Below are 71,301 nucleotides of genomic sequence, written 5' to 3'. Positions count from 1 at the left end.
TAATACCAATTGTAATGATCTGTTTCAATTGAATAGTACTATCTACTTTGACCCACCTAACTACACAGATTCGTCCTTTAAGCCCCTTTTTTTGATACCTAAAAACGCATTAACTATGAAGTGGTACATCTTCTTATAAGTACCTTAATTTTCTTATCCCTTTTCGATAGAAGAATTCAGTTCATTTTTGCCCCTCTTTTTCGGTCTTAAAGCGAAGAATCAATCTATTCATTAACTTACAGGATGTTACAATAACTATTGAACTCTTAAACTTTATAAAAGTGTAACAAAAAGTCAAAGCACATGGAAGTCATGTTCACCAATCACAAGGATTAAATAGTTACACTTTTATAAAATTTAGGTGTTAAATTGGATGCAACTAAAGGTGAGATGAAAAATGAATTTTCTAGTAAAGGTTAAAGGTCAAAAAATGCTTTTAGTATTATTTTTACTTTGAAATATTATTTTGTTTTGTTGTGTGATGGTGAAGTGGTAGTGGAGGTCATGATATTTTTGCTAGCCGTTCTGGACGGTGGGGTAGAGAGCTTTGACGACACATGCTAACAATAGCTCCTCCTAAGCACCTTATGGTTTGCTATGGTGGTGGTTTTGACTCTAACTTTGGTTATGCTTCTTCTCAAATGATATGTGGTAAAGGAGTTTGTGATATGTGGGTTTTGTGAGGTTAAAGATGAAGGGGTGCTGAAAAGGGAGGGATAGTGGTAGTGTTATTAAACCCAGCCTGGAAGTTGACTCGATAAAGGGACCAAGTGAATGGATCAATGGTTCAATTAGTGGATCAATGGTTCAATCAGTGAGTCATTCAAAATTAATTAAATGTATAAATTAATTAAAATATAACACATATTAATATAAATAAATATAATTAATTAAATTTTAATTGTTTAAAATAAAACTTTAATATTTATTAATGTAACACCCCAAATTTTTTATTTATTATTTTGTGAGAAATATTAATATTTTAATTTTATTTAAATTTTAGGAAATTATTTGAAATTTTTCGAGTTTTAGAAATCGGGTTCGATTTTTCAAAAATATAAACTTTGATGATTTTTAAAAATTAATTTAAAGACCACGTGGCAAAACTAAAAAAATATTTGGAGTTTACGAATTTTTCTGAGTTTTCTAGAATTTTTTCGAAATTTTTTGGCCTCGTTTTCAGTCTCAAGGCAAAGTAAAAATTTAAATTTTGTATCCTGAATCGGACCGGCTTCTTCTTCCTTTTCTTTCTCCCCGCGCGCGTCCCGATCTCTCCTTCTCTCTCTCTCCCGTTTTCTCTCTCCTCCCTCCTCCTCTCGCCTGCCAGCCGCCACCCAGCCATCCCCACCTCACCGACGCGACACTCTAGCCTTCTCCCACCACCGGCCGCCGCCTGGAATGCTGGGAAATGTCGCGCGAAGCGACGCGACGCGCAGCGCGTTGCTTCATCTTCCTGGCCGATCCGGCCACTGATTGGGCCGAGTCTTGTGTTTAAACCCATCTACACCTTGAGAGCTTTTCATAGACACCAAGAACACCAAAATCCATCAAGCGGTTTATCCAATTTTTGTTCGGGAAGTTTTAGCCCATTTTGAATTTTGGGCTAGATTTCTCGCAAACCGTGAACCCCACGAGAAAACTGAGAGTATCAAAGCACTCCACTCGTCGAGAGCTTCGCGGCAATATAAATTTTGAAATTTTCCGACACCGTTTTTTGGTAGGTCCCACGGAACTTCGTAGTGTTTTTCCGAGCATTAAATGAGCTTAGAAAATTCCGTAAAATTTATGTACTAACCCCCGTGTTGTGGGCTTTGTGTAAGTATCTTCAATTCATGGAAATTTGACAGTTATCCGGGTCTATGAATTTCCAGCCAGACAGACCGGTTACCGGAAAAGTCTTGGAATTGGATCGGAATTTTGGCTATCCCACCGTTATTAGACATTCCGAGCGTGTCCCCGAAGTCAGAATCTACATAGGTAAACCCGAACCTAGCTTTTTCATAATTTTCTAGTGCTTAAATGGGATTAAAATTCCATAAAATATTCGTGGTAGCTCAGAAAATTATGATTCTTTTTGCATTAGCCTAGTAATATTGCTAAGGACAGCGGGGCAAAGTTTTAAAATTTTTAGAGTTCATTTGGGTAGTTTTTGCAAAAAGGGTCAATTATAAGGACTAAACTGTAATTTTACATATTGTGATTGATGACTGTTTGGATAGGCCTAGGAGGGGCTGTGTGACGTGATTGAGTTGTGGATATATGGGTTGTGAATATAGAAGTGTATTTTAAGCCTTTTTGCAGGTTTGATAGGTCCTAGGTATATGGGAGACTCTGCCGGATTTTCGGCATGACTTAGGACGTATTTGGTCTTTTTCTTAGTTTGTATTGAGTCAAATTTATTAAATGATTGTAATAAAATTGTCAGGTGAGCCGAGACCACCTTCTTCCTCTGTCCAGCCGCCACAGTGACTTCGATTGAGTCTGTGAGTAAAATATTAATTTTAATTGTAATTTCACTATTATTATATGTTCAAACATGCCCATGTATCACTTATATGTATATATCTATGTAGTTAAACTCTAGGCAAATTTTATGTTGCATTCACAACTGTTAAAATGACATGGATGTTGTTGTGGTAATTTGGAGCAGTGTGCGTGTGTTGGCGTGCGTGTGATGTGGTGTTGGCTATAGATAGGACGGGTAGACACAGCTTGAGATCTTCGCTGGGACCCAATCCTTCGGGGTAGACACGGCTTGAGTTCTTCGCTGGGACCCCGATTTGGTTATTAAGTGAAAGTCCGAGCTAAGTTCTTCGCTAGCACAGGTTGGATTAAGAGAGCTGTATAGGGGATCAGCTCACATATATGTATTGTTTGACATTATCGGGTGTGTGAGTGCTCCAAATTACCTTTTTGCTGTTATGATGTGAAAATATTGCTGATGTTGCATTTCACTCTACATGGTGCATTAGCTTTAGATAGTTATAGAGATTATGGTTAAAATTGATATTTTACTCTCTGAGTCATACGTTCACTCCTGTTCAATATTTTTCCAGGCCACAGGAGGATATTTTTGAGGTTAACCTGCTTTTCTCCCTCGCAGATCATTTATTAATGTTTGTATAAACCTGTTAACTCTTAGAATTTCTACATATATTAGAAATATTTATTTGATTTGGGTATGTAATATAAATTGTTATTTTTGACCTGTAAACTTATTATTTTATGCATGTTGATGGACTGGATGAGGGAGCTGAGCTCCCATTTATTTTTATGTTGTATGAGTATGTAGAGGGTGAGCTGAGCTCCCATTTATTTTTATGTTGTATGAGTATGTAGAGGGTGAGCTGAGCTCCCCAATTGATTATATATTATTTTTACAGGTCGAGTGAGTCAAAAACTCCCCGTTGAAAGGTCCATTTGATGGCCGGACTCTATCCGGTTGAATTCTTAAAATTGAACCTAAATGGGCCTTAGAGTTGGGTTAAGGAATAGTTAGGTTTACTACGGGCCTCGGGGGCTTTAGGCTGGCCCAAGTCCTAGTGCCGGTCTGGCCCATAGGTTGAGTCGTGACAATTAAGTTATATTTAATAAATTTTAGTAGTGTTTTTAAATTTTACATGAAAGTATTCAAGTAATATAATGTATAAAAATTTTTATAAATGTATAATTTTTTAATATTTATAAAATATTAAGTATATATTAGAAAAACAAATCTACTAAAATAAAAAATACATAGCTAACAAACTAACTCAATTGATTTTGATTTTAAAAACTATTTTATGAGATTTTAAATTCAATTTTCTATAAAAAAAAAAGAAAGATTTTAATGAATAATTGAACCGCCTAAGTCAATCGGATCACACCGGTTTACCGATTCAATCGCCAAGCCGACGGGATAACGCTTGATTGCTTCCTTATCTGGTTCAATTATAAGCTCACACTGATTTGAGAGCCAATTCACTAATTCAACCAATCGGTTTGGTTTGGATTTAATAACTATGAATAATAGAGGGAGAATAGAGAAGGGAGAGAGAATAAAAGTGAAATTAATTATAAAATATTATTTTTAATTAATTAATTTTTTTAGTGTTAAATTACAAAAAAAAAATATAATTTTTTAGTATGATAAGTACCACATTAATAAAAATAGTCTAAAAATTAACTATTAAAGATTATAAAAATTTTATATTAATTAAATAAAAAATTAAGAGATTTTATATTATAAATTAAAAGTAAATATGGCTTATAGGTACAACTACTACTAAGTTAACGAACTATTTATGAAATTTACCATTTTTATTTGTTTTTTGAGCAAAATGGGTAACTAAAGAGCGGTAATCCTATCGGTCCGCCTACGAGGGCAACATCGTAATTCAAACACTGTTACACCTTAGAAACAAGAAGACAAAAATGTTAGAGACGAAGCCTGAGCAAGCAAGCATATTTTCATGGTTTCTTCAATCCTTGACCGTGTTCAGCATCTGATATCATCATTGTTGGCTGTCTTCCTTAGGGTAAGTCTCTTGTTTTTTTTTAATTTTCAATTTTTAAGCTGCTGTGTTGATGCTGATTATATTGAAAATTCAATGGTGAGGACTGGGTTGAAGGGTTTCAGTTCTAACGAGCGAATTGCTTATGGGTTCTCTTCAAACATAAAATTGGACTAAACCCATTTGTTATATGGCTGAAATTTTCACATGGGCGGGGAGTTTTTCTCCCCGTTCAAATGATGATACTGTTATTTGCCTATACATTATGAAGCTTCAATGTTATGTGCGTGTTTCTTCAGGGTACTGAAGTGTCAAGCATTCATATTATGGTTTTATAGATATATGTTTTCTAAAGAAGCTAGAAGTTCCGGTTTCACTTGCAAACTCTAGTAACTTGGGCTTTGTTCTTCCTTTTTAACTTTTAAGCTAATGGTAAATGGTCTGATTGGTTTAGAGTAAGTACGGAATTATATGCTAATGGCTTGAAGATGTTTTCTTAATGACAATCTTAATTTTCGATTTTCTGGAGAATCCATGAGTATAGAACTTTGTTACATTCCCTTTATAACACCTTGTGTGGAAATTGAAGTGTATGCAACTAGCCAACTATGGCTTCTCTTATTTGCTGTTACAAACAAAAATTTATAGATTTCCTCCGAAAAAAATGGTTGAATAGTGGCACAGACTATTAAGCAATTTTTGCAGGGGGGTTAAATAAGTCAGAATCTGCCAATATAAAGTGTTCATCTGATATACTTGTCTTCTTTTGTACTAGGCTTCAGAGTAATAATGGGGATCAAGCGCACAAGGATTGGTCTTCAAAATGAAAATGGGGACAAACTTCCAGTCCCGCCAGGTTTTGCATCTCTGACATCCTTTAAGTTGAGGAAAGTAGAAAGTAGTGAACCCACCACTAATTCCATGGCCTCTGCAAGTGCATCTAAAGGAAATGCAATCCAGATGGATAATGCAATTGATGTTAAATCATTGAGAAGATCTTTCTGTTGCAGACCATGGATACTTGACAACCAGAACAATCACAAGCAAGAGGAATCTGATCCTGAGCAAGTTGTCATGGTTGTATATCCTCCCTTTTCCCACTTATTTTCCTCTCTTTTTTGTTTAATGTTTATTAATAAGTTGCTTTAGAATTTGGACAAAATTGGGACGTTGAAATATGCATAATAAGAAGAGAGCATTGAACTTAATATACTTGTTTTTATACGGTTAGTCATATGGCTGTCAGGGATACATTGAGTGCTGATGTGTGGATGAGCAAAACAAGGTGCATGCATAAAATGGTTAAAAACTGCGCAGTCTATCTCGAATTGCATAGGCATGGCTGGAAGCAAAGAAGGGAAACATAGTTGTTCTATAGCCTGTAGTTAATTTGAGTTATTGTATTGATATATTCAAAGGTGAAGTCTTGAGATATGGAAGTCATGGTAATGGCTTTTATTCTGGTGGGAGGAGTTAGGTGTACATGGTTCTGTCCTTTGCTTTCTAGTAAGCACACTAAATAACTTCAGCTGATGCTTGTCCATATTCCACACAAACATGAACCTCTTCTCATTTCTATATTGACATTTTGCACTCAGAAAACTATACACGGCACATATTTTGTGAATTTTGTGTAAATTACTAGTTCATGATGTTGTGAGATTTACTATCTAGGTATTGCAGGAAGAGTATAAGAGAGATTGCTTGTGTTACTTCCTCTTCCTCTGTGTGTGTGTGTGTGTGTGTGTCACCCATTCTTAATCATTCTTTTCAGTTTTCACAGGATTATCTTTTATCTCCATCTCTTTTCACACATTCTTGGCTGTTAGTCATAACTATTTATGATAATTCTTTTTCACAGGATCATCCTTCAAGAAGATGCCTTCCAAAAGGGGTTGCCCGTGGATGCCCACATTGTAGTAATTGTCTGAAGGTTGATATTCATCATTAAAATATCTTTTTCTACTAAAATTGTAGTGTATGATTTGTAAACCATAAAAGGTTGCAACGTAAACATCTCATGTTTTCATGCTCATTTATTGAAGACTTGGAACAGGTAATTGCTAGGTGGCGTCCTGAAGATGCAATAAAGGATGTCCTTGAAGAGGCTCCCGTTTTTCATCCAACTGAAGAGGTCTTTCTTCTCTAACTTTAATAAATAACATATATTTATTTCTCTGGTTCAACTTCCATTTGTATATTCCTAATGGTTCATTTTGGAGTGATTTAATTGGTAGAAATCTCAATTTCTGAGGGAGGATGAATTTTAACTGCAGGAATTTAAAGACACATTGAAGTATATTGCAAGCATACGTCCCAGAGTGGAGGCATATGGAATTTGTCGTATTGTTCCTCCTCCTTCATGGCACCCCCCTTGCCTTATCAAGGAAAAGAACATTTGGGGAAAATCTACTTTTGTTGCACAAAGTCAACGGATAGATGGACTTCAAAACCAATATGGACAGGGCCAAATGGCTAGAACTTGTGAAAATGGAAGCTGCAAGAGCAGCTTCAAGATGGATTTGGATGATCCTGATGGTGTTGGAAGCTCTGACATTGAAGGTTCTGAATCTGAAACTGGTCCAGAATTTACTCTTGAAACTTTCAAGAAATATGCTGACAATTTCAAGAGTCAATACTTTTGTGCTAGAAGCAAGGTTGTGGTTTCAGAAGTGGATCCCACTCTGCATCAAGAGAGCTGGGAGCCATCATTGGATAATATTGAGGGTGAGTATAGACGAATTATTGATAATCCTACTGAAGAAATTGAGGTGAGCACATTCAATAACTTTTTTCTGTGTTTTCTTCTGTTTTATTGGACTGCTCTTAGTATTATTATTCTATTGTGTTGTTATAGGTACTTTATGGAGGAGACCTAGACAGTGGAGTTTTTGGCAGCGGATTTCCTACCAAATCCATTTTCACAAAAATATCTGATTGTGATGAATACTTGAACTCAGGCTGGAACTTAAATAATACACCAAGGCTTCCCCGTTCTCTTCTTTCATCTGAAAGCTTTAACACTTCTGGTCTTCTTGTGCCTCAAATAAGAATAGGAATGTGCTTCTCAAAATTTTGTTGGGTAAGATTCAAAGATTTTTCATTGCCTGCTGATTTCTCATTATTTTGCTGCACATTTGTGTGGAACCAAAAGTAGTTTTGTTCTACAATGAATTACCAGGGATGTCTGTGCTAATGCAGCCTGCGAGCCCCACTTCGTCCCCTCGCCCCTCCCCGCCCCCCCCCCCCCCCCCCCCACAAAACTCTTTTTTTTCTCTTTCTCTATTATGGTTTTTTTATTTGTTAAGTTGATTTTTGAAAGACAGAAAGTTGAAGAGCACCACTTGTACTCACTCTGTTACATGCATCTGGGTGCCCCTAAAATATGGTATGGCATCCCAGGGAGGTATAATGTTAAGTTTAAGGCTCTTCTGAAGAAACAGCTTCCAGATATGTTAGCGGAACAACCTAAATTGCGGGATAGGCTGGTGAGTTATGGTAACCTTCTAGATTTTGATTGCTTCATACAGGAGAAATGAGTTCTCTTTTTAAAAGACTGCAGCATGTAACGACTGGTTTAATCCTTATGCAATAAGCTATATGCTCTGCATCCTAATTTTTAGCTGCTTGTAATTTCGCCATGTTTTAACTTCTAATTTCCTGTGTCATTCCATTTTACTATGATGAAATTTATTCTTATTTTTGCTTTTCTAGTTTTTAGCTGCATTTCTGTGGCTTTTTCAGCATGTGTAGATCTTCCAGATGAAATAAATTTTATCTATTTCTGATACAGGCCGATAAACTATACCCATCTACATTGAAGTCTGAGGATATACCTGTTTATCGTTGCATTCAGTATCCTGGGGAGTTTGTTCTTGTCCTTCCAGGAGCATATTATTCTGGATTTGATTGTGGGTTTAATTGTGTTGAAGCAGTAAATGTTGCTCCACTTGAGTGGTTGCCATATGGGCAGAATGTTGTAGAACTCTACTGTGAACAGGGGAGAAAGACATCCATTTCCCATGATAAGTTATTGTTGGGTGCAGTTAGGGAAGCTGTTAGGGCACAGTGGGAAATTTCACTGTTGAAGAAGAATACTACAGATAATCTAAGATGGAAAGATGCATGTGGAAACGATGGTATCCTAGCAAAAGCGCTCAAGGTAAGCTCAGTCCCAATATTGTTTTGTTCATTTTTTGTGAACTTCAGGCCCTGTTTGAATATGATAAGAATAGATTGTCACAAGATTGCGTGTGTGTGTGTGTGTGTGTGTGTATTTCTTTTGCAATTCTTTCCTCTAGTTCTTTTTCCTTTTTTGACCATTGTCTTGTATTTTTCATTTGCCATACCAAGATGCTTTCTAAATGTTGGCTGTAGCAACAGGCTTGATCTCCTTACTTTGGCCCACTTGTACAGTCACGAATCAAGCTGGAAGGCAATAGAAGGAATTACCTTTGCAACTCTTTGCAATCACAGAGGATGGACAAAAATTTTGATGCAACAAGCAAAAGAGAATGCAGTATATGTTTCTATGATTTGCACCTATCTGCAGTGCGGTGCCAATGTTCTGCAGACAGATACTCATGTCTTAATCATTCGAAGCAGCTATGTTCCTGTGCTTGGAGTGAAAAGATCTTTCTATTCCGTTATGAAATCAGCGAGTTAAATACTCTTGTTGAAGCCTTGGAAGGAAAACTAATTGCAGTCTACAGATGTGCTAGAGAGATTTTTAAAATATCACTGTACTGCACCATCTCTGAAGATAGTTCGCAAGCAACGAGGGGCATTGGTGGTCTAGATTCTCACATAAAAGAATCACGAGAGAGAGAGCCCAAGTCCCAACAACATACAGCAACATCCAGGAGTACTGTTTCAAGCATAAGGGAAGAACTAAAGACGCGCCTGCTCCAATCAAGATCCTTGAATGTACAAAAGCCGAAGCAGAACACAACAGCATCTGCATTTGTTACAAGTGCTGCTGCGAATGATTCATTTTTAACATCGACATCTGGAAGTACAAGTGTCTCAAGTTCCTCAGAGTCAGGGACATTCAGTAATTGCAAATAGCTTGACAAAAATGATAGTTTTTTTTTTCCCCCATCTCAAATGTTTCTGCATATCATCCTTAAAAAAAGAATTACAAGGTTTAGCTACCTGCTTCAAGTTCAAGTTATGAAGTGGTTTCACTAAACAAAATGGCTTATGAGTTTGTTGGTATATACAGAGAAATCAGATTGGTCTATTAACAATTGTGAATTAGTAGTATAACAGTTTCGAGTTCGTACTAAAATTGAGAAATTAATGTTGTATGCTTAGTTTCTTTTCACAATGATTGTTTATTCTGTTGTTTTGTCCAACTAGGATATGCCAAATGCCGTAGTTTTACTGAGATGGTGTCTTGTAGAAGGATAATATCAGGTCATGTGGGAACCATAGTCCTATGAGGAAGGTGTGATTCATCCGTCAATTGCCTTTGTTGTTCATATTTAGTTAGTAGATTGTGTAATCAATTTATGCAACGAATGTTCAATTTACGTGCGCACTCTTTTATTTCATGGTATCATACTTTTGAGTTTTTCACGTGCACGGTTTGCAAAAGATTTCTAATTTGGGCTAAAGTTATCCTTTTTTTTTCAATTAAATAAGTAGGGAAGAGAGAGTCGAAATATATATATATATATATATATATATATATATATATATATATATATATATATGCAGTTATCCCTAAATGTTGTCAATTGCTCTATGAATTTTATATTTCTTGTTTCACTTTTTTTTTTAATTTTAATTTGCACTAAAAAAATTCTTAAATTTTAATTTTATTTTACAAAAATTTCTATAACCCGCAATAGTAGATTTTTAAATTAAAAAATCTTTCTAAATTATAGTGTAAATTACCTAAAGTTATATATCTTTATATTTCGTTCGAATGCATAATGTTTTCTTCTTATCAGTAGGGAAAGCTTAATTACTTTGATTTTATGGGGCCATGATCCCAACTTTGTCCCTCTGAGGAGGGATTTGATTGGGTAGAAGAGAGGCAACTTTGCAAGAAAAGAATCTTTAGATGATGGGATCCACTGATTGGGATGGCTTAAAATTAGGCACAGGAAATGTCCCACGTATGCAAAATTCTGTCACATTGAAAGAAAGTCCCCATCTGAATAAAAGTATGAACAACTCATCCGCTTTACTTAACGAAGATTAAACACATGCATTTGACAATAATTGTGCAATAGAATTACAAGAGATACCCCCATAGGGGTAAAATCAAGTTGTAATATAGCCAGAAAGAATTAACCTGAGAAAAAAAAATATAAAACTAGAGAAAATGGAAAGAGAAAATAAATTGCAGATCAAAGACCAGCCGAAACTAGTCCATGCAGTGTAACAATGCCAATCACCATATTTTGATGATTGATCACAGGCAAAAATTGTACAGGAGATGGTGGTGATTCCATCTTCTTCATGGCTTCCACAGCCATTGCATCTTGACCAATTGTTCTTGGGTTCCTGAAACAGCAAAATATTTGCTAAGAATTAGGCAATGTTAACATAATCTTCCCCATCCTCCCTATCCCTCACTCTCACTCCCAAGTTAAGCTCTACCATAATTTGCCAAAAAAACATAATCTGGAAAGCATTTGCCATACGTACACAACTTTTCTAGGGCCATATAGCATTACTTGTAACCAAGCCAGCCTAGAACTAAAAGTTCCAGCAAAACTACTTAAAAAAAAAAAGTAACCGAAATTTCATATTTTCTTTATTTTACCTGTTGCACATCTCCCCCACTGTTAGTTTAAAGATGCCTTTCCCACTAGCTTTGAGAGTGCGCCTAAGATCACCATCCGTAAATGTTCCAATCAGGTGATACTCTTCATCAATAACAAGCAGGCAACCGCAGCCTTTACTTGATAGTTCAACTAGCTGATCCATTATCAAATCTCCTTCCCTGCAGACTGGAAGCTCATCTTGCTTCTTCATAACATCTTTTACCTGCATATAAACCATTACTCAGCAGCTTAAGATTTCCTGTGCTTTATGTTCCACAAATGTAAGCAATAATTTTGGCAACAATATGGCAGAAGTGCAGTTTGTCAATGCTGACTCAGCAGCAAATAAAAGAATGCAACAGTTAGAAGGTTAACAATTTTGGGGTATTCAGTTTCGATTCTGGTTTAGAGTCTGCCTGGAAACCCAAATCAAACTGAATTTTCAAAACGGTGTCAGTTTGGTTCTTTGATATTTCGGTTCCAGTTTCGGTTTTGGTTCTTGAAATAATTTTATGCAATTATTATTAAAGAAAATCATTCATGAATTAGCATTTAAACTTTAAAGTTTATTATATAATATAACAGTACACTTATGATTAAGAATTATAAGGTGATTTATAAGGTAGAAAAATAAAATATAATATTAAATTATATATAATCCATAATTATAATATATAATATAATGGTTATAATATATATTACAATCTTAATTGCATATAAATATATATAATTATATTGAAAGTATATAATATGTCTTAAAAATCATTAAAAAGCATAGGTATAAAATTGGTTCTAAATTTGATTCCAACACAGTACAATTTCAGTTTGATTCGAAGAACTAAAATTGAACCAAAAGAATAAAATAAGTTCAATTCAGTTTAGTATAGTTTTGATTGTTCAGAACCCCAAGAACCATGCACACCCCTAGTTAACATCTCAACAATCGACACCCCAACTAGCAACATGAATGCAATTGTAAGTCCACCAAAACACTGCTAAACCAATCAACAATTTATGTGTATTGTTATCTCCAACACATGCAACCCTGAACCCCCCGGGGTTCCCCTAATGAAATTGGCAACATTTGGTCCTTTTATGTTCCCAAATTTTGGGAGGCAAAGGGAATTGCAAACAATTTCTCAAAAAATTATAAATTCAATCCTGAGTAGTACTGTGCAGAGATTGTCGAATTGAAGCATACATTGTAACTAATCATACCAATTAAATCTTAAGAACACATATATAATCTAGCTCAATTAATATATAACAATCGAAGGGCATAATCAGATCAGACAAAAAAGAACAAAGAACCATTAAAACACTCGAGAGAAATCAAGATCCAATCTAATTGATTTAATAATAAATGAATTCAGATATGAAAAATCACAAACGACAAAAGAATCTAACTGACCTTAAAAATCAAGCTCTTTCCGATCCTCCCAGCGGGATGATTAGCAGCATACTCATCCTTAGTCAAATTCCTGGCTCCCATAAGCGCAATCGCCACCGTATCGCCAAAAACCATCTGTATAGCAGTGGAAGTAACGGGAGCCAAATCAAAAGGACACAATTCCCTCTCCAACGGCAAATGTACATTCATATCACAGACGGAAGCAAGAGCATTGCCTTCCACGGACGTCACAGACACAAGGTAAGCGCCCTTAGCCTTAGCGCAAGGCACAAGGCGCAACAACTCCTCAGTATTCCCAGATTTACTAAAGAGCACGAGAATGTCACGGGCGGTGAGGATACCAATATCGCCATGAAGGGCGTCGAGAGGGGAAAGGAAGCCAGCGCGAATGCCGAGGGAGATAAGGGTTTGGGAGATCTTATTGGCGACGAAGCCAGACTTTCCGACACCGGAGAAGAAGATGGTGCCCCGGGAATTAAGGAGGGTTTGGGTGAAGGAAAGGGTCTGGGAGAGGTCAAGGTTTTGGAAGAAGAAATTGAGGTGGTTTTGTTGGGATTTGAAGAGATTGAGGAGGGTGTTTTGGTCTAATTCAGGATAAGCACTTGGGGAGGGAAGGTCGAGAGACCCCATTGATGGTTTAGAGGCAGAGACAGAGACAGAGGCGGAGGCGGAGGCGGAGGCGGAGGTATATATGGAGATGCGGTTCCGGTGGCCTTTTTTTTTTGAAATAATTAGAAGAGTTGGATAATAAACGCGGGAGCCGTGATTTTTGTCGCCGTTAATCGTTTTTCGCGGTGAGAAAGTGAGACGCTTTGTGATGTGTGTGTCGGTGGCGGTGATTTTGCGGCTTTTAATTATTTTTATTTTTATTTTTACGCGTTTATTTTGGTTTGAGATGATGACGACTTTGCTTCAGTTTTTTTATATATATATATATATATTTTTTCCCCATTAAATAATATTCTTTTATTTTTTTTACTATATATATATATATATATATATATATATATATATAAAATCTTTCATGTTATGTTGGTTTTTTGGCAAGAACAAAAATGTTTTTATTAAATGAAAGTGAAATAAGTTCGAACTACAAAACCTCGCATTATTATATTTTTACATTATGAATTATCTATATAAATAATAATAATAATAATAATAATAATAATAATAACAATCTTATTCAAATGTTTAATTGGGTTGATTGAATATTTGAGTTTTTTAAGTTATTAATAAGAATATTTCACTCAATGGTCATCGATATTATTTAGTTATATATATATAAACTCATTTATTTCATATAAATAATTTATATATAAAGATATATTTTTATATTTTTTTTAAAAATATTTATCGTTATTTAGTTATAATATTAAACTAACTATATATATTTATATTATATATATAATATTTTTATATTTTAATAAGAATATCTAAATCTAAAAAATAGACAATTATTTTTTTTAAAAATGACTTCATTTTCTTTTAATCAGAAAAATACTCTTTGTTGACATTTTTTTAAGTGCTTCAAATGCTAAAAAATGTGAAAAAAATATTTTTTTACCATACAAACGAAATCTTAATTTAATAATCGTCAAAGTTTAGTCTTCTAAAAAAAAATGTACCTCATTCTATACTTGTGATAAAATACCAAACCCAGCAAAATCATATAATGATAAAAATAAAATAAGTCCCTAATAGTACTTCGTTTATTTTACAGAAAATAACTTGCATATAAAAAATATTTTCTATTATTTGATTGTAATATTAAACTAATGGTATTTGTTATGTTATATCTATACAAGTGTTCTCACATTTTAATAAAATTATTAAAAGAGATAAGTCATTTTCCTTAAAAATGACTTAATTTTCTCTTCGAACAGTAAAATATTTTTCATTGATCTATTTTTCTGAATACCCCAAACACTAAAAATTATGAAAAATATTTTTCGTGAAAGAAACGGATATATTCCCAGTTTTTTCATTAACGTTACAAACCTTAGGTTGGGTGTCTTGGTTTGATCTGATGATCAGGGGTTTAATGTGGACTCAATATGTATTAATAATTATAAATCTAAATATTTATGCACTAATAAATCTATATATATTAAAAGAGAAATAAATATGAATATTATTTAAAAAAACACACAAAAACTTAAAAAAAAATAAAGGTCAACTTTGGCTACTCAAAATAGCATAAGAGTGAAAAAGAAGGTGGAAAAGAGGTTGATAAGAAAAAGATAGGAGTGGGAGGAGTTTTCTTAGAGAGAATGTGGATGCTCCCTTCTTAGGTTAATGACTGCTATATATATAAAGAGAGAGAGAGAAAAGGAAGGTAGAACGAAGAAGAGATTGAAGAAGAAAAGACATAGAGGTGAAAAAAGTTTTCTAGAAAAAAAAAACGTGGTGCCTCACTTATTGTTTTGCATTTTTAGATGTTTATTTTAAATTTAAGGTTAAGTGAAATTTACTCTAACCCAAAGAATGCAAATGACTATTAACATTAATCTTTATATTGAGTTTGAGTTGCCTCCTCTAAAATGGCTTAAGCCAATTTGGCGGTGTGGCTTCTCTTTACTTTATATTTTCTTCATTTTAGTCCCGTAGTCACTTGTACTGCATATGGTAACCTCATCTAGAGTTTTTTTTTTTTTTCTTTGGCCACGGTTCTAGTTCTTTTATTAGCTCATAGATCCACCTAGTTATGATCATTATGATATTGTCCACTATACTTTTTTAGGTCTTGAAATGTAGCCTGTTTTGATACCATACGAAATTTACTCTAACCCACTTCTACCAAAATAGTTTAAGCCAATTTAGCTTAGTTTTCCCTTATTTTATATTTTCTTTATTTTAATTGTTCATTCCCGATGTTGGACACCAGCAAGTTAGATTTTTTAAAAAAAATATATTTTGGAAATTTTAAAGGGAATAAAGAGTACCAAGATTTGAATTATTGAACTTTTGCATAATATGAGACATGCATTTGATAGTGATGTTACTCGCCAATTCCACTCACCCCATAGGGCGTCCGCCTGCCTAACTAATAAAGACTGCCCATATCATGCCCACGAGGCAATCATCTATTTAGCAGGAATAAGGATCAAAGGCGATCGCTTGCAAGTATTGCTCGCCCAAAGATACTTGGATAAAGAAGATTTCCCTCTCCCAAAGATGGGATTCCGAGATACTGGCACATCAAGTTATAATCCTAAGAGAAAAGACTCTTCCCCATAAGAACTCTATTAATAGGGCAAGTCTGAGATAACAGGGCATCAATTACCTATTGTGACTTGACACTCATAATCCTAATGAGAATCTAATACCCAACATTCCTAATCACAATTAGAGTATAACTGATACCCATATATATATATATGGGATTGACAGGTACACATGTTCTAACATTTATTCTCTTTTTACTCTCTTAACTTTATTGCAGTTCTTCAGAACCTAAATACTAACTTAAGCATTAGAGTGGTGGTCAACTAACCAGCTCGGTGCCCTCCTGTTTTATAGAATCATACCCATGGAGATTCCTGTGACAGCATCATTAGCGCCATCTATGGGAAACTTCCACCAAATAATTTCCTTGTGATTTTTATCATCTCCACCAAACCATGGCTTCAGATCCACCAACTGAACCACCAATCGTTGAAACACCACCCATTAGGAATTACATCGCCAATGGTGCCACACTTGCAAACAATGCTCTAATGCAACTTACACCAAAACAGATGTTATAGGAAATCAAAGAATTAGAGGCTGAAAACTTAGGCCTAAAAAATCAGGCCATGCAACAGAACAATTTCAGAGCCTCAGAAAATAGTGCACTAGTTTGAGTTAATGAAGGACAAAAATCTAATTTAAAAAGGAAGGATAAAGAGGACCCAGAAGTTAATTCAGCCAAGAAAGGTCTTGATTGGAGGTTGGTCCAGGCTGTTAAAAAAGTACAAAAAGAGATTTTTCAAGAAGATGACTTTGGAGTTGGTGACTATTCCCATTTGACGGAGGAAATTCTAGCTCAGCCATTCCCTGCAAAATTCAAACTCCTGAGTTTGGATAAATATAATAGAAAACTGATTCACGTAGCCACCTCTCTAATTTTTGAACCACCATGCAGCTCTAGAATGTCAATGATTTCATCCTCTATAGGGTCTTCTCGTCCACCCTAACTAGTATAGCACAGAGACGATACTAACACCCCTAACAAATTCCATCCAAAAGTTGAACTAACTGGCAAGTGACTTCAAACAAAAATTCATTACTTGCATCCCACCCAAAAAACTATCTTTCGACCTACAAAAGATCTAGCAAAAAGAAGGGGAGAGCCTTCGAAGTTACATAAACTGATTCAATTCTGAAGCCATACAATGGAACAATGAAAACATGAGACAGCTTGTGAAGCCCTGAAAAAAGGTTCCACAAATGTCAACTTTTTTGACTCTTTGATAAAAAAAACCTTGCACGACCATACTACCAGTTAATGGAGAGGGCTCAAAAGTATATTCGTCTTGATGATGAAAGGCAGGGAGAAAGGCCGATCAAGAAACTCAAAAAGGGCAAGGGCCCAGTTAAAGAAAAGAGGAATACCTCTGAGAGTCGGTTACACCAAACTAACAAGGGAAGGGAGAGATTTATAAACTATACCTCCCTTAATGAGTCCCGATCCAGAATGCTGATGTGCATCCAAAAGAATGGGGAGTTAGTAAGGTGCCTAGAAAATTGGACCCCAAGTATTATAAATCAAGAGATCAAAGCAAGTTTTGCAGATTTCATGATGACTATGGGCATACCACAAAATGAATGTAGACAGTTGAAAGATGAAATTGAGAGGAAAGTCAAGGATGGCATGCTAAAGCATTTTACAAGGAGGAATAACCAAGACTTTAGCCTTGAGGAAGGGAAGGGCGATAAAAGGGAGAGAAGGAAATCCAAAAAACAGCAAGACCAAAGGAGGGAGAGGAATAAGTCTGATGATAAAGACTCAATTGGTGTAATAAATGTGCCGCAATTAAAGGAGAGAAAAAGAGAGACTAGGCTCTAGATGGATCAATAAAATAATGGCAGTCAAACAGTTGTGCCAGTCTCCCATCACCTTTGGTCCTGAAGACGACACGGTCAGTTGCCCAAATTCTGACCACTTGGTAATCAAGTCCAAGTTCAACAAACATGAAGTAAGAAGGGTCTTGATAGACACTGGAAGCTTGGTTAACCTCCTCACTTTAGATATATATGAGAAGTTAGGGCTCCTAGTAAAAAATGTATCTAAAATCCCTTACCCTTTAGTCAGTTTAGGAGACAAGTCAATACCAGTGGTAAGGACGGCCAACATCAAGATAGTATTGGGAGACGAGAAGCACAAGCGGGAACTATACGCCAAGTTTGTTGTGGTAAACATCCTATTCTCTTACAATGCCATCCTCAGTAGACCAATACTAAGTGATTATAGAATAACAATCAATATGGAAGTGTTATGTCTCAAATTACTTATAGCGGCGGAATAATAATTTGTAGAGAAAGTCAGAAGTCAGCATAGGAATGCCATAGACAGTTAACCAAGCTGGTCGCCCAAATGACTCTCCCCATCGAGTTATTAAAGAAATCAGAATATATCTCCTGAACTAGCCAACATAGTGTCAATAGTGGAATTAAAGCGAGTAACATCAAATAGTAACCCAATTTAAGATTATAATTTTTTACGAACTAAAAGGGGGAAGCAAACAAAGCATCATGAACTAAATTGAATAAACTTAAGAAAAACCACTTTAAAAATATCCTGATGCTTGAATAGATTAATCTCATATAGCGGACCTGGCATGCGAGTCAACTCAATTGAAGAGAAGCGATGAACTAAATGTGTTAAACAAATAGCACAAGAAATAATCTCTTAATAAATATGCAAAACATGAATTTGCTAATCTCTTAATATGCATTAATAAAGATTCATCATAACTCAAATCAGTCTATTCCATAAGAACAAAAGTGTAAATCATTAAACGATTTTTTTTTTCTTAGAGCTAGTCCATTATAAATATATGAAATACATATATTTAACGAGTATATTTCACTATATATTTTTACAAAATTATAGTTTCTAATATGGGCTAAATTTAATAATGTTTTTAACTTTTCATAATTGAGGTTGTGCATCGAGTTATGAAATTTAAACAAATATTAACTTAATGAATTATTATGTAATTTAATATTTAATACACAATTTGTAAAATCGATTCGTGATTTGATTTTAATAACAAAGTTCATGGATCCTTCATCATCTTCTTGGCAAGACAAGGAAACCCATCGACCCAAAAAATAGGCTAGCCTTTGCAAGGCACGGGTCCAACTTGCCCCATTAAAGCAAGTCCAAGCTTGTACCAGGTGGTTCCAATTTGCCTCATTTTCTCGTCGCTAGACCACCAAAACTTTAGCCTTTCATTGCAGCCCAGTTTCTTGTATTGTCATTGCAGCTCTGAGACCATCCCTAGCTTAATTATTCAGTAGCTGAACATCTAACCATTGCAGCTGTAAATGGGTTGATAATTAAGTAACTCCTTGGGTTTATAATCCAAGTATAATATAATTCTTTTAGAATTTACATAGGAGCACATGCCTATCTGGTTAGGCTTATTGGAACCACAATATTGGCATTTACCATTAGTCAAAGACTTCTAAGTTTACTAACCCCAAATCCAATAATCATCATCATCATCCAATTGCCGTACAACAAAACTGCGACGTCCAAGAACTTGTGGAATTAAACGCATGAAAATGGGAATGGCAACCCAAGTTTTACGCAGTTTAGTAGCAAAACTTTTCTCAGAAAACGAAAATTTTCCAAGAAAACAAAGATAGATAAGACGACAAAACTCATACAAAATAGGGTCCATCTTCCTCTTCTCTCACACTGAGAGGTCATTATCATCTCATTATATATCATTCTTTAAAAAAGTGCATATATATATATATATATATATATATATATATATATATATATATATATATATATATATATATATATATCTCGATCTTGACCAGGCCAAAGATAACGGTAGAGACACCCTTAACTGTTTCTGATTCTCAATCTCCTATATTTATTTCATCTTCCCACTCCACACAGTATGCGCCTAGTTCGTAGTTCACTATTCCAAGCTTCTTGCGTGAAAGATACAGTTTTTTTTTTTTTTTAATCCATTTGTCCGTCAGATGTTAGGGGACCAGACACACCTCTACTAGCTAAGCTACATCTAATAAAGCTTACCTTTCAAGAAATTGCATCTGGTGAAATTTGCATTTACCTTGTACCTAACTAGTTAAATAGTATACTAGTAATGCATATAGCTAGGGTGGCGAATCAATTGGATGTATTTCTAGGGTATATAATTATACCACTGAGGTACCATTTCAATTTCGATGAGAATTGCACCTTATTCATGTAGATGATGGACCACCCTTTTAAGGCCTTGGAAATTTTTTCTGCCTTTTGCCATAAAATTGAGGCTTTTCTTTAAATTTTTGTGTGTTTTGCAAGTTATCCATGAATAGTACGAAACTCAAGTAAAAGAAAGTAAAAAGGGTAACATCTGAGAAAGATTAATATTACTCATAGTATCAAGATTTTTTTTTTGTTTGAATTTAATTATGAGATCTCAAAATTTGTAATAAATTTAAAAAAATTATTAATATCAAATATTCAAACTCTCTTTAAAAAAAAATACCGCCGTGCTTCTTTAATTAGTTAGATGAGAAAAAACTGTGATAAAGGGCGAGATCTCAAAAGCAGATAGGAAAATTCTTTATTTACACTCAGTACATTCAGTTCATTATGAATAAGAGTCTCATCATTTATTTTATTTCTTAAATTTATAGTAAATCAGAACCGGACAAAAAAATCAAGATAAAGGGATATTATCTCCACTTAACATCTTGGACTTGGTATCATATGCAAATCCCAGTTGTGAATACAACTACAGAAAGAAAACAAAGAACTGAAAATGACGAACCGATGTGGAGCTTTGAGAGAATGACATGTTAATTAGTAATTAATTGTGAAGGCCTGCTGCATACATGCATGCATGATGATTTTCATTAGCACAGTATTCATTTATAGTACAGTGAGAAAGATGCATGAGATGAAGTACCATGTGATAATTAGTTTGCAGCGCCCCATCTACATCACCTTAATTCATCATTCAAGAAGTAGCCACCCACAATCCATCGGCTTCTTGCAGATCTGTCTAACATGACAGGGAAAATGGGAGCCCCCCTCCCTAACGAAAACTCTATAGGCTATAGCTCTTCCTTATCTCTCCAAAAAAGGCTTGTGGATTCAAATCTTGCTAATTTATTGGTCTCATAATTAGCAGCTCCAATCATTGTACCACATAATTTTGGTAAATATTATTGTCATCATATGAGCAAAACAATTGTTACTTTGGGAATTGGGTTGTGTTATTGTACAGCACTGATACATTTCAAAAACAAAAAAATTAGGATAATTGTAAAAAAAAAAAAAAAAAAACTTATATTTTTCAAATTTTTACCATTCTATTTATACTATAAAATTATCAATTAAATCTTAAATTTTTTTAACTCTTATCAATTTTATACTATCATTAATCTCATTAATAGAAATGTCACATCACACCAATAATAAGTTATAATTGATAAAAATTAAAAAATACATTATTTAATTAGTAATTTAATTAATATAAGGTATAATTGTAAAAAAAATAAAAGTATAAGAATTTTTTAATAATTTCTTTTAAAATTATTAAATTTTAAATTATAAATTATTAATAATAAATATATTTTATATAAATTATTAATTAAAATATATAAATTAATAATTTTTATAATACGATATAGAATTATAAAAATTTTAAAAGTATGACAATTACCCCGTTATTTTATCCAATATAAATAGCATGAATGAAGATTACAAACATCATATATATGCAAGTGCACTATTAAGAAACCAATTAAACTAAAAATTTAAATTGATAAACGAGGATTTTTTTTTTTGTCAAAAGCAGAATACATGCATATGGGTCAAAGACAAGAATGAACCATTGTTAAAATTATTACAATTTTAATAGCTTAGTCCTATGTAACCCACACACACCATACGATGTTGGATTGCGAAGGAGCTATAAATGAGGATTTTAAAGCGTGAATGATTACACAATTGCATTATCTGGTGCCAAAATTTTTAAAAAATAAATAGAAATGATCAAAATTCAAACGATAAATCTATTAATCTAAAAGATTTTAAATACTATATAAAGAAAATACTCAATTTAAAAAATATAAATTCGTAGGTGAAAATTTTAATAATAATTTTATATTTATAGCATGCGGACTTCAAAAATTTAAATTTAAAGTGGTAGACACAGAGCAATAGTGTATTTAATTTAGTGATTAGTTTAATGATGAAAGCCTAAAAAGTAAAAAATTGATAATAAATTTCAACTTTCAGTTGAGTATTACAGAATTCACTATTCCAAATGGTGTCATATTTATCAAACAATCCAAATCAGCAATCAAGAATCCAAGAACCAAAATTCAACTACAATCGCAATCAGACTGACAGTATATCATAATCTACATGACCTAAGTTGTTAGATAGCGGTGGAATAGCTTTCTTTATAAACGTAAGCTCTTAATTTTATGCCGCAAATCAGCAAAGGTGTCTATAAATGCATGCTTGGTAGTGTAAATATATAGCAAGGGTTGAAAGTCTCACTTTAATAGAATTGAAGGCAAATCTTTGCATTCAACTTCTGAATTTGTAAGCCGTTTAAGCTCTGTTTTCTGAGGTTTCATGGTGGATGGGCTTAAATCCCAGGTAATTCATATTGCTTTCATGGAATGAATATGTACATACACTTCGTAAAGATGCATGCAGCTTAGAGTTTTTTAATTTCTTGCTTTCCACCACCGGTTCATGATTGGCAAATCTCATGAAAGTAGAGAGCAGTTTGAATGTGGATATATATATATATATATATATATATAGTATGACAAGAAATTTTAATTGGGAAATTAAAATGTTGGACAAAGGTGTGGATTTTATTATATTTTGTCATGAATCATTCATATTGAAAAGAACATAATTCTAACTTGATGTGAAAGGAACTTTGCCTTCAAGCAGCAATTAAAAGCTGTAGCTAGTGTGGAAGTGTGTGCAATGCGCTTTACCTTGAGAAGCATATCAACTTTAATTAGCACAAACCTATGAATTTGATGTGATAGTGCAACAAAACATGAACGTTGCTTCACAAAAGCTTTTGATATTTTCATTTAGTTTATATTTTTTAATACATTATCCTTCTATTTAGTACTAATAATTTAAGAGAAGAAAATGATGAAATATATTATTTGAATTTCTATTAAATGATATGAATACAAATAATTATCCGTGAGATTTGAATTAAATTTCTAAATAATTTTACTTTTATCACAAATTAAGTCATAGAGTTAATTAATTAATTAATTAATTATACTGTTTGCTCGTGTAAATGAGAGATATATTCTGTTATAAATTAACGCTCCCTTTTCTCTCTTTTTTTTTTTCTCCTTCTCTATAACTTCTTTCCTTTCAACATTTTCCTTAGGTTGAGGGGTGATTTTTGGATGCTTTGGGTCATTAACCATATCCTCTTCTTCTCTCTCCAAAAGAAAATCCTTGTAAATAAGTGTTTTTATACAAATCTGACTTCATAATTTTTTTTTTTCTTTTTCTCGGGTTTCTAATATGAGAAATTATTAGGTGTACCCAGTGCACATGCATCATCTCTCATAATCATGTGAAACCCACTCTCTATATTATAGAAATGGCCTAGGGAGTACTATTTTTTAATGCTCCGCATGTATCTAATAATTAGCCTTCTTATATGCTCTATGAGCAACTCAGGTGCAGAAATATAAAATTGAGCTACTGAAATAAAAATAATATATATTTTTCTTAATTCAAATAAAAATATTATATAGAATAATAAACTATTTAATAAAAAAATAATATTACATGCAAATTTTATATCTATAACAAGAAGATTAAATGAGAATAATTTTATAACAATAAATTCTTACAAAAATCTTAAATTTACTGTTATTGTTGACTAGTTTTATTTTTTGAAAGTGTTGCATGATTATTATCAATGTTATAAAGAAAAATATTTTTCTCAATATATGTAATCCAAGAATTATTAAATAATTTCAAAAAAAAAAGAATTATTAAACAATAAAAGAAAGACAACCAATTCATAGAGAATGAAATAAAAAAAAAATTATAAAAAAAGAGATAAGAAAAAAGATGTGGCTCTTGTGAAAATGAGAATGAAAAAGGAGACAGATGGAAAAAAATTATTTGATTCTTACAAATATGAGAATGAAAAAGGGCGAAAAATAGCATTGGAGGGAATGGTTAAGTCTTCCTTAAAATATCATTCTAAGAAGATTTTTTATTTTTTATTTCAATTGACTTAAAATTCCATGTAAATATAGGCAATTTATTTTTAATTTCTTTCTTTTTTGCTTATTTTTAAAAATTATTATTAATTTTTAAGTGAAGCCATTAATAATTTTTAAACAAAATTTCCCCTATAATATATATATATATATATATATATATAAGAATTTTAAATACTCTTGAATTATATGCTGCCTCAATTAAAAATGTATGAGTCTCATTTAAACAAAAAATAAATAAATATTTATATTTAAAAAAATATTATTTTTTAATATTCTTGATATAATGTTTATCTTTTGAATGTTTATCTGTTTTTTTTTTTTAATTTTAATAAAATTCTATCTTTCGAATAAAAAAAAAATTCTAGTATAATTAAGAAATTTATTTTAAAAAAAAACTTCTGACACTGTACGTACGAAAGAATACAGTATTATATAGAGGAGAATAAAATTGTGGGACGAGGAGGGACCCATGCAGAATCTAAAAAATTGTTAGAAAACTACTGTAATAGTAAATTGAAAATGACAAGACGGATCCACTTAAATAAAATAATTTTATTTATGTCAATTGTAGCCGACATGAACAACAGGTATGCACGTGGAGTTTCCACTGTTTGTGGGTCCTGGATTTTATTACTAAATGGGTCCCATCCACTTTTTTTTTAATTTTATTGTTAATTATTTTTCATTTTTCACTTGTACGCTTAATCACATTCTTCTTGAATTTAAAAGAGAGATAAATAAATATTTATTTATTTTAATTTATATATAAATTTTATTATTTATATTATATTTTAAAGACCTATTTAATTTAATTGTTAAATATAATTAATAATTATTAATTAATAGCTATTACTGTTAATTAATAGCTAATAATAATTAATTTATATTAAATATTTAATAAAATTATATTTAATTATTACTATTTATATATAAAATGATTAATAAGGTTATACATCATATAATTTATTTTATTATTTAAATAAATATAAAATTATAAATTTATTATATTATATTATTTATTTTATTATTAAATTAAATATATAATTATTAAATTAATATATTATATTATTTATTATATTATTAAAATAAATATATAATTATTAATTTATTATATTATATTATTTATTTTATTATTAAAATAAAAAAATAATTAATTTTTTTAAATAATTAAATAACTTTAAAAATATAGATAAAATGATAAAGTAATTATTATTGTTAATAGAAAATTTTATATTTAATTTTAAGTTTTTAGATATAAATAAATATTTTATATTTTATGTTATTAATAAAAAAATATTTTAATAAAGTTGAAATATGTTAATTAAGATGTTAAAATTATGAATAAAAAAATAAAAGTATTAATAATATTAATTTTTAAATTAAATAAAAAAAGATAATATGATCAAAATAAAAAATAAAATTAAATCAACTATTAGCTGATGAGAAATAATTTTAAAAATAGAGCTGATACAAACTGCAGTTGATGGATAGTTATCTATCAGCTATTAATTTTATTTTTTAAATTTGACAAACACTCTAGTTCACCTATTTGAATATCTATCAACTAACAGCTGTACCCAATGTGTAAACCAAATACTTTTTATATCTATTGTTCTTTATTATTGAGAACTTCACAATTACTAAATGATACTAACGGAATTAAAAATATATAACATATGATTAAATTTAATTTAATAATTAAAAATATATTATTTACATGATAAGTATCAGATTTGAACTTTCAAAGTTATAAATAGGATTATGTCATTTTCAGGTTAATTAGTCACGAATTGATCACACCTTGATGCTATTATTCTCGAAAAAATAATGAAGGAGAGAGAAAAAAAATGAAGTAAGTCATAATCGTACTCAAAATTATTTCATCTGTGCTTTATTAATTTCAGGCGGTTGAAAGATAGAGAGATTTTGTAGGAAAATCATATTATAATTCTCGATCCTAGGTCTGATTAATGGCCACCCACTTGGTTTTGGTCTATTTTTGGATCAAAATCACTAATTTGATCTGCTTTATATTTTGAATCGATTTTAATTAAAAATGATTTCGATTGTACCTTAGATATTATTAATTTATAATAAATTTTTAGATATCATTTAATTTTTAACGTAAAAAATTAAAAAAAAAATTAAAATATAAACTCAATATATCTTTTTCAAAATAAAACAATAATTTGTAATCTTAGTTCAAGAGGAGGGCTCGCAATCAATTCCCCTAGAGGATGATTCCAAACTGGTTTATGACATAATAACACCGTTAGTTAATTTTAAACTTCATTTTAATAAGGTTAAGAGTTTAAATAGTAGTTTGGATTTTTTTTTTTTTCATGTAAGATTTAAGTGAGCCTCTTGCCGTTATGTATAAAAGGGTTTGTGCAGAGAGGAACTGTGGAGAACGTGGGAGGCAGTGGTAAGTCCTTTAGAAGAAGCAGCTTTTTCAAAATTGACTGAGAAATATCGCACACACAAACAAGCTTATTGGGAAGGTAACATTTTTAGCCAGACCAGATTTTACAGGCTAAAGCCAATTTTGCACCTCCACACAAATGAATTAATATACAACTTTCCCATCACTCTTTCTACATTTAACATAGTTTCAAAGTCAAATTTGGCTAGAGAATATTTTCTATAGTGAGAAAATATAAAGATGGAAGGGTAAATAAAAATTATAATTTAATTAATTATTTTAATATATAAAATAATTTAATTATTTATATAAATTTGAATTAAAATAAATTAATATATAATTTATTTAACACTCTATTTGAATTTAACATGCACCATAATAATATACTCTTTTATATATAAATATGAAGAAATTTCTCACTTTCATTTTATTTTTCTTAGCCTATTGGGTTATTCCATTTTCCATATTGAATCAACCCTATATTTTCTTTTAATTGGGATTTATACCAACATTTTCATTTTCTTGCCACAATAGCTTGATTGATTACTTAATTAACTAATATTTTTCTTTAAATTATATTTTTTTTAAAAAACCCCATGATTTGTCAAAATAAAGTCAAAACATATTTTATATATTTGATAAATATTTTCAAAATTATCTAATGAATTAATTTATGAGTAATTTTAAATATATATAAATTAATCTAAGAATACTTGAAAAATACTCTTAACTATAAAAATAGCAATTTTTTTTTAAAAAAGAAGATACCAAAAATTATTCTTTAACCAAGATGTTTAAGGATTCTCATTGATATTGAATTATTATTTTCATAATATTCAATTGGCAACTAATTTTTTTAATAAATAAAAATTTTTAAAAATAAAAAATTCCTTCCATTCAGAATTAAGTAATATTATTAACGTTATTAAAAAATTACATTAAAATTTATCATTCACTACTAAAAAAGACGATGATTAAGATTCAAACCCTAAAACTACTACTAAGAGTACTACTTAAAGAATTGTTAATTGAATAATCATCATTAACATGTTAGTTTGTTTTATGTTATTATAATTAAAATTTTAAATATTTTAGGAATTTAAGACATGCACACATCCGCGGGAAGCACTTGCCAATTGTTTGGTGATGATGGACCAATAATATTGGCTATAAATAAATTATAATAAAGCAGATACACATTTTTCCAAAAATTAGAAAAATTAAAATTAGAGTTTATTTGTGGAAAAATTAGAGTTGAAACGACAAGTTTCACTGCCACTGCATAATGTTAGCATTCAGTAGGAAAGCCAATTTAAAGAAATACTTTTTAATTATTGAAAACATACATACATATAGGTTTTGTCTTATTTATAGAATTAATTAATTTAATATTAAAATTTTATTTTAAATTAAATAATTAAATTTAATATTTGATATATATTTTTATATATAAATAAAATTATTATGATAAAAAACTAGAATTGTAATTAGTTTGGATATCATTTTATTATTATTATTATTATTAAGATGAAATCAATTTTGAGATAAATTTGTTTGGATTGTGTTTAGTATGAAGATCAAGAAATGTAATGGTAATTTACCTTTTCTTGAACTATTTGGTCTTCATAATGGTAATTTTTCTCTCATTTAAATAAATTAACTAACATAAAACTTAATTTAAACTGAACAGAGAGACTTATATTAAACGAAATATTAATATAGAGATTAATTAATATATTTTTCAAAATAAAATAATTAAATAATTAATTTCATTAAAATAGATGAACTAAATAATAATTTTTCTTTACACTTTTTATAAAATTAAGAAAATAGTATATAATCAATGTCTTATTTTGTAAAAAAGTTGTTGAGGAGTGATAAGAATTAGCATTTGAATTTCACCAATAACAATCTCTTTCTTTTGATACCAATGAATTATAATTTATTAAAATTTAGAATCGTTTTTAAAATTATAAGATCTTAAATTCGAAACTCAGTCGAAACTAATGAAATAAAAGAAATTCTTTCTTTAATTTACTCTTGATACGAAGGGGAAAAAATAATTATTAGCGATTGAATCGAGCTTTTGATGAGTCCATATTTTCCATACTCGGTTTCAAGCTTGTTTTACTAGTGATTACCCTTTTTAATCTTCTTCTTCTTCTTCTTCATTTTTTTCCATATATTTTAGTCATCATATCCATAAAGCATCTGATGATGCTATCCATTAATATTACTAGTGGACACGCAGTTGGCTTCACTAATTGAGGGCAATGATTTAAAGCAAGAACAAATCAACTAAATTTTTATGATTGAATGACTTGATTATATATCAATCTCCAGTCATTCTAAAGATTCTTTAAGCTTTTTCTGTAGCACATAAAAGGCTAGCTACCTATCTAAATCTCTATATATCTACAGGTTTTTGTCGGATCACCTTTTAGTATTCATGATAATAGAGAGACAATTAAAGGGTATTTTCCCTTTTCCTCCACTTCCATTTTATTCCATGTTTAGTTGCTCAATAATGGTACGTATAATGCTATAACTATTTCACTCTCAATTCACTTTTCTATAGTGTGGATGACATCATTCGTGCCATGGAATTAATCGCATATTCGGAGAATTTAATTAAGATGTAAATCAATATTTTTCTTTTATTTGAAATTAGATTTAAAATGAAAGAATTCAGTTCTATTTAAATAAAAAAAAAATCATTTTTAAAGAAATGAAAATCAAACATGTTTGTGTGAATTGAAATAATGAATTTTTTTTAATCAAATGATTTATTTCAAATAAAGATTTTAAGAAAACTCAGATTATGTAGAGATTCAATCTATTATGTAGCAATATGTCCTAATTAAGCATTAATTAATTGGTGTTAGTTAGGGTTCCTCAAGAACATTTTTTTTTTTTAACTTTTTTCCCCTAAATATTTCTAATGTAAAGACAAAGAGAAGTACAAGTGAGACAAACCACTTCTAGACAACATGCCTCACAAGGAAGTGGAAAATATATATATATATATATATATATATATATATGCAAAGGAGCTAGTGAATAAATTAAGATTACTCTTTTAAATTCTTTTAAGAAAAAAAGATGAACTTAGGATAATTAATATGTGTGTTTATTGTACTGAAAATCCATACAAACCAGTGCTTATTTGACAAATTTCAGTGAACGATGGTAATTACTGATTAGCTAGTTGATTTGTCCTAAACTGGAAGTAAAAATAGAAAACTGAAATTCTTGATTAGTACTAGAAAAGAAATTGGTTGAGTAGTACTGAGTTTGGCACAAAATTGAAAGGAAATCATAACCTGAAACATACATATGTCCTTCCTAATCTAGCAGAACTGCAATCATGAATGTGATTTCTAAATTAAATTAATCTGTATTTGCTTCATTTGAGCCTTCATTTGTTTTGAAGAAAATATTTTCCTCAAAAACATTTTTTGTATTTTTTAGCATTTGAGACACTTAGTAAATAATCAACGGAAAATATTTTCCTAGTAAAAAAATTAAATTATTTTTAAAGATTGATAATCTTATTAAAATATAAAAATATTTATACATGCATAACATAAATATATAATATTGATTAACATTGCAACAAAAAAATGAAAAATGTTTTCATTGCATTTTCCATGGAAAATATTTTATATAAACAAGTTATTTCTTGTGAACCAAACAAGAGTTTTAAAAATGAAATTGGAAATTTATAATAGAGTTAAAAAAAAAGAAAAAGAAAATATTAGAATGATTTCTATTTCCAATATATATATATATATATATATATATATATATATATATATATATTCATTACAAGCATAAACAGAAAACAACCTAACTTTAGTTCATTTCTACACATATGCAATTGAGAAGAAGTGCTTACTCAAAACCAAGAGTATTTGCAATGCACACATTCAACTTTCTTGTTTAACACAAACATGAAGGCCAAAAGAAGGAAAGAAATAGCATACACCCATCATATTAGTATTTGAATTAACTCATCAGAAATTTTTTTTAAAAAAAAAGAGTAAAAAATAATGGATTCCTAGCTGCTGAAGCATTTGGCAAAGTAGATAAAGATTTCTATGTTTCACTCAATATCAAGCGTGTTATTACATACTCAAATAATCTATATCATCAAAATAAGACTCTGTGTGTGTATATATATTACAATAAAATAAAAATATTATATAATTAGGAGGTATAATCAAATATAAACATGATGAGGCAAAAAAGGAAATATAATGCTTTGATTAGCAAATTCATTCTTATTTTGCAACTTACATGTGTATACTCAACTCAACTAAACTAAACCTTTATCTCAAAAATTTGGGATCGACTATATGGATTCGTTTTCTCCACTCTAAACGATTTTGGGCTAAGTCATGTTGTACTACTCTCCTCCAAGTCAATTTAGGTCTATTTTTTTTTCTATTATATAATATAATATTAATTATATTATAAAATCCAAATGAGTAGTAGCTAGTAGCAATAATATATATATAGATCATACAAATCATCAAAGTGGAAGTTTCATCTCCACTAATGGTAAAAAGGCAAAGAAGGAACACTAACTATAGCCTGCAGCATCTACCCTATCTGCCATTATAATAGCAATTGCTTAGTTAATTCTACTTTTAATTAACCTAAATTATACCTATATTATATCTAAAAATGCAAGAAGATGATACCCCATCATCAACCAATTAGGAAAAATTGTTGTCGGCCAAATTGATTAAGAAAAAACTTCCTCGAATTTCCATGCATATATTCAATACTAACCATTAATTCTATAGCTCTAATTTTGTATTATCTAATAGCACAACATGGATGGTGATTATAGCATTAAAGTTTGGGATGTAGACTTTTTGTCTTTTCTCCTAATTTTATATCTAAACATATATAATTTTCACTTTGGTTGGACATCAAATTCTTGATTCCACTAAGGTTAATTTCTAGGTTTATGTGAGTCTAATTAATTTGACTCCAAAAACTGCTTTATCTTCTCTCCATCTTTCTTTCTTCTTTTCGAGAGGTGGGACTGGGAGGAGATGATCTCAATCATCTTCCTCTTCTTTCTGGAACATTTCTGAAACTAATTTGGCAAATAAGGGAAATGGAAGGAGAAATTAAAGAGGTCGAATTATTGGAGAGATGAGATTAATAATTACTATATAAGCTAATTAAATTCATACAGTCGGCAAATTTATGGCATAGGATCTCTTAAACCATGAGTACTTTGCACTGTCTGCCATTTCCACAGTTCTATTTTTCCTTTCAAGTGAAATGATAGCACTAATGAATAAAACTGTGGCAAGTAGCCCAAGATTATACATAATCACTCAAAAAAGACTGCATTTTACAAAAGACACAAGGTAATAAACATCCTAACACAATACTATACTATGAGTTTATGACTAATCTTTAAATATGTGTGTGTGTGTGTGTGTGATTCTCTTTACAAAACAGACCAATTTCCTATAGTTGTTTCAGAGACGGTAAAGCAGTAAAAGCAGCAACAAAATAGAGAGGGAAATGAAAGGGAAAGTTAGAAATAAAGACTTCAGCAGAAAAAATGACTAATAACTGACCATCATCTATGTCTCTGCAACCCCAAACCATTAAACAAGTGTATGGTACATAGAGGTATCTGACACATGATTCTTATGTAAAGTCTTTCAAGCCTTAATCACTAAATTGCCCAACACCTTTAAAGAACTGAGAAGAGATCTAATGTCCAAAGAAAAGAGAGAGAGAGAGAGAGAGAGAGAGTAAAGGAAATGAAGAAACACACATGGTATGCAAATCTATGGCTTGGCATACATGAATATTCAAGTACATAGAATTAGTTGAGCAATTAGATGCTCTCTCAGTTCCACATAGACCATAAACCTGCAAGTACAATCACTTCTTCCACCACTTTTCTCTAGTACCACTACCACTAGTCTCACTACTATAGTAATACTACTACCACTGTTTGCATCAAAAGCAGATTCAAGGTATCCCCAGATCTAGCCATTGCTTCCGTCAAAGCAAACAGAAATAACCCACAAAAAAAAAAAAAAAATAAAGCAGCTAACCCTAAATATGCTACTAAAATACCATAACTCGTACTAAAAGAAAAACGAAAAGAAAAGTACCCACATACAAGGTAATGACTATCAAGAGTAGCAATATTGTAGACTGCCGGATGAAAGGGTATTTTTCTTTCTTTCTTTTTTTTTTAATTTTAAGTTGCACCTGGTGGTGGCTGCATAGCTTGGATTTGCTGCTGCGGTGGACGCTTACGCTTCTTTTTCTCATAGCTAACCCCTCTTGCTTTGGACTGCAAATCACGAACCTCGCGAAGGTAAAGCCTTACTGCACGAGCTCCAAAAGGGTTTGCTTCAGGTTTGCCTCCATTTTCCTCGAAGGCTGCCCGGAGGCGTCCGATAAGCGCGTCGAGACTGCCCCAGGCCTGGCGAAGAGGACACGGGCAGGGAGCAGGGGGATTTGGGTGGCCATAAAAAGGGCAGATTGGGGTGTGCACTTTGGTCTTGCCAAATTGGTCCAGATAGCGAAGGAATTCAAGGACATGAGCTCCACTGCACCTGGAGAGAGAGAGGGGAGGCCTATGGTTCTTGAGATATTGACCAAAGGTGTTCCAGTCTCGGCGCTTTTGGTTCTCATAGCGGCTAGGAGTGGTGGATGATGATGGTGATGATGAAGTTGCTCCCGAGATAGTAGTGGTGGTGGTGGTGGTGGTTTTTATGTTGTCTAAGCTGGTGTTTTCAGAGTAGGAGCGGTCCATTTCAGAGATTGACTCCATGATTTTGTGGGTGTTTCTTTTCTGAGATGGATCTTATTAAATTAAATATGCAGTTTTGTGATTTTATGTTCTCTCTTAACCTTTAAGCCTCCTGCAAAAGGGTTCTTCTTCTAGGGTTACTTCTCCACTTTCTGAACTGATAACAGAAAACCAAAAGAGAGGAAGTGAATCTTTGGTTTCTTGATAAAACCAAGAGGCAAGAGCGGTAGGTGATCCTATAATTTTGCAGAAGTTTGGACTGTTGATGAAAACAATCAGCAGAGAGAAGACCAAACTCTAAAAGGAAAGGATAAAAAAAGAAAGTTTGTGAAAGACTATATATTGTTTAATATCACAGAATTTCCATTTTTTGAGGAGAGAGAGAGAGAGAGAGAGAGAGAGCGAGAAAGGAAGTTCTATGAGTTGGATATTGTTATTAAGCGGAGGGATGGATGATGATGATGAGACTGACGGGAGAGGATGAGAGGACTCTTCCGTTTCGCTATCTTGGAGTTTCTTTCTTTGAGCAATACTAGAAAGCGGAGACCCTTAAGTGGATCTTTGCTCTCTTTTCTTTGTTTTCTGAATTGCTTGCTGATTTGGGTTTTTTCCTAAAAAAGTTTAACTGAGCCCTTGCTGGTTAATCCATTTTTATTATTATTACTATTGATGATATGTTATACATATATTATTATTATTATTCTTGATTTTTGAAGTGAGGAGAGAGAGAGAGAGAGAGAGAGAGGTGAGTTAGCTAGGGCTTGTGGAAATTGCAAGGGTTAGGCAAGTCGGTTTGGATAGAGACAGGAAAGTTTTTGAAGGGGTAAAATTCAAGGGAATAACATGATTTTGTTTCTTGAAACTGTAGTCTTGAATGACAGTTCCTTTCTCAGTTACAAGAATACCCTTCTTAGAATTAACTCTTTTTTTTTTTAAATCTCTCTTATAAAATAAAAACTTTAGTTTCTGACATTTTGATTTTGGCCCCATCTTACCTTTAAAAGACTTCAACTATTGGCTGGCTCATACAAAGTTCTTTAAAAAAATAACACAATATTAATATAAAATTTCTTTTATTGGTCTAGAGGTTATGGCAACACAAATTTAGATTTAGATATTTATATATTTAATTCAAACTTCATTGCATGTCCATTGATTTTTTAAAATTCCTCAATTATTTCATAATAAAATGGCATTTATAATTAACATATATTGAATTATGCAGCGTTACTGCATTAAGCATAACTCAGTGATAGTTGTGTATATATTGGCTTGTGAGATTTATGTTCATCTCCATCCTTTCCTATATATAATAAAAAATATATATATGTATTTGATTATTGTAGAATTGATATGATAGGATTTGTTCGCAATTTTCCTGTCAAACCACCACATCATTTAATAGATAGTTCTTTAAAGATGTTCCTTCCAGCGTAGACCAAATACTGTTAAAAACAAATGCATTTGTTGTTTAATAATTATAATCCAAGTGCAGCAAAAGCAAGAGCACTTGTTTTGTTTGGTGAATTATTTCATGAACTGAAGCCACTCAGATGGATGGCCTTGCTAGTTGCTAGCTGGATTTGCGACTTGTTATCTAGTCAAAACTTCAATTATTGTGTGAATTATAGAAAATTCAATGATAACGACTGCTAGCAAATACTTTCTTTTTTTCATTTCTTTACAACTTATGGTGATTAATTCTTAGTATTAGCTTCTTAAGCATATTCATTTTCTTTAATCATATTCTAATTCTTTAACAGTCTTATTCTCAACATTAACTTAAGCATCAAAATAGTGATTAACTAATCTACTCGATGTCCTTCATTATACGAGATTCATTACTCATATCTGCAGAAAAAGAGAATAGCATCAATACCTCTCATGCATTACTTTACCTTCAATGAATTTCATTCTAAAAACTGCAGAAAATAATATCTTGGCATGAGTTTAATTAAATATCTAATTTTTTACATTATGAGATTATATCATTTTAAAAAATGCAATAAAAATGAATTTAACAGATGCCTAAAAAGAATTTTAACAAAAAAATTCATTTGTCTATTGATTATAAAATAAAAACTATAAAAGGGTGATATAATAAAAAATAATAAGTCAAAATATGAAAGGCAATAATACTTAACTCAACTCAATTAAGCCTTTATCCCAAAAATTTGGGATTGGCTATATGTATTCGCTTTCTCCACTCTAAACGATTTTGGGATGAAAGGCAATAATATATATAAGAAATTAAATGTAATAGATTTTTCTAATTAACTAAAAAACCCATATGGTGTTGCATTAGTAAATTTAGAGGATGAATGCAGCTGAGGCAGATGAATACATTTCAGTCTGAGCATGGGATTGTATTTTGAGGTCCCATTTATAAGTGCAGTGAAAGTTAGGCTTGTAGGGCATACAATTGATACTCCATATAACCCACAAACATAGGATTCTCAACCAAGGTGTCTGTTTTATTCTTCATCTGTGAGTAAATTTTTTATTTTTAACATTGAAAATTTTTAAATGAGAGAAGATATTATTAGATGTTTGGACCCTGAACTCTTATAAGGGTCGAAAAGGCTAAATATTTTCGTCGGTAGATTTTAAAAATATATATAGTAATTATTGTTATCATTGATAGATTTTTAAGAATAATAATTATTACCGTCGATAACTATTTTTTTAAGCAATCACAATTTTGTTTTAAATATTGACGGCCAAATTTTTGTAATAGTAATATGTAGTAATTCATATGTCATTATCATAAATTTTATATTTTTAATAGTAAAAATTTTATTACTAAATCTAATATTTCATATTCCTTTGATAAGTTTGATAATAAAATTTGAGATGTTAATTTTGTTGACAAATTCCTTGATAAATATTAATAGAGAGATGGAGGATCGAAGGTGTAGTACATCCAAGAGGAAGTAGCAAAAATTGTAAAAGAGGCGTAAGTAATTAAGGTTGCAACTGTGATAATGGGACCAAACGCTGCTTTAAGGACTGACTCTTGAAAAAGCACCATGCTCAGAGACTGTCCTACTAATTGAGAGCAGCTTAAACACCAACTCAGGTTGTTGACATAACCTTGTTTATCACTCCATGCATATTGGAAATTTCAACTTATATATGCAATAAAAATCAATTCCTAATTAAGACCATTTGTTGAACCATCTAATTTATTCACCAAGATGTAATAATGCTAACTTCACTTTTGTAACATCCTGTGCAGAAAGGGAAGTTCTCGGCTAGAGCGGTCCTCTGGGAGGGCAAGACTCGCTGGTGTCATTGTCTAAATGGGAGGCAGAAATGAACCGAATCATACATTGAAATGGGGGAAACTAATATTTAGAGACGCCTTTTGGTGAAATGGTCTGGAGAGCTGGAAGAACTTCGGGGTTAAGCGTGCTGGCTTAAGAGAAATCCCAAGATGAGTGACTTCTTGAAAAGTTTTTCATTCTACCTATGGGACAAAACCGTGAGGCTCAGGATGAGGTGGGTCAAAGCTGACAATTCCTCTAATGGTTGAAGTATGAGCGTTACAACTTTGTTTTACTAATTGGTCTGATTAATCGAGACTCGAACTAGAAATTTTACAATTTTGAAAATCACTTTAATACCACTAAGTTAGGTATGAGCTGCTCCCAGCATCTCTCTTTTTTTATTTGCTAATTTTTGGAACTCTCACATTGAGGAAAGCAAAACGAATAAGAACAAGGCATCTTTGTCTCAAGCTTTTTGCTAATGACAAACATTAATTATCTTAATTATCAAAACATTTTCGTATTATTAATTATTTTTACATAGAGAGAAAGAGAGAGGTACACTCAGTGTTTGCTGCTGCACATCCTTAACACTGATTTCAATTCCTAAACTCAATTTATTTTATTAAATAATAATAATAATAATATTTTATTTAAATGTTTTAATTTAATAATATTAGAGTGATATCTAAATTATGAAATCTCAAATTCAAATCTGTATTAAAATTAATTATAAATAAAATAAAATAATGGACAACCAATGAACCAATTCCAATGCTTTTTCTATTAAAATCTTTGCATGGGTTTGTTTTTAATATTATAATTATATATTTAAAAAAGGAAAAGTATATGAATAAATGTTTCTTTATTCAATAGCGTGTGTCGTGCTTCATGTGGCTCAAATGAGGGCACATGCTGTATATCTGCTCCCTTTTTCCTCAATGAATTAGAATAATGTAATCCCAATTGGCTAATTTAGCTGAGAAACAAGTTTGTTTTTCATTTTCCTAATTAAAATTTAAAAAAAATCATAATGAGAAATAATTTTCTTTTATGAGATTCAAATTTGAGACCTCCCCATCTCAGAACTTTTTTAGAGTATTGAGCAAATAACAGTTATCCAAACATTAAAGTAGATAATACAGAATTCTCCTCTTCTAAAAATTGTCAGTACAGGCAAGAGGATTTTTCAAATAGATGCTAGCGATGAATACTTTGATCACATGCATTAGAGTGGTTTAAATTAAGAGAGAAGTGGAAAACAATGAGATAGAATAAACGCAAGAAGCTAGAAATTAACATTGAGATGTTATTGGGCATGAGAAATTGTGCCTTTATGCTGAATTTGTGGACAAAGTTGAGGGAATTGAAATGGCCTACTGCTGGTAGAGGGGCCAAGCCAACCAAGGCCAAGGGTACCAGCTTGACCTGACCCATCTGCTTCTCTTGTCTCCACTTTACACAATTGGATCTGCCCCATTAGCCCCACCCTTCCCCCATTTCCGTCCTCTTCTCCGCTAGATTGAATTCAACTATATATGATGATACTCTTTTGAATGTGGATGACATTATATGATCAATAGGATAGATAGGATTCATATTTTTATCTGTTATTAAAAGAATTATAATTGTAATTGCAATCATCCACCCAAAAAATATTATGAAAAATGATTCAGTGTGCTTATTAAGTCAGCTCTGATACTATATGAAATTCTCTAAACCGAACAGTGCGAATGGCTATTTTTTTTTCAACCATATCAAAATTTAACACAGAGTAAGGCTTATTAAGGTGAATAATGAAGGTAGAGAAGCAGACAATTCCAGGGAAAAATGGGTGAGAAGACGTTTGAGAGGAATAGTAAAGAAATTTATGAGGTATGGTTGTTGAGAGGCATTATCGTACCCAAAAAAGCAAGCATTGAATATGGAGTTTGGGCCCGTCTATCCATGACTCTTCTGGACCAAAACCAGCCTTTCTGAAGTTGGTAACTTTTTTTTTATTTTTTTCTCTGCCAGTACTGTCCTCCACCCAAAATTTCATTAACAAATAAATTTGTTTCTTGAAAATTAATTATATTAAGTGATATTATTGATTTATTGTCAACCTGGCTTGGCTCATAATTGAGGGATGTGGATCAGTTGAGGTTGGTGTAAAACTGTAGCTGAGGAATTCTATGCAAAGTAACAGTTGCATTTCCAGTTGAGTTTTGTTTCGTACCATCCAGATATGGGCATAAGCCTTATTCATAAATAGCTGAAATGACGCAGCCCTAGCAGGTTTGTCTGCAGCAAGCATCTTCTGTAAGCAATGCTTGAAGTCTGAAAATTAATCAATGTGGGTCAAGATCATATGTATTTGGAAAATCCTATTCTATTTGTGGTCTGCTGGAGTTATAACTGGACTAACAGAATTCATCACATAACCAAGAGGAAGTCCCCATTTTTGCTAGTGTCTCAGTGTATGATCCATGTGGGTCCTAAGTGGATTCAAGATCTTTGCTTTAACATAACCTTATTCTTGCCAATTATGGCCATATAGGATAGGATTCACTTGTCAAGAAGTCAGATCCACTTGGTACATCCAAAACCTTTTAAAAGGGAGGAGAGTGTCAGAATTTATACACTGAGTTGGCTCCATTTAATAAAAATTGATGTAAGACTCTGAAAAGAAGCCCAATAATCTCTACATAATCTCTACAAATTTCAAGAAAGTACAACAGAATACAATTTCAAGAAAGTCTCTGAAAAGAAACCGAATTCTTTCTACGAATTGGAGTTTTAAAAATAATTAAAAGAAATTAACATCAAAATTTGGCCAGAAACATCAAGATGATCATCCCACCATGCCTTTCAGAATTGCAGAATTCCAATACCCTTTATATTTGTTTCTTGCTCTTCCAGTTTCCACTGGTATTCATGAAATGCCTGGACCATTTTCCAGAATTTTACCATTTACTAAACATGAAACATGATGAACATACTCTGGAAACACGATCCAGGTCCAGCCACAAAAGAAGCGTTCACATCAATACATTGTCATATACAAAAGACTCGGAACATTTATGCGTGAAATACCATCAATACTCATTGTTTTATACTTTTATTGTATAGCAGATGCATTTATGCATATAATATATCATTTACATGATATGTACATTACTTAGGACAAGCAATTACCCATTCTTCTATTCTAAGAAACCAAAAGAAACCCAATGACTGCACTCAAATATTTGGGAAAACTAAAATCTAATGTGCACACTATTTCCTATTGAGAAATAAATCAAGACTATAACATAAACAAATATAAACACCTAAAAATATATGGAAAAAGAGCACCCATACATCTTGATGGAGAGCAAACATATTTTTAAAAAATCAAACAATCAAACAAAATTGGTCTCTTCTCATGATTTACCCTTTCCGATAGATGCTTCTCTCTGATTACGGAAATGACTCAGAAGCTGCTGTGCCTGCAATGCATAACATGTGCAAAATCAATTATACATGATCTGACACATTGCAATTTACAATGCATCTAAAACCAACTTGGTTTGATACCTTCTAGGAGGGGAAAAATGATAGCCATGGCCCATTTTCTGAACCAGTGCAAATATGGAATTACATTCTCATCCCATGTAAAGTACCTTCTCCCATGCTTTCTACCAAAATATCTAATATGTGTTACGACCTATGAAGCTTATACCATACACCAAAAGATTAAGGATGGAGCTCTTTCCTAGATTAAAATAACAGCATATTGCAACATGCTGAAGGGAAAAACTACTGTGGTTTTGCAAAAAAAGAAGACGTATCATGGAATTTAACCATCATACTTCCTCTCATTCCTAGAGGGAGGCACCAACAATCTTTACCATAACTTGGGGCATTTTGTTCAGAGGGCAGACAACAGTTAAAAGCATACCTTTTCCTTTGCTCTTGGTGTGCCAGATTGGGACAAGGCAACAAGGGGAGGAACTGCTCCTTCTTGCAAAACAAGGTGACAGAACTTGGGACTATTAAGGCACAATTGCAGCAATACAGAAGCACCATTTTCCTTTCCCCTATGAGATCCTGTTTCAATAATCTCAACCAGTGAAGGAATGCCCCCAGCACGCACAATAGCCATGCGCCCTTCCCCGACTGTTGACAAATTTGCAAGAAGAGCAACAGCCTTGTCAACCATCCCAGTGGCAGGATCCATCAACTCAACAAGATACTTTACTGCTCCAGCTTGAATCATTCGAGCCTTGTTTTCGTGAAGGATTGAAAGGTTAAACAAAGCAGTAGCAGCATCTTTTTTCCCTCTTAGAGTCCCAGAGGCTAGAAGATTCACCAAGGCTTTGACAGCACCGGAACGGCCAATTTTAGCCTTGTACTCTTCCAAAACAGAGAGGCTGAATAGCGCTGCTGCAGAATTCTCTTTGGCTCCATGATTTCCTGATTTTAGGACATGAATAAGCGGTTCTAGTGCTCCCGCTTCAGCAATCATAACTTTAATTTCTTCATTGATTGATAGGTTCAACAGGGCTGTAACAGCGTGCTCCTGAGTTAGCTTCACTTCTGAGTATAGTAGTGAAAGCAATGGAGCAATAGCACCACAGTGGCCTATAATGATGCGATTCTCCATTTTGTTCTTAGCAAGAAGCCGTAGCTCTGCTGCAGCAGCTGTCTGCAATTCATTTGATTGGCTTTTAAGATCTTCAATCAAATTATTAACATGAGAAGTTGTATCTAGATAATCAGAACCAAAGTCCAAAAAGGAAACAGAGTGTGTTCTGTGGTTATGGTTTGCATTGCTTTCCCGGTCAGCTTTTGCTTTAGGAATGGGGAATTGATTTCCAGACAACCAAGGAGAAAATCCTGATTCTTTATTTGGGCATTTGGATGTGATCTCTTGTGACAAACCAGGAGCTTTTTCATGCTTGGTGGACATTGTTGATATGTCGTTTGATACTGGAGACACATACTCAATACTGGATATGGCACTTGAGGCTGATTCACTCCTGCTGTGAATATGTGATAATTCATGGGATGGGCGCTCAAAGCTTTCAGTTTGCCCAATTTGAAATCCATTAGCTGTTTCTCCGCTTAATTTAGATGAGAAATCAACCCTGTGCTTCTCAAATCCATTTCTGACTTCAAGAGATGATTTTGATGTAGAATTGCTACTTTGCAGAGAGCAACAGAAACTATCTGAGCACAGTAAAGAATGATCTGATGGGACTGGAGCTGAGGTACAATCGGTTTGCTTAGAGTTACTAGAAACTCTTATATGATTCTCCTCACACCAATTTGCTATCATAGCTTTTACAGTGTAATTGGGAATGAGATTTGTATGAGCAAGTGTTTGGCGGGTCTTCGGGCAAATATTCAACCCATGATCAAGCCATTTCTGAATGGAAGTCCTCTCATAAGTTTGCCCTGAAGCCACAATCACAGGATCCAACATGAGTTCCAGTGATAAAGGGCAGCGGAAGTATGGAGGGATTGGGACCCCGCTTTCTGGTTCCAAGCACTCAACTTTAAGCAAGCAATTACGTATTTCAGAGATAAGAGCCACACTTTGGTTGATTTGATCAAAGTACCCTTTAGCATTATTGACTTGAATATTCATTCTTTCCTTTTCCACAGCCACACTTTCTTTTAAGAGTTCCCCATCCGATGTTAAATTTAGTGCTTCAATAATTTTCGTTAGGTGATCAGTGCAAGGAACAACATCATCTCTTTTACTTCTCAAAGCCTCCTCCATATGTTCTGTTATCATTTCCTGTTTCAAACATTGAAGCTCCTGCATGCAGTGCTGAAAATTTATATCTGGAGTAAGTTACACACTAGGCATGGGTAAACAACTAAGAAAATGATATTGATTGAATCCAGATTATTACACTACCAGAAAGGAAACAGGAAAACCATGGACAAGAAATAAAATAATGAATAAGAACTTTGTCATTAGGAACTACTCAGTTAGCATTATGCACACCTGAATGCTAGTTAAACTTGAAGTGGATGAAGAAGATTGCAACAATCGAGATAGTACATGACAAATCTCTAGTGAAGACGCTTGGATTTTAATAAACAGGTCTTCACTCTTTAGAACCTGTAAATATTATAAATAAATAAATAAATAAAAATGGCACAAAAGGTGTGAATCTTAGAGTTTCAAACCTCATCAGCAAGAAACCAGAGGTCATTTTGTATGAAATCCTATACATTTCCATTTGATTGCAAAGAAAACAAGAGAAATGTAATAGAAGATATATTAAAGCTTTGCGTTGCACTTGCTGTTGCAAGCTTCCAAATAATTTTATGGAAATCAAAGAGACAGTTTGTTTAGCATGGGTTACAAAGAAATTTTTACAACTAAAAACCAAAATGCTAATAGAACACTGGTACTGTCGCCAATAGTTTTCCAAGAAAAATGTATGCTTCGTCGTGAAAACACCAGCACACAGATTATGAAGGCTTCCCCCCCCACCCCCCCAACTGCCACTAAATATTGTTTCAAGTAAAAATGTATGCTTCATCATAAAAACACTCGTATGCAAAGAATATGAAGCCTTTTCACTTTCTCTGCTGGTGGTTGTGGGGGGGGGGGCAGGTCTTTTGGAAAGCATTTCAACAGGAGAAATTTGATCCATCAAACAAAAATAAAGACAACTTACACAACAAATCTTGCTCATCTTTGGATAGCAGTTCTCCATAAATTCCCGAGCCTCATTAACAGCCAAATCAAGTTCTTCACACTCTTTATATAGGATTTCAGCGGAGGATACTTCGTAATCAACAATTTCATCAAGCACAGTTTTCAAATGCTTTAAAACCATAGCCATGCTCCTATAATCCTTTTGAATAGGCATAGGTGTCTGGGTCTGGCAGGAAACTAGAAGAATGAACCGAGAAATACTGTTGATAAGACATCTTACAGTTACAGGTGATCTATCCATCAGGCCTGTTTAGCACAGAAACAAAAGAAAAAACTTATAATGAAAATTATACTTCAATATATTGGAAACGATTTTCAATAACAAAATCCCCCTTGTCAAAGACGATATTTTCATAATAATAAAAGCATAGTGTGGTTAACAGTAATATGATTTCACGTATCAAAATTGGTCTGTTCTACCTCTAAAGATGAGAGCAAAAAATATTATCAAAAAGACTCTTGATATCCATGAAGCCCTCATCAAATAGATAATTATTTTTATACAGAGACATGAAAATGATAAAGAAGATCAACTGAATGAATTAGCATAGGACCATTAAGAATGCACAAATATAGATACAACTAATACTTGCCTGCTGGTCAAACAATTCTATACAAAAACAATCAGGAATTAAAGAGGACATTTATTTTAGAAACTTTCTGCTGGTACGAGTTTGGTAATTTAGTTGGAGGAATGCCAAATATGCTAAGGACTAGGAGAAGGAAGTCACCAGTGGCATAGCTAGACCTTTAACTTTGGAGGGGCCAAATTAAATCTCATTCATTCATAAGGATAAACTTCAAGAAGTTTCAAATGAGATAAAATTTATTAAAATAAAATCTAATATGTAAAAATAATAAAGAGAACAAAGACATGCATTTTCATCTATACAAGTTCAAAAATAAATTAAAAGAGTATTTTTAATTTTGACTTCTCAATTTTTGTTCTTTCAATTTTATTTTTTATACCATTATTATTATGCAATTTTTTGAAGAACTAAATTTTAATTATATATGTAAATTATTTGTTGCCTTATATATATATATATATATATTTGAAGGGAAGCCATAATAATTTAGCATGTGATAAAAGACTAAATTTATTACGTGTTTTGTTTGAAGAGCCAAATTTTATTTTTAGGACTTATGTTGCTTCTCATAAGCATAGACATTTTATTGGAGCCAAAAGTTTCTGGACTTTGAAGAAGATAAGCTGGATCCTAAGGACATGCTTCAATGATAACATAGACAGCCAATTTCTCAAGTTTGATAGTCTAATCAATTTTAACCAATTCTAGCAGCAAACCTGCATGCACAGAGTCAGCAAGCCAGTAGACAGAGCAAACAGCAGCAAATAAATGAGCTCTCTTCATTGATATGAAGACTGAAGTAAATTGTGCCACCCTCTGTTAGCTCTTTGCACAACATAGAAAGCCTTGGACTTAATTAAAACTTCTATAAATTTCTGCACGCCCAAACAACCTATCTGTTGATTCCATTTTTTTTTTTTTTACGATGAGATTATGCCCATTTTACCCTGTCCAAAAACAAGCTAATGTATGACTTTTTTCATGATGAAGACCATTTTATCCCGACTGTTCCAAGTTTATCAAAAATAAAACAAAGAGAGAAGTTTTATGAAAAAGTGAGAAACTATTCATCCTATTTTGGGTTAAAATCTTTTCCACCATGCATTCGGTTGCTTAAAAAGGCCTACGGGAGGGGAAAGGGGGAATGAAATCTTGGACAACTTGAAATTTGAGAGCATCAAATATAGAACCTGCGAATCTAATATCACCATGTGACCAAGTAGGACAGAATTCACATTGAGGTTTTGGGAAACCAAAACCACATGAGATCCAAATTTACTTTCATTTTTTTATTTTCTCTTCTCAGTTTCCTCATAAACCCAAGATGGCACGTGAATTCAATGAATTGCGAACCAATTTTTATACTCAATAGCTAACACAAGAGTGTCATAAAACCGATCCTTGTGAAAATTGATCTGATGAAGCATATTTGTTAAATCATTCCCTCACAAAGTTTACCCCGCACCCAGAAGAGTTACAGAGCATGAATGCAAAAACAAAGGACAAACACATCAACCCATCAAACACCATCTCCTATACCCATCAATGTATAACACAAAACACACACAAAACTATTAATATTCCATGAACAAAACCAGAAACTTGTAAAATCAAAGCCAAACCTCTCTAAACGGATGGCTCAAGCTGTTAAGAACAGATCTTGATGAACATTAGCATGTAAGTCCTGCATAACTGAAGAAAGCTTTGTCCTTTCACGCTCCTTTCATCACATTGCTGCATGTGAGCCAGTGTAAAAGAGCTTAACAATAACTACAAACAAAAACTGAGGGAAAATAAAATAAAGGGTAAATACGGTAGGGTTATTCAAGGGTTGGTTGCAGATTTGTTGGGTTTTGTTGGAGCGAAATTAATTAAGAATCATGATCAACAGTGATAATTGCAAGGAGATTATAAATGTAATCAAGTGATTATATACGTATGTATTAACTTCTATATTATCATATAGATTAGCTGATGCCTGATGCTATGGAATGATATCCAATACGAATATGATAGATTACAGAGAAGTACCATGATTCTCCTGCAGATGTATATTACTCTGCCTAATCACTAATATGGCCTTTAAAAATTTTTTTTTTCCCTCTCCCTTTTATGAAAATATAATCATTGAAATCAAAATTAATATTAAAAAATTTAAGAGAAAACCCCTTTTCCTCCCTCATAGAAAGTTTAAAAAATTTAAGAGATCTCTTTAAGCTGCATACTAATGCCTTTAATTATTTATAATTTTTGGAAAATATAACAGAAATTTTTATTGGAAGAAATATATATATATATAGTGAATCATTAGAAGTGGTTGAGAAAAATAGATGATCAAGTGGTTCAATATTTACTTCTGGGATCTCTCTGCCTTTCTCTTCATAAAAGAGAGAAAATATCCAGTCTGGCCTTATGAACTTATATTTTTGCATCAAATAATATAAATATAAATTCGTATTTTTAATATAAAATTATAATTTTAATGTGATATTAAATTCAAAATCTTATTATTTAAAAGTTATAATTATCTTGTTTGTTATGAAGCATGATGTGACAATTTCCCATTAGTATTATTGTAATCAAACAAGGAATATTCAAAGATTCTCATACCCAATACACCTAACAAGAACCCAATAATATACTTGCTAAGGACAACTGAATCAAGAATTTGGTTTATGAAATCAATTATAAAAATAAAAAAACAATTACAAGAGAGTGGGGACATGGGCCATCTAGTTAATGGGTAGAGTCTTCTTAAGCAATATAGTTACATTCATTACACCTCTAAACAAGAGGACAACTTTCTTGTCCCTTCTTGCCTTAATTATATTACAGCCCACTCACTACCAATGCCAGCTGCTATCATATATGTGTCTTTGGGGATAAACCAGTTTAATTTAAATACTATCAACATTAATCAAGAAATTAATAATGAGATAATATAAATATTATAAAATTCATAAATTAGTCTTTAATTTATTTTTTAATAATGATTTGATCTTTACATTTAAATTAGTTCTTATTATTAATTATTTTTTAATTTAAAATAATTTAATCTCTAAAATTTTATTTTATTAATAAAATAATCTCTATATCTAAATTTTATATTTAAATAATTATATAAATCAAAATTTAAAGACTAAATTATTTTAAATTAAAAATAATTAATAAAATTAATGACTAATTTAAATAACAGAGATAAATAATTTATTTATTAATAGAATTAAAATTTGAGAATTAAATTATAAAACAATAATAGAATTTAATCCATGAATTTTACTATATTTCAAATATTTAATTGTAAATTATCTTTAAGAATATTAAATGAAGTGGGTAGAAGATTCATCATAACACTGCCTTGTTCATAAAAGAGTGATGCAATAAAGCTTATAAAAAAGTGCTTAGACAATAAGCCAAGCAGGGTCTACATAAAAATGATGATTTGTTTCTTCCACCTTGCATTTAATTATTTGAAATTGACAGGCCAAGCATGATAAAGTTGGAGTCATCTTGGGAATTAAAAGAAAAAAAAAAAGGCAAGTGAAGGTTTAGTTGTGAAGATAATCAATTAAGTGATACCATTTTCAATTTAAGCCATTTATAAGGTTAATTAATCATCCAACACTATTAAGAGATATGAATTTCTTTTTATAAAATCATAATAATTAATAATATTAATATTTCTAATTGTAATTACTAAAGAAATTACATTTTGTGGTGATTTAATTCATTAATTTAGAAAATGGGAACACATTAATAAATGGCCAAAAAATTATTTAATCTCACATTTTATAATGTAAATAATATTATTATTGAATCAACAATTTAAATAATTGAATATATGCCTTATAATATTATATAGTTTTAAGGGTTTAAGTGTGTACTCTGCCTCTCTTTATACTCTCCTTAAAATTTCAAAGAAAATAATTGTAAATAAATAATAATTATTTTAAATATTTAATTATTTTGAATTAATTATAAAATACTTTAAGTGTACTAAAAAATGTGCTTACATTCTTAAAATTTCAATTACTTCTTAAAATAAAGAGCATTAATTTCTTGTTGCTATAATGTCAAGCCAAAATGGTCCCAAGGTTATCTTTTTTATTAGTTTTAGGGCATAGTGCAAATCTTGATAACCATGTTTACCTAAAAGTCAAAACACACTTTTCTTGCACAACATAATAAATAAATAAATAAATAAGCCCTATGCCTCTAGGCTCTAGCTCAAGATGGAAATTCAAGGGATTTTTAAAAATTTTTGTTTAATTGAGAATAATTAAAATATTAACATATTTTTAAAATGCTTAAATTTAATTTTAAAAAAAATTGAGAAATTTAAATGTTATTTTTTTATTAATTTAAATTAAATTAAAAAAATTAATGACATATTTTTTAAATTTCTTCATGTTATAAAAAAAATAATTGTAAAAGGAGTCAAATTATTAATAAAACACATTTAAATATTACTTATTGAAATCAGGTCATTTGGCGTATACGCCAGGTCCCCTGTTTCAAAGGACAGATTTTATAAAGGATTTGGTTCCCCCACAGGAAGAATGGAATTGGGAAAAGATGTTAAAAAGGGCAAAGACCCAAAAGCATTTGGAGGCTAAGCAAATTCCAAGTTACAACAAAATATTTTAAGTTTCGCTTTCTGTGGTGGGCTAGAGCTCATGTGAGAGACCAAAGATAAATGATTTTCAAGAAACAGGTTATTGCTGGCAAATTAAGCAAACCCATGTGCATGTTGTTCCAGTTTCACCTTGTGTTATCAACAACGACAACAAGAACAAAAAAAGGCAGGGGTCTAACGTTGAAATGGTGGGCAATGGCCAGTGACAAGGATCGGGCATATTTTGCACTTGTAAAGAGTGAAAGACTACAAAAGAAGAGGTACGGTTCCCTACAGTGCATCATTAAAGCTGGCAATACATGTGCCCTCTACCTCTATATGTGTCCTTGCTTCGTTGCAGCCTTGCAGCAGGCAGAACTTTAGTTTTTGTTGGTTCAAAAGAAAAAAAATTCTCCACTTGTCTCTCTGTATATACCTTACTTAAGTTCTCTTTCAATCTTTCTACTAATATATATATATATATATATATAACACTAACATTTGCTTCAGCCCTAAGCGTGGGATGGAGAATTATTTCTTGCTTACTTGTGTTGCTTAGCATCAAAAGAAAAGGTCATAATTAGCTTTCAAACAACAGAGTACATGTTCCCCTTGCCTCTGGATGTGTGGATGCAACAGCTGTGCCCCATCCCATGTAGAGAATTTCCCCAGCCATTTGCATTAATTGTTTTAGAAATCTGGTGAGGATTAAGTGGTGGCCTTGCCTTTGTTACAGATGAATGGAAACACTTATTGCAATTGCCCAAGTCTAGGGTTTCGGCAGATGCTTGTTGTCTATTCACTGGAGATAAAGTTTATGCATCATGGTGAGTTGACGGAGGCACAACCTGAAACAAATGATAATAGAATAATTTGGTGGTGGTGTTGCATGACACATTATGAAACAAGAATTAGCAGAACAAATGCCATTTGTTTGAGTGCAACACAAAACCTTTTCCAAACCGATCCACAATAGAACCCTTTTTTTTTTCTCTTCTGGGTTGTGTTCCTTGGGATGCCAGTGCTGGGTAGTGAACCCATAAAGCGCATCTAATATTTTCTTTCTTCCGTTCAGCATCAACTTCACTATATCAGATGGAATAGATGCAAATAGAAGCTTGTAACACTTCCGCACCCACAAAAATCACTGTATATATAGCTTCAGCTCAGGATAACCACAGAAACTTGACAAATGATTAGCATTATCATAAAAATACAAAGAGAAAATCAACGAATATGCAATAGAGTATGATCCACTGTTCACATGACATGAGTTAAACGTTGTCATACAAATGCAAAGAGAAAAAGAAGAACATGCAGAAAGGATATGGCCCACTGTTCACACTTGAATTATTGATTCAAGACTTCCAGATTTTCTGTACACACAAAAGTCTCAAGTTCTGTGCAAGTACATTACACATGATGTCCCAAAACATGTTATGAATAATGGAAATCATTTTGTGGCATCTTGTTATGTAGACCTTAAGAGGTTCAATGACATGCAAAACAACAAATTCATATAATTGACAATCATTCTAGTGCAGTCAAACTTTAGCAAATCAGAATGCCGTCCAGTGTGCAACATAAAATTGTGTGACCAGCATGAACAAAAGTTCCATGTCCATCATATGATAAGTAACCCAAAGTAAATGCAGACCAGGCTGCAAACCTTCCAGTATTATTAAATAGTCACAATGACAATCCTCGAATGCATGATACTCAGCAACAACATATGGATCACATAGCAGATATGCTAAATGCAACGAGTTTTATTGAAATCCATATTGATCACGTAATTAAAGAGTTCCGCATTAACCTAATGTTACCAAAGACAAATATAATCCAAAAGAAACTGAAAGTTGCACATCCCACTTGTAATCCAACTCATCTCTCTTCTCTTAATCTTTAGGTATTGCAAGATGACAAATTTGGTCAAGAATTCGTGTATGATTGCCATAGCATTTATCTAGCTACTATCAATTCAAACATGATGTTTGTCTTACATATAGAAACAATAAAATGAAAAGACTATCATATTCTAAGTAATAACTGGATGAGACCGCAAATTTGGCAGTGAAACAAAATTCATTAATAATGACTTGCTTGCAGAATGGTCAAATATAGTGAGCCCTGGATCCAACTGATGAAATTCGGGTTCCTGATCAATCTTTGCCTTCCAGATAGCAATGACTGTACGAGGTTGAGTATCCTGCTTATTAATTAACACTAAACTTGAAAGATACATAAATTGATGATGGCACATATAAACAAGTCAGAGAGAATTTGACGCTATTAATGTTGGAGCACAAATTACAGGTTAAGAAAAAAATTATTAGACTGAATCATCTAGCTAGCAGTCCATGCATGTAGCTGCACCATTGGTAGTTTTACTGGATTTTGACACCTAAAAGAGCCTATTTCAATAGTTGGTGTGCCCCTTTATTCTTGCAGCATCCAAAGCACTGTGACAATCATCATTTCTCACCAGAGCATTTGCTGAAATATTAATGGAGGTAAAACCCATTACATTTATTGCCAAAAGTGAGCATTGAATACACAACGTATGCCTTTCACAACTCATGATTCAAGGCTTATAGCAGCAGAGGAATCTTAATTCTGTTAAAACATAAAAGGCATACCTCCACAGGAAAGAAGTAAAAGAACAGTCTTCTCCTGGCCTCTTTTTGCTGCTTGATGCAAAAGAGTACCCGCATGACGCCCTACAGATTACAAAAGCGCATATGCATTATTTGTTTGTAAGAAAACACCAATCTCTCCAGATCCAGGTAGTTAACAAACGGCAGATAAACCAAAATATGAACCGAATCAAGCATGGAGTAGCTTTGCAAATACTCAAAGCCATAGAAACTAACCAGGACTATTTTCCCTCTTCTTCTTCTTCTTCTTCTAAGAGGAGTGGAGAGGGCAAAGGTGGAAACTTCCAATGAGAGCTGTGGATTTAATAATATTGCCGCAGAGGCAGAGGATCAGCATCTTTTAAAAATTCTTTTTTCTATTTTTAAGATTTTAAATGACATCTCAATAAATATTAAGATAAAATGCTTATAATTTAATATATGTAATTATAATCTATAATTGAATTTTATACAAAAATTTTAATTTTCTTTAGAAAATTAAATCACCAATCCAATTTTGAAATATAATATGCTTTTCATTTTTTTGGTACAAGATACATCATTTTAATTAGACTTTTTTTTTTAATTTTAATCAGACTTTAAACGGATCAAATTAATTAAAAATAATTTAATTTAATTTATAAATTAATAAAATCTATTTATAAATAAAAAATTATGAGTAAATTTATATTTGGCTAGACTTTTACTTAAAAAATTATTTATTTTAAACTACTTAAAAATTTATTTATTTTAAAATTATAATTTAACTAAATAAAAAATTATATTATCTTAACAATTTTTAGGATATCAAAACTACCCTCTTAAATTGTTTAAAAAGTTAATTTTAATTAAAATTAACTAATTATTTTTAAATTAACTTATAAATTAAAAGTTACATTTCAATTTAAATTTTATAAAGATAAATAATCAAACTAAACACTCCCTAAATCTCATAAAAAAAAGAAGTTACTACAGCAAATTTCAGATAATCTTTTTCAAGTCAAGCGTCTCTGTTCATCACTTCATCTCGTCCTGGTTGAAGAGTTCTACAACGTGGAGTCTTAACAAATAAAAATGACTCGGATTTTTTTTTTCCCAACAAAATCTTCACCAGGAAAGTAGTAACATCCGACAGAATTTGAAGGTTCATAAATGTCATGAAATTATGAAAAGAAGAAAGAACTAAACTATAAGAGCACAAAAAAGAGCATTTCCAATAATAAAAAGAACAAAAACTATCTAAACTCGGTTCTGTTTCTCTTGGCCATTTTTCCGGAATCAGTTAATCAGACTGAGCCACCACTTAGCAACTCCACTAGCTCACCTTTCTTCATCTTTGAAAACGCTTTTACACCACGAGATTTTGCAATTGTCCTCAACTCTGGCAGCTTCAACAAACTCAAATCCTCATGTTCAATCTCCTGTTGTTCGTCTCTATCTGCGTCAATATTATCAATGTCTGAATACTCCCCTTCTGATAACTCATCTAACACTTCAGAATCAGGGAAAGAGGACGCTGGCTCCTGCTCCAACTCTGACTCTGCCTCCTCTGGCACCAATTCTGGCTGCTGGGCAGTGTCAGGAATCACCTCAAATTGCTTCTTTTTCTCACCATTTAAATTCAAATAAGATGAAGAATTAACAGGATCCTCATTTGAATATTCGGGCTTAAATTTCACTTGAGGAACTGGAGACTTGCGGCGGAAATTTGATGGTGGTCTGGCAAAAGATGACGAATTAGGTTCTAGGACTCCACTCCTTTCTTTGTTATTTGGATCAAGGAAACTTGTGTTTTTATCCTCCCTGTTTGATCCACTATGTTCCTGTTGGTCCACAGCAAAGTCTCGACTGCCGGCTTTTTTCTTACCTTGCTCAATTGAGTGTTTCCTCAGCAGCTTAAGGAGTGAATTCACAGTTTCACTCTCTTTACCTTTTCCTTTGGAGGTTTCAACCTTCTTGTCTTCTTTGACTGCAGCTCTTTCACGAAGCTGAGCCTGTACCTTCCTGAATAGTTCAACAATCTCCTTCTCTCTTGGCCCTGGGGCTGCAGTGGCTTGGAATTTTGAGGTATTTGAGAAAGAAAATAATGGTCCATTCTTCGAAGTTAACAAATCAGATTCATCAAGGTTTTCAAAGCTCTCTCTCTCCTCATTTTTCCTGTTCCTGTTTCGGGAGAAACCCTGTCTGCTTTGCTTTGAGAAGTCTGGGTTTCTCCTAGGACCACCAGAACTTGCACTGCACACAAAAGATGCTGCCCCGGAAGCACATTTTATTGACCCAATCTTGACCTGTGAACAAATTTTATGATTACCATGAGAAGAACAAGGGGATACAGTTACTGCCTTTCCAGAAATTCCTGAACGAGGGAGACACCTGCCTTCTGAAGGACCAAAACCTACAAGGGCATATATCCATATATAAAAACAGGGAGATTAATCAGAAGTCAGAAACGTATAAATTTTTGTTGTTTTTGTTTGGTGAGAATAAAATTATGGACTTCAAGAACATGACTCTTACTGTGAGAGAGCCGACCAATAAAAAAAATGCTTCAACACTGTCTAACAACTTTTCTTGCACAGAAATAGAAAAGAAAAATATTGGCAATTTTGCTGAATGATCTTAAATGCAAGAAACAATACAATTTCTTATGCAATTGAACAGTCACAAAACCACCAATGCTCCGCATCCTACCACAATCACACCCACCCACCATGCCAATGACCATTCTACTAGGAAGCCAAACAAGAATCGATCTGAACCCACCACTCCAGATATAAAAGAGTTTCTTTCCTTCCAGCTACTTGCAAATGAAGTAATAAAAATTATGTGATTGTAAATGCAGCCTCGGCAACTGTTGTGACTTGAGGTACCCTCTCCAACAGCCACCTACTTGGACTCATAAGACACCTCTTACTAAAACCAAAAACACATCTAGCTCTATCCCCACTATCATTAATGCAGTTTTTTATCATTACCAAAACTCCAGTGGCAAAATAATTTAAGAAGCACATCTTCTCAAATATATGCTAAATCAAAGATCAGAGCTCTGAGAAGTAGCCATAGAAGGAATAGATTTCAACTCAAAAAAGAAGCCATCAAATACATGGATTCAATATCGAATACAATATCAGCATCTAAAGCAACAAGAAACAAGCAAGTTAAAAAAAGACAAGCAAACAGAGAGAAACAACAGTACAATCAAGCAACGGCCAAGAAGTGAATCCCAGTTGGGCAGAAAAAAGAAGCCAATAACAACACAAGCTAGCAAACAACAGTGACGCCTCTCTTTCCCACGCCAGACCTAAAATCATGTCATCAAATAGATGGTGGGCAACAATCACAGTTCCTACCAGCAAACAAATGGATGTAAAAATGAAAAACCCAACAAAGTTCCAGAAAATACATGAAGCCAAACAGATGGAATCTTAGAGAGCTTCCACAGCAACAAACAAGAAACAAATGTCCCCAGAATCCAAGGAAAATATTTGCAACACTGAAACCAAATAAAGAACTACTCTTTTATATACAATCGGAAATAGTTCACCTAAAGCTAAAAAAGAAACGAGCATATTAATCCTCAAGACTGAAACCAAATTGTAATAAAACTACTTGAAGCTAAGACTACAAACAAAATACCAATCAGGCCCGCACTCGGTGAGCTACTGCAAAATCGTTTGAGGAACAAAACGTTAAAAGTTTTAAGAAAGAACATAGAACAGACTAAAAGCATACCGGGAACGCTTTTAGGGATGAGATGGACTGCTTGCAACATTGCATTTGCAGTCGGGATTGAGCTTCAGCTTGAGATTAGATTAATGGGGTTTTGCATTAGGGAGTTGTGCTTCTAGTTTCTTGCAGTATTTAGTTGTTTGCTTAATCATATAGCCATGATAAGGGGCCTTTTGGGCATTACGGGATTACAATAATATTGTCAGCCCATGAATTTGGTCTAATGTTGGAGTTGGTCTATTGTGTTGTATGGGGTTAGCTTTATACCTCTGAACTCGTTTTTTATTTTTACCTCTTAATTTTAACTTGTTATTTAAAAAATTTATAAATTTTAATTTTATTTTATAAAAATTCTCTGATGGGTCATGATAGATTTTCAAATTAAAAAATAATGAAGTTATTTTGTTAATTTTTTTATATTAAAAAAATATTAATAACTATTATAAAAATACCAATATTTTTATAGTAGTATGCTTTTTAAAGAATAGAAAGTAAAAAATCTGTCCCTTCTATACTATTTTCATCGGATAAGTGAATCCCAATCATCTATTTAAAGAAAAAAATGATTTCCCATATTTATAAAATTTATTTCTTTTTTAAGATAAATAGAAATAATTTTTTACTTAAAAAAATAAAAAAAAATGCTGATAAACTTTACTTGAGTCGTATTACATAAAATTTTAAATTTCAAATTTTAATTCAATCTAAATAAAGAAAAATAACTAGTGGTAATGTGATAGATAAAATTTTAATTTTTTAAATTTAAACTTTGATCAAAATTTAATGAAAAAATATTTGTAACAAATTTAATCCATATCATATCAACTTGTTTGAAAATTAACGATTTGTAAAAATTTAATTTAATTGATTTTTTTTAATTATTATGACTAAAAATATAATAAATAAAAAAATTTAAATTTTTAATTTAAAAGGTGTGTTGCAAGACTTCAATTAAAGAAATTTTCATAGAATATATGATTCTATTTATAATTAAACGCACGCATACAAAAATTACAGTAAACTTTTTTTTTTTTTTGGTCATATGAAGGGTAGACATACAGAGGCTCCAGTTAGACAAGTGGAGCACATTAGGTTAGAGGATATAAAGAAAAAAAGGGGTAGACCTAAATTGACTTGGAGGAGAGTAGTACAACATGACATAGAAGCATTACATATTTATGAGAATTTAAACACAAAATCGTTTAAAGTGAAGAAAACAAATCCATATAACCGACCCCAAATTTTTGAAATAAAGGCTTAGTTGAATTAAATTTTATTTTTTATTATTTTGCTTCACTGAAGCCACAATCCCAATTTTTTTTTTTAACTTTATGTGAAAATTAAATAAGAAAAATCTTATGATTTACCCTTAATGGTCATATTAAATTTTTTATTTCAAAAACTGGTACTAATATTGAAATAAAGTCAAAATTTTATAATTCTAAATGCGCATATATATTAAGAGTTTGAAACCATGTTGAAATTAGTTGTATGTTTGTGGAATGAGATGCTTATAGACCCTGAAAAATAAAATTTATTTTTAAAATAAGTAAAATTTTACAATAAAAATGTAAAATTAAATAAATTTAATGTTCTTGCAGAAAAAAAAAAGGAAATGAAAATTCCAAGAAATGTTTTTAGGAAATGTACTTAGGGATGAACTGTTTAGGAAAATCCCATTAAAAATATCAATCTCTCAACAGAAACAAAGATAAATAAACCATTGACATGAATCCGTCCATTAAACTTGTCGCTGATCTCTGCAGCTGAATAATGACATGGTCATGATAAGCCTCGAATTTATTTCAAAACAAAAATAAATAAAAGAAAAATATTCCCAAGTGTTAAAAATATATATTCAGATCTCAACAAAGTTCATATATGGCAATTAGACACAAGCATCCATAAAGAAGCAGTGCAAAGATTCCATTTTCTTCCTTTTCAGGGTCAAGATTTCCAGATGACAATCCTGTTCTGATGCAGTGTTAAATAAACTTGAAACTCAGAATCGAAATATGGCCGCCTTCATGCTTTTCAGATGGTCACTCAGTTGCTGCACCTGCCCAAATTTTATTGTTCTTTTGCACTTCAAACCAAAACAGCATCCATAGGAGATGTGGAGGAGAGAAAACAAAATAATACATATACAAACCAAATCAGTTTGAGATGTTGATGTCATAGTTTACGCTTTGTGATTTTTTGCCATCTCCTCCACATCCAGCTCCACTTCTAACACTGGCAAATCCTTGCGCATGCTGAAATGACTGGCCAAGGAACATGAGAAGTTTAGTTCCACTTCAAATATCACCTACTGTACAGTAAAACAGATTTCATCCAACTGGATTCAAGCAGCTCACCTGTTCTGAACAGGACCATGATCCACAGCTGTTCGTAGACAATATATGACTCGGCCAACTATGTCCGTCATGGGAACTGGACCAAATATTCGACTGTCGTTTGCTTCCTGTGACACCAACTCACACCCCAAAAAAGTAAATAAAGGACAAGAAAAGGAAAGAATTAATCAGGTTTTGCCCGTGCCTTTGAGTAACTGAAAGCCAACAAAAATTTACAACTGATCTTAATTACTCCAAACAAAAGAAAAACAATAACAAGATGGTGGTGATGATGATGATGAAGAGTGAATACACAAAAATTTGGTTTACACTGCAAGAAAAGAACATATCATAATTTATGGCACAGTGCTCGTCCAAAATGAACAGACATGTAATAAAAGGTATTCAGAAGTAGATAAGTACATATAATTATACGCATCCATACACTTTGAATGCTCTGAAAGGAGAAGAGCAGGAGCCATGCATCAACTTATCGTGAGCATGCCACAATGACATCTTCTACCATCAACAGACTTAATTTGCAGATTCTAATTTACCACATGCTACTTTTGTCTAGAAAAGAGAAAGGAAGAAGAAAGAAAAAGCGAGCTTGCCCTACAGCTATAGTCTATTTTCTTTTTCACCTGAAGAACTGAAGATTTACCAACAAGGGGAATGATAAAGCAAAAACGAATGGCAAGATAGACAGATCTTGCATGAGAAGAATGGTAGGCATAAACAAAGAAGATAGGGTGTGCCAAAAGTGACTAACAGCTTGCAGCACATAAAGAGTACAGAATTAAAGCATCAGGCAAGGTCAACAAACAAGAACAAATCATCCAAATAACGTTGTAATTTGATCTTTTCAATTTAGACATTCTGTGACTCATTTTTTCTTCATAGTTAAACTGAAAAGAAGAAAAGCCAAGTATTATTATAAAAAAGAGTCTAGAACCAAAGCAATTACTGGAAATGTTAGATATTTTGATTATCCTACCTTTTTGTTATAGGGAGAAGAAAGGCATCAGGTTATTTTGCCAACAGTTATGAATGTCAGAACCCAAATAATATAACTGCATCCTTTACAAAAATAAGATCGATACTTGAAAGATCAAACGCAATATAATTCATGAAGATAAATTGGATTTCTTGAAAGTGTAATTATTTTTTAAGCCAATCTCAAGTTGCATTATCATGTAAAACCAGTATTTGAGATGTCTTTATTCTACAGCGAGACCAACATAAAGTAAAGTAAATGGTGAACATAATAACTCAAAATTGGTGACTACAAAAAGTAAATTCCATGAATGATTACATATTGTAGAAAATAAAACGTCAAATTCAGCTATGCTTTCCTAAAGAACATAAGAAAATGCGATGGATTTTAGTCCGATGTGTCCGCATATACTGATCAAATCTCATATTTGCAAAACAGCACATACCTTGGGCTTCAACTTCTCATTGTCAGCCAAAACCCAACACTGATCCTTTTCAAGAACAAAAGGTTCATCCTTCTCATCGGTAGACACCATTTCATACCCTTCAATCGCAGCTAACCTTCTGACTAGATGGTTGTCTGAATTCTCAGGATCCTTCACAACCACAACATCTCCAACAAAAACTCGCCTGTCAAGGTTTTATGATGAAGTTAGGTATCATTATGTATACCACAAAAGAAACAGAAACTTGAGAAGTATTCAAAATGTGGCATATCAAGGTTGAGGAAACAAATGAAACACATAAGGGAAACCTGATTTGCAATAAACAGGAACACCACAGCAGTGTACCTGAATGAGATATACTTGTTTTCATTTAATGAAAAATGTAGCCATGGTAAATTAGAGCATTGCAGCAGTATGACTCAGAATAATTACTTCTTGTTTTTGCTCCTTTTCCTTTGTTTGACCGTATAAAACACACACACACACACACACACACACACACACACACATAATAATCTATAACATGTTTCCAGAGATGATTGCCATCTTATTGATGTGGAATACTAGCTCACATATACACAGTATACCACAACAAATTTCCCCCAGGATGTATACTATCACCATGAGCCTCTGCACCCCCCATCCCCAATTGTCCTTAGAACAACTGCATCCAAATTTGTCTCACCCGAATCATACTACTTGATATGTTAAACCTCCATGCTCATATGTTTAAAAGAGCATTAAGGAGTGGACTGACCCATAGAGGGCACTAACTTGACCTGAAGGCTTAAACCTATAGATCACAAGTCTTTCTGTGCTTATATCTTCCTCACTTGGTCACTTTCTTAGTTAGGTCTATCAACTCCCATCAAAAAGCATGCTACAATGAACATATATATTACCCTAACCACTAACCTTCAGAACTTTTGTGGAGTCAACTCTCAAGATGAATCACACATGAAAAAACTAAAAACCTCCACAAAATTTAAAAAGCAAAGTGACAAACAAATTTCTCCGTTGAACCAATAATGTAAGTGATGTAGAACAGAAAGAATAAAGAGATCTAGAGAAACTAATTCTCAATAAAAAAGAGAAACAAATCCTCTAGAGAACTAATTCTCAAAATATTTATTTAATTGCCAATAATATCACAATAATCAAAGCTAATTATATAGAGATCCTAGGTCCTATTAACAGAGTTTTTGCAACCCTAATCACATTAGGATTTGGAAACCCTGATAATTAGAAATCCTAAATAAAATAAAGTAGAAAAATAATAATAAACCTAATAATAGAATTCTTAAATAATAAAACTTTATACTTCCTCATTCTACAATGAATAAAATTCCTAAGTATTTTAAGTTTATTCTTCTTCCAATGCTGCATCAATAAGAAATGGATAGAACCAAACTCTTTGAATTTATCCAAAGAGGTTTCTGCATTCTCAAAAGCCCCCAAATTTCGCCAATGGCCTAAAAGATGATATTCTCAACACTTCCTTTTGCCTTGCATACCCGACTGCTAGGCTCCATCTCCACATTTCCACCCAAACCCAGTTATTTGCAAGAGCTACATACACCAAATTACAAGTGTGCAAAGATAAATCAACAAGCTTCTTACAGAACAAAAAGTCTAGCATGAAGAGGCACCATCCTCTCGGATGATGCCTTATAGCATGAATTCCCACCAACCATTGATGGCATTCTAATGCAAACTTTATTTTAATGACATCTAAGGGAGTGTCATCATCCCCAGGCAGGGTATCATGCATTCCAAAGCCAGATTCCTCATTTCAATAGGCATCACCCATTGACATTTGACAGAAGAGGCATTAGTCACATTACCTAATATCTGTACAACTGTTGGTGTCCTATAACCTACAAGTCCCGCAAAATATAAGGCGCAAATTTTGTAAATTCTACAATCAGCAGTCAACAAAAGCATCAAATCATTCCTAACCCTCCAAGAAACCTATGCAGTTCAACCCTGTGGGGCTTCATGAGCCAAAATGAACTACACAAACCACCATATATGCACTTATGCAGTATATCTCATTCCCACTACTACATTTATCAAATGATATGCTTATGCCAATAATTGAGAAATCAAAGTATGCTTATCAACTCAAAACAATAGAAAATGAATTCTTTTAAAATAAGAGCAGCAGTGTTACGTTGGATCTGCAGCTGGTAATTTCCGAACAAGTAGAGTTCCCCCTTGATCTCCTATTGTTGGAGTCATTTCTTGTCCTTTATTCCAGTGTAAATAAGTCAACCTCCCCTGAAATAGATTTTTCCATACTGCATCACCAACTTCTCTGTCACTGATTTGACCTCTCTTATAGCTCTGCATCACATCAGAGGATGAAGATTATGCCAGACCAATCAATTTAACTAAAATTCTGCCACTGACATAAGCCATAATTGTAGGCTAAGAAAAAGCAGCAGATTAAAGCCAGCATATAAATCATATTTTAAGTTCAAAGATTAAAGAACAAAAATAAACTGACAGAAAATTGGTGAGAATCAGATATTGAGTATGTGCCAACAAGTCTGATGAACCTCATTAAAAATTAATGCCCATTATAGCTTCAGGTTTAAAAAATTAAATCTCACAATTGATAACAACAGCCTATTCTGAATATAAAAGCACCAGTAATAGCTTAAGCCTTAAAATTATGTGAAAATTATACCCTGAACACCCTTAAAGAATCCTTAAACTAAACAAATCAGCCTTCCAGTTTGAAAAATTACCAGAAGTGGTCTGTAAAATTTTATAAGATTTAAAGTTGCTTTTTTATTGTCGTGCTTCTTAAACTTAGGACACAAAAATTTCAACAACCTCTCACAAGAATGAGATATATATAATATCATTGACTTTTCAAGTTTTGAATACTGAAAAATCACATTTTCTATAACATATTATGCAACTAAAACCTAACAAGTTAAACTCATAGTGCTGCAACCAACTTTCTGTGCAAATAAGTTGTGCTATTCTATTAAAAACAAAATGAATCAATCCATTTCTCCCTAATTTGATAGAAAGAAAATAAGGAGTAAACCTAAATCGGCCTGGAGAAGATTAGAACAATATGACCTGTAAGCATTACACATTTAAGAGGATTTAACCCAAAATCATTTAGAGCCGAGAAAGAGAATACATGTAGCCGACCCCAAATTCGTTTGATAAAGGCTTAGTTTGAGTTTGAGTGAGAGTTATATCTCAGACAATGTATCCACTGTATCCCATCACACCCAGTAAGAAACCATTGTTAAGAAAAATAACAAATTTTCAAATGGAGATGAAACAGCATTGAAAGACCCATTAAAAATAACCAAATTAGAAGTAAAAAAGTACAAGCAATGAGAAACCATCCCCTCAACAATATAACAGAATCACTAAAATCAACAGAACCTCCAAAATCAACAGAACCACTTACACCTGAAAAATTCCTCTACCCTTTTCCCAAAAAGAGAAAAGGCTTTATTCTTAGAAAATCGAGGCAATTACACTAGCACAAACCCAAACCTACATAAACAAAAGAACCCCAATTGCGAATTCCAGAGATCAAATCACCAAAACAGCCACACATAATAAAACCCTACGCATCAATAGCATCCGGAAACAAGAAACCATGAACGAGTACATCCAGATAGACACGGAAAGAGAGTTGAAATAGAAATAGAAGGGGGCAGAGAGTGCAAGAAAAGGACCTTCCAGCTGAGAGAGAGGGAATACTCGAACTTGTGAGCAATGTATCGAAACCAAGTGGATAGAGAAACCATTTGCAACTACTGTATCAATGCTTGTAGCCCAGCATCCCTTTTTCGTTAAACCCCTAGAGAGAGAATTCAAGTTCTCCTTAAATTGTTGTTTTCAGCTCATTACTATATGGACCCGAATTGGATCGGATCACCGATTCGTTGCATTTGGATTTTGATACGTGGGCCGGTTTAGGTTTTTTTAATTTAATTATTGCCTACTCGTAATTTTATAATCTTATATGTTTTATTTTTTTAGCTCTAATTTAAATTTAAATTTTCATAACTTTAATAAATAATTTTATTTGATTATTGAAAATTTAATATATTTTTTAAATGCATTTATTAGATATACTAATTATTCATTATTATAAATTATACTTATATTTCAATTTCAATTTCCTATGTATAGCAATGAGGTAAATGGGTGGATTATAAATAATAAGCAGCTAATATCAACTTTAAAAATTAGAAGTTTCCTTTCTACATTCAATTGTATGGCTTAATTTATATAAAAAAATTATGGTGTACTTAATATAAGTTTGAATTCACATAAAAAAAACTTAATAAATATTAAATTAAATATTTATATTAAGATATATATAAAATTAATTAAAGTGTATATAAGTAGTGCACGAATCTAAATACAAAAATTTAATATAACAGATAATAAATTAATAAGTTTATCTCTATATAAATTTGAACTCTTTATAAAAATATCCAAAAAATTATACAATTTGAAATGAAAAATATATATTTGTGATAATAAAATAAATGTTAGTCTATTTTATATAAAAAAAAATTAATAAAAAAATGAGTGAAATTATAAGAAAAGTAAAATTTAAGAAAATAATAAAAATTATTTTTATAAAGAAATAAAATTAAATGGAGTGATTTATTTATTTTTTATGTTTTGATAAAAATAAAAGTTAATAAATAAAAATATTATACTTTTACTATTGCATTTATATTGAATAAATAAAATTATATTAAAAATAAATATTTAAGGGAAAAATAATACATGGGGAGAATAAAAAATTTAATATTGCTTTTCACTATTTTTTTTTAATTTAAGAGACAAATAAAATTATTAAAAATATTGTTTAAATTGATTTATAAGAGTGTGCCTGCTTAAAAAATCATAATGTGCACAACTTCTTTATTATTTTTATTTTTATATTTTTTTATATAAAAAATTATTTTAAATTTTTTTCAAATTTAAACTATCAAAATCTTATCCCATACAAAAAATTATCAAAATTTCCTTTTTACAATATCTTTTAAAAATTTTTAAATTTATATTTGAAGCATTAAAAAATTTATTATCACCTGAAATAAAATTATAATTAATTAAAAATTTTATTATTAACATAATTCAATTATATAATTATGAAAATATAAAATATATATTAACTTATATTACTAAAAATAAAATAATAAATAATTTATGTAATACACCGGCAGAATAATTAGCTTTTTTTTTTCTTTTTTTATTACTTATCTTTCATTTTATTTTTTATTTTTTCTTTTTAACAAAATAAAGATTTTTTTTTTCCTTCCTTATAATTTTCCTCACTGCAAAACAAGCTCTTAAAATTGAAATCTCTGAAATCTCTCCAATAATAAATTTTTCATTTTTGATGTTAAAAAATAATATAATGAAGTTCTGATATATATATATATATAGACTTCTGAAAAACCTAATTTTCAACGTTTTAGCTCTTTTTTTTAATATAATTGTGCTGACTTTTTTTTTATGTATAACAGTTGGAGCAAAGGCTTGGAAAAATCTAGGAGGTGATCAGCCCATTAGCAACACATTCAAGGATGCAAGAAACTGTTAAACTTAGATAATTGAGAAAGAAAAAAATCACTAACTTGTTACCTGAATTTATTTTTTATATTGCAAAAAAAAATATATTATTTATCATTTTATAAAATTTTAATTACATTAAATTTTATTTTTTTATTATTTTTTTGAATAAATTTATTATTATAAATATTTTATTTTAAATTATTATTGTGTAACATTTTAATTAAAATTTTAAATCATTTTTAAAAAATTAAGATATAACTAATATTTTCCATTAATATGTACAAACATATCAAACTAGTAATTATAATAATGCACTATCATTATTATTATTGTTATTATTATTATTGAAATTATTAATTTTGTAATATATACAATATTTTTTTAATATTTTATTAATTAAATTTTAATTCTATTAAACTTTAAATTCTTAATGTTATACTTCTGTTGATTTTGAGTTTGAAAATTTTTATCTTAATTCTTAAGGGCTATTTTTCCTTGTGCATGATTTATCTTAATCCTTCTTCATTTATTCTCAACTTTTCACATTGTTTGTCTTTACTATCAAACCCAGCTAAGGGTTATTTTATAACTTAAACTGAAATGGTTCAATTTGAAATCAGACGGTTTGATTATGTATCAATTTTACTTTTTTTTTTAATAAATGTTTTTAAGAAGTTATTCAATCATTGAATTTCATTAAATTATAGGGTTTATTCAATTAATATTAGCTGTTTTAATAGATCAATAGTTAGATATTAATTATTATAAATTAACTATTTATATAATAATTTAAAGTTAAAATATTTGATAAAAATAATTGTTTAATTAATTATTAAATGTAAAAAAAGTTGTATCATTTTTTACCATAATCAAAATATTTTCTTAACCTCTAACACCCTGTTTGGGTTGAGTGTAATGTAAATATCATGCAGTATTGTATGACATGGTTTTTATTATTATCGTGTTTGAAAAAATAATATGGTATAAAATGATTTAATAATATTTTTTTATTTAATTAAATAATATAATAAAATAATTATAAATATTATTAAAATACTATTTAGTTAATATAAAGATATAATGGATAAAATTTAACAACCGTCATTGAATTTATCTAATCGTAATATTTTAATCCCTTAACTTGAAAATATAATATAAAATCTCATCAATTTTCATATTTTACACAGTAAAATTTCTCTAATATTTAATTACTAATTTTTCAGTTAGACGATAACCTGAACAGTTTCAGTGTGGAGCTAGTTAATATATTTTTTTTTTCTCAAGTTATGTGTAAATTGAATCATTTTTCTCTCTATAGATAAAATAATTTTTCATATGCAGAGAGAATAATTTTATACTTTACATAAGAGATGAGAGAGAAATATTAATAAAACACAATGTGAGAGCTATTCACATCAGTTTCTAACTGAAAAATTAATAATTAAAAATCAGAGGGACTTTACTGTATAAAATTTGAAGGTTTAAGGGGTTTTATGTTATATTTTAAAGTTAAAAGATTATAGTGTTATAACCATATAAGTTTATTGATAGTTGTTAAAATTTATCCGTAAAATTTTTTATACATAAAATAATAAAATATAATTAAAATTTATAAATTATGTAAAGATAAAATGGGAATATAAAATATTTAAAATATTATAAACCACCAAATTGATGGTTTGAAAAGATGTGACAAGCCAAAATTATTATTTTCCAAAAATAAATTTTTTAAAACAAGGAGAGATACCATAAGTATTGTTTCATTAATTACCCCCTAAAGTTTTAAATATTAACATAAATATTACACTATTAATTAGTATAAATAAAAAATATAATATTTTAATTATAATAAAAGTATTAAATATTACTTTAAAAATTATTGGCTGAGCCACGAACAATCATAATTATAAATGTAATATAGCCTGCAATTTGAATTCGAATTATCACACAATTTTTATTATTTAACACTATTTAATTTAAATTTAAAATTTTATATTTTTTAAAAATAACTCTAAAATCACAAATCTCACAATAAATTCTTTTTTAATTCATATCATTTATAATAATAAATCATATTTTTTTCAAGGAATATTAAATCATAGTTGGATCTTTAAAATCTATCCCTTTTTTATTCATTGATTTTAGAAAAATCCTTTCCTTTTTTTTTTTACAACCTGTGTTGCTTTTGTATTGTGGCATGCTTTATTTATTTATTTTATTTTTTCTTTTGCTTTTTTTTTTACATACAAAATAATAGAGAAGGCATTTTAATGGTGTCATTTCTTGAAGTGAATTATTACTATTCATGTTATACCTAGTTGAAAATAATATTATCCATAGTTCGTTATTTTATTATCTATTTTATTTTTTTAAATATTTATATAAAAATATTTTTTTTTATAAATAAATTATTTCTCACAAAATAAATAGAGCTTTAATATTTTTAAAATTTTCACCAATTCCGTTGCAAAATGTAAACTCAATCATCAATCTTCAATAAATTTAATATATTTTATTGATTAAAATAATAAAATAAATTTCAACTTATTTTTAATAATATTTAAAATACAATATTTTATTTATGTAATTTCATCTAAAGTAAATTATTATTAAATTTATATATTTTATCAAAAAATAATATAATTATATTTTATAAAATTAAACTTCTTAATATTTTTATTAAATTTTATAAGAAAATAAGTTAATTTGGTCAAAATTAAGATTAAATAATTAATTTTGATGAAGCATACTCTGAATAGATATAAGTGGGACTGGGATCCACTGAAATTATGAATTTATTTATTGTTATTGTTGAAATTAAATTTAATAAATTTTAATTATAAAAATATTAAAATAATAAAATAAATTTTTACTGCATTTTTTTTTAAATGCTGTCTTTATTTAAAAAAACAGTAGAACTATCCAAGCTCAATGCGCACGCTGGCACTACGTGGCCGGTAAAACAACCACGCGTATCTTAGACTTTGACTATTGCCTCTCTCCTCCTCGCTCACACCGGTTTTCTGCTGAATCCTCTGTTTTTCCTCTTCTTAAACTGAAGGCGCTCATGTGTTGGCTTAGTTGCAGCTTGGATTGCGAATTACTGAGCTGAGGTTTGTTAGGTTTCCTTTTGTGTATTTAATTTCATGCTGCTTTCTCTTGTTTGGTTGCCCAGAAAGTACAGGAAAGGCTAGGAAATTGAATAGTGTATTAGTGCTTTATTTACTAATTACTCTCTGTTTTGGAGAGTTTTATTTTTTTAATGTTAAAGTTAGATCCTGTGTTTTAGCTGGGTTGAATTTTGTGGATTTTTTATTCTGAGTTTGCTTACTGTTGAATTAGGGTTTGCTATTGCTTTTGAAGTTTGCGTTTTGGACTTAATAATATGGACAAGTTGAAACTATCTCAATGGGGGGAACGGTTGAAGACAGGTGGGGCTCAAATGAGTCGTCTTGTAAGTGATAAGGTGAAGGAAATGCTGCAAACTCCTACACCCGAATCTAAGATGGTTGACGAGGCCACAATGGAAACAATGGAGGAGCCAAACTGGGGTATGAATTTGAGGATATGCGCAATGATCAACTGTGAAGAGTTTAATGGGACCGAGATTGTTCGTGCCATAAAAAAGAAGATTTCAGGTAAGAATTCGGTGAGCCAGAGGCTGAGTCTTGACTTGCTGGAGGCATGTACTCTGAATTGTGAGAAGGTATTCTCTGAGGTGGCATCTGAGAAGGTATTGGATGAGATGGTTAAGATGATTGAGAATCCACAAACAGATCAAGGAAATAGAGATAGAGCTTTGCAATTGATTAGAGCTTGGGGACAGTCTGAAGATCTCGAGTATTTGCCTGTCTTTCACCAAACATATGTGGTAAGCTCTCTCTTTTATACAGTTGCTGCCTTTGCTCTGGAATATGCTATTATTTTTTGCTGGAAATTAGATAATTCAGAAGTTCAGATGCTTTTGAATTAATCAAGGATTTGTATGCTATTGGTTTTTGTATGCGTGTAGCTTGGATATTGGGTAAGCTTACACCGGCTTGACTGTCTACAAATTTGGCACAAAACCTTAAAACCCATGAGCTTTTTGCATATTTTATGCGATATGCACAAATCTTGCAAATGGATCAACGTATAGGACTGCAGATCCATCATTCAATTGCAGCTCTGTTTTACAAAATCAGAAGGCTTATAAGCTGTAGTTTTTGAATGACAACTATTAGAAGGTGCTTCAACTTCTACAACTGTTATTTCTTCCTTGTATCTATAGACTTCTAGTGTGAGGCATAAGCTATGAAGTATGAACTCAGCGCTCACCTCACTGATTCTTTTTTTAAAAAAGACCTCAAAGGAGCACATTTGATGATCCTTCCTCATTGAGTCATATACTGGTTCCTTCACTGGCCACTTTGAATAGTGAACTTATCTACCTTTTCTCCGCTACCCTTGGTGAAGAAGGTTTAAAGATGGAGGAGAGTAGAAATATTATTGTCTCTCTTTGTATCGTGTTTTGCAATTTCCATCAACTAAAATATACCCATTTATCCCTTGAGATCTTTTGATCACAGCATAGATGACGATTCTGTCCTCCCCCATTTCTACATCTCTTATGATCCGCTAATTGTGATCTGTTCATATAAATTCTTTAAGAGACACTAATGCCTCAATTAACTGGCCCCTTCTTGTTAACCTTGTTTTGCAATCATGGCAGAGTTTGCAAGGAAGAAGTGTGCCTCGGTCAGTTGAAGATGGGGATTCACCCCCCATGCATTATTCCTTGGAATCATTTGTTCATCAGCAACCACTGTCTCCTCCTGAAAGATATCCTATTCCTGACTCAGGATTTGATGATGAAAACCATGCTACTTTGGGATATAACAGTGGGACCCTATCAGTTGAAGAAAAGAATGAATGTCTTGTAACAACTCGGAACAGCTTTGAACTTCTGTCTAGCATTTTGAATGCTGATACTGAACCAAAACCCATTAAGGTAATTTATTTTCTCGGTGTTCATCAATGAGAAAATTGCTATTTATATTAACTATTGATCTATACACATCACTGTTTCTTTAGATCATCTCATTCTCCATCACTTTTGTATATAATTTGTAGCTTTCTTAAGGGGTACTTCGTTTTCTTTTCCAAATCTGTACCTGCTTTTAGGTTACTTTTTGTGTATTATGAATGATGGGACTCAGAATAGATGACTATCTTTTTAAAAGAAAACTTTTCAAACTTTACAATATTAATGAGTTCCAATAAGAGTAGAGTTTAGAGAAATGGTTTTACTAGGGGAAGCCAAGACATAAAACTCTTATTTTCAATTCTTGTATTGTTATAATGGGAATACTTGCATTTGTAATATGATGACCATGTTTTGAATTGGAACAAATGGTCATGAATGACTTGGCAAGCACTCTTTTTTTTTCTTGGATCTCACTGGTTTATGGTCTTTCATCTACATTGTCAAATTTGTAGATGAGTGGAAAGTGTCTTCATTAGATAGAGAAAGAGAGAGAGAGAGGAGCATGAGGATACATGACTGTAACAATGAAAGGTTCCCTTATGGTGTGGCTGCAGGAGGATCTGACAGTGGGCTTATTGGAGAAGTGCAAGCAATCACAGATTGTCATACAAAGGATCATAGAAACCACCAATGATGGTGAGGCTATGCTATTTGAAGCACTTAATCTCCACGATGAGCTTCAACAGGTCATCTCCCAATATGAGGCGCTGGAAGCTGGCCTAAACTCCGGAGAGCAGCTGCCTGGGGGTTCTGATAACACTAAGGATGATTTGCCTGCTCAGGTTGTACATAATAATGAAACCAAGACAGCAGATTCCACAAAAGGAGACGAATGAAAAGTTGGGATTTGGAAGGTTTTATGCAGGTTTCCCTTGTATCTTACTCCTTTTCGAATTGGTTGTTTTTCCCTTGTTGCAGTGTACGGAAAACAGCTAATAATAGGGCTATTGTAATTATTTATGAGCCTTTGTAACTAAGTTTACTGTGCTTGTCTCCTTTCAGCCTATTAGCAAGTTATTGTTTATAGGTCCTAGTGGTCGGGTCAGTTTTCCTTTGCCATCAGACTGTGAGTCTGTTATAGCAGGTGTTGCATTTTAATCATCTTGGTGTTTTCATGACACCAAACGGAACAGATTAATCGCATTAATCTCTCACTTGTTATGCTATTTCAGTGACTTGTTGAGTGATATCATCTAGAAACGATGCACAGGCACAAATTCTAACAATTTCATTGATGATGTTTATGGACCATCTCTTCCTTTATGAATGGATGAGACTTGGGCAGGATTGTGCCATTCAAACGCTGTTGGATTGGTTGATTTGGTTATAATAAGGTGAAGTTTCTTCCTTGAGGACTGAGTAAACTCTTGGAATTTGGGTTGCAGATAATCGATTTCTTGAGGTGGATTCCTTGGCACACAGCTCACATTGATTCAACAAACAGTTGAAATGGACAATACGAAGTTCCAAACAACCTGTTATTAACAAGAATTCATGACCTCTTGAAACATGTTTACTTGGCTAATAGGGTCGTGTGTGGCAACTTCTGCTGGTTTGTGTATATTTTTCACGCCGGCTCCTTCCAGTTTTTACTTGGCTAATGGGGCCATGTGTGGCAACTTCGGCTGGCGTGTGTATATTTTTCACTCCGGCTCCTTCCAGTTTACCATATGAATATTTTTTTGTCAAATAAAAAATAAAAAAAACATTAACTATTATTTTTGTTATTTTATCCCGTCTCCATTAAATGTTATAATAAATTATTTATATAATTTTTTATGTGAAGTAAAGAATAATTTATTTAGTATATTTTTATAAAAATAAGATTATTTAATTATTTTATGATGTGTTGGGACTTGAGAAGGATTATCATTGTCCCTAAAATAAAATAAATTCATAATGTATAGTGTTAAATGTGTAAAATTTTAATTATTCTTTTGTAAATCTCTGGACGCACAGACTACTAATTACTATTTGAATTAAGTTTAGTCGATATTAA

General features: G+C 31.6%; 7 protein-coding genes and 1 long non-coding RNA gene across 16 annotated transcripts; 2 read left to right on the top strand and 6 right to left on the bottom strand.

Moving 5' to 3' along the window:
- The first annotated feature begins 4,349 nt into the window (after positions 1–4,349).
- On the top strand, positions 4,350–9,822 carry LOC110662100 (putative lysine-specific demethylase JMJ16). Of its 2 annotated transcripts, none has more exons than XM_021820973.2 (9): positions 4,350–4,517; positions 5,269–5,570; positions 6,355–6,426; positions 6,550–6,627; positions 6,770–7,264; positions 7,351–7,575; positions 7,802–7,981; positions 8,287–8,655; positions 8,910–9,822. In XM_021820973.2, the coding sequence occupies exons 2-9, from the start codon at positions 5,283–5,285 to the stop codon at positions 9,558–9,560; spliced, it is 2,358 nt and encodes a 785-aa protein (XP_021676665.2). In that variant the 5' UTR covers positions 4,350–4,517; positions 5,269–5,282; the 3' UTR covers positions 9,561–9,822. The 2 variants fall into 2 exon arrangements, with proteins under 2 accessions (XP_021676665.2, XP_021676666.2); XM_021820974.2 differs by having other exon boundaries at positions 4,351–4,517; positions 7,820–7,981.
- An 835-nt stretch (positions 9,823–10,657) lies between these two features.
- Positions 10,658–13,535, bottom strand: LOC110662101 (probable arabinose 5-phosphate isomerase). The gene is made up of 3 exons (XM_021820976.2): positions 12,684–13,535; positions 11,272–11,495; positions 10,658–11,009 (listed from the first exon to the last, which is right to left on the bottom strand). Exons 1-3 carry the CDS (start codon positions 13,311–13,313, stop codon positions 10,853–10,855), a joined length of 1,011 nt encoding a protein of 336 aa, XP_021676668.1. The 5' UTR covers positions 13,314–13,535; the 3' UTR covers positions 10,658–10,852.
- Positions 13,536–32,390: 18,855 nt separating this feature from the next.
- Positions 32,391–34,141, bottom strand: LOC110662102 (protein LIGHT-DEPENDENT SHORT HYPOCOTYLS 4). Its single transcript, XM_021820977.2, has one exon. It carries the CDS (start codon positions 33,398–33,400, stop codon positions 32,822–32,824), a length of 579 nt encoding a protein of 192 aa, XP_021676669.1. The 5' UTR covers positions 33,401–34,141; the 3' UTR covers positions 32,391–32,821.
- A 5,200-nt stretch (positions 34,142–39,341) lies between these two features.
- LOC110662103 (U-box domain-containing protein 3-like) lies at positions 39,342–46,107 on the bottom strand. Of its 7 annotated transcripts, none has more exons than XM_058149785.1 (7): positions 45,564–45,957; positions 43,311–43,597; positions 42,629–42,745; positions 40,571–42,448; positions 40,207–40,303; positions 40,064–40,118; positions 39,342–39,573 (listed from the first exon to the last, which is right to left on the bottom strand). In XM_058149785.1, the coding sequence occupies exons 2-6, from the start codon at positions 43,590–43,592 to the stop codon at positions 40,090–40,092; spliced, it is 2,403 nt and encodes an 800-aa protein (XP_058005768.1). In that variant the 5' UTR covers positions 43,593–43,597; positions 45,564–45,957; the 3' UTR covers positions 39,342–39,573; positions 40,064–40,089. The 7 variants fall into 7 exon arrangements, 6 of the variants coding, with proteins under 6 accessions (XP_058005768.1, XP_058005773.1, XP_058005769.1 ...); XM_058149786.1 differs by lacking the exon at positions 39,342–39,573 and adding an exon at positions 45,973–46,107 and having other exon boundaries at positions 39,708–40,118; positions 45,564–45,675; XM_058149790.1 differs by lacking the exon at positions 40,207–40,303 and having other exon boundaries at positions 45,564–45,956.
- A 4,515-nt stretch (positions 46,108–50,622) lies between these two features.
- On the bottom strand, positions 50,623–51,563 carry LOC110662104 (uncharacterized). The gene is made up of 3 exons (XR_009149995.1): positions 51,430–51,563; positions 51,196–51,276; positions 50,623–51,052 (listed from the first exon to the last, which is right to left on the bottom strand). It is a non-coding gene; the product is annotated as an uncharacterized LOC110662104 (long non-coding RNA).
- A 553-nt stretch (positions 51,564–52,116) lies between these two features.
- LOC110662105 (rho-N domain-containing protein 1, chloroplastic) lies at positions 52,117–55,128 on the bottom strand. The gene is made up of 2 exons (XM_021820979.2): positions 54,925–55,128; positions 52,117–53,587 (listed from the first exon to the last, which is right to left on the bottom strand). The coding sequence occupies exons 1-2, from the start codon at positions 54,962–54,964 to the stop codon at positions 52,479–52,481; spliced, it is 1,149 nt and encodes a 382-aa protein (XP_021676671.2). The 5' UTR covers positions 54,965–55,128; the 3' UTR covers positions 52,117–52,478.
- Positions 55,129–56,700: 1,572 nt separating this feature from the next.
- On the bottom strand, positions 56,701–62,590 carry LOC110662106 (mitochondrial ATP-independent inner membrane protease subunit 2). 2 transcript variants are annotated; one of them, XM_021820981.2, is made up of 6 exons: positions 62,413–62,590; positions 60,873–61,045; positions 58,700–58,883; positions 57,279–57,385; positions 57,074–57,185; positions 56,701–56,980 (listed from the first exon to the last, which is right to left on the bottom strand). In XM_021820981.2, exons 1-5 carry the CDS (start codon positions 62,482–62,484, stop codon positions 57,104–57,106), a joined length of 618 nt encoding a protein of 205 aa, XP_021676673.2. In that variant the 5' UTR covers positions 62,485–62,590; the 3' UTR covers positions 56,701–56,980; positions 57,074–57,103. The 2 variants fall into 2 exon arrangements, with proteins under 2 accessions (XP_021676673.2, XP_021676672.2); XM_021820980.2 differs by having other exon boundaries at positions 56,701–57,185.
- A 4,617-nt stretch (positions 62,591–67,207) lies between these two features.
- Positions 67,208–70,468, top strand: LOC110662108 (TOM1-like protein 2). Its single transcript, XM_058149782.1, has 4 exons — positions 67,208–67,389; positions 67,619–68,147; positions 68,988–69,266; positions 69,857–70,468. The coding sequence occupies exons 2-4, from the start codon at positions 67,662–67,664 to the stop codon at positions 70,136–70,138; spliced, it is 1,047 nt and encodes a 348-aa protein (XP_058005765.1). The 5' UTR covers positions 67,208–67,389; positions 67,619–67,661; the 3' UTR covers positions 70,139–70,468.
- Positions 70,469–71,301: the final 833 nt, after the last annotated feature.

The sequence above is a fragment of the Hevea brasiliensis genome, chromosome 7, assembly GCF_030052815.1.
Source record: "Hevea brasiliensis isolate MT/VB/25A 57/8 chromosome 7, ASM3005281v1, whole genome shotgun sequence".
In the NCBI taxonomy this organism is placed as follows: Eukaryota; Viridiplantae; Streptophyta; class Magnoliopsida; order Malpighiales; family Euphorbiaceae; genus Hevea; species Hevea brasiliensis.
Note: the sequence above shows the minus strand (reverse complement) of the source record. Positions and strands in the feature narration are given on the sequence as shown.

Coding starts and splice junctions, on each gene's coding strand:
- LOC110662100 (XM_021820973.2), top strand. CDS start 5,283: ATGGGGATCAAGCGCACAAGGATTGGTCTTCAAAATGAAAATGGGGAC. Junction 7,265..7,350: donor ATCCTACTGAAGAAATTGAG/GTGAGCACATTC, acceptor GTGTTGTTATAG/GTACTTTATGGAGGAGACCT. Junction 7,982..8,286: donor CTAAATTGCGGGATAGGCTG/GTGAGTTATGGT, acceptor TTTCTGATACAG/GCCGATAAACTATACCCATC.
- LOC110662101 (XM_021820976.2), bottom strand. CDS start 13,313: ATGGGGTCTCTCGACCTTCCCTCCCCAAGTGCTTATCCTGAATTAGAC. Junction 11,496..12,683: donor GAAAGAGCTTGATTTTTAAG/GTCAGTTAGATT, acceptor GTTTATATGCAG/GTAAAAGATGTTATGAAGAA. Junction 11,010..11,271: donor GTGGGGGAGATGTGCAACAG/GTAAAATAAAGA, acceptor TTGCTGTTTCAG/GAACCCAAGAACAATTGGTC.
- LOC110662102 (XM_021820977.2), bottom strand. CDS start 33,400: ATGGAGTCAATCTCTGAAATGGACCGCTCCTACTCTGAAAACACCAGC.
- LOC110662103 (XM_058149786.1), bottom strand. CDS start 43,592: ATGGATAGATCACCTGTAACTGTAAGATGTCTTATCAACAGTATTTCT. Junction 42,746..43,310: donor AGATGAGCAAGATTTGTTGT/GTAAGTTGTCTT, acceptor TAATATTTACAG/GTTCTAAAGAGTGAAGACCT. Junction 42,449..42,628: donor CAAGTTTAACTAGCATTCAG/GTGTGCATAATG, acceptor ATAAATTTTCAG/CACTGCATGCAGGAGCTTCA.
- LOC110662105 (XM_021820979.2), bottom strand. CDS start 54,964: ATGTTGCAAGCAGTCCATCTCATCCCTAAAAGCGTTCCCG. Junction 53,588..54,924: donor CATCCCTAAAAGCGTTCCCG/GTATGCTTTTAG, acceptor ATGCCCTTGTAG/GTTTTGGTCCTTCAGAAGGC.
- LOC110662106 (XM_021820980.2), bottom strand. CDS start 62,484: ATGGTTTCTCTATCCACTTGGTTTCGATACATTGCTCACAAGTTCGAG. Junction 61,046..62,412: donor CCCTCTCTCTCAGCTGGAAG/GTCCTTTTCTTG, acceptor GATGTGATGCAG/AGCTATAAGAGAGGTCAAAT. Junction 58,884..60,872: donor TTACCAGCTGCAGATCCAAC/GTAACACTGCTG, acceptor AAACCTTGACAG/GCGAGTTTTTGTTGGAGATG.
- LOC110662108 (XM_058149782.1), top strand. CDS start 67,662: ATGGACAAGTTGAAACTATCTCAATGGGGGGAACGGTTGAAGACAGGT. Junction 68,148..68,987: donor TCTTTCACCAAACATATGTG/GTAAGCTCTCTC, acceptor CAATCATGGCAG/AGTTTGCAAGGAAGAAGTGT. Junction 69,267..69,856: donor CTGAACCAAAACCCATTAAG/GTAATTTATTTT, acceptor GTGTGGCTGCAG/GAGGATCTGACAGTGGGCTT.